Below are 60,948 nucleotides of genomic sequence, written 5' to 3'. Positions count from 1 at the left end.
AAAAGTCAGACACTGATGCTTTATGCATGCTCAGGGCCAATTTATAAATAATCCATTCAGTAATTATTATTATTAAGTTTGCATCAGTGAAAAGAAACTGGCAAAAATCTCTTGCCATTCAATTTGTCAGATGGTGAAGACCCAAACAGAATGTTTCATCAGAGTTTTTTAATTTTTAAATACGATTGTCACATTGGGAAAATGAAATAAACACAGTAAAATAAACTGTACAAAGGCAAAGTCGAATAACAAAAAATATTTTACTAAAACATAAGATTTACAGAATTCCAGACAAGCCATACAAAATGGTCACACGTTTTTTTTCTTTCTTTCTTTTTTTGAAGGGGGGAAATCTACACCTGACATCAAAGTCACAATGTTATTAGTGAGGGCTGTGATGTTTGTTTAATGTTCCCATTTTGATTCAAACAATCAAGCTTGTCCATCTACAGAGTCTAAATAAAGTTAGACTTGGCTAGAGAGCATATTCTAAAGAACTGGTTAGCTGCTTTTAACCAATGCAATTAGCTCACCATAAAGGGGAGTGAAAGGAGTCCATAAAATTAAAATAAAACTACCTTTCCCCTCAAAAAAATAAAATAAAAAATAAACACACCCATACCCCTGGCAGCTAACCCTGACAACTACCTTCATTCACAGTGCTTTATACTTAAACCATGATGGGGGAAATGAATAAAAGCAGAGAGCCACTGCTTTTAAACGTTTTGCAACAATCCAGATGATACTTCTAGCCTCGGCTCATGCTTTACAACAGTAAATCAGGACAAGACATAGATTTGCTAATGTGCATTTAATCACCAAAGGACTGAAGATGTCTGGGCTTTTATTCTGTAATGTTTCTATTAAGACTGTGTCCATTAAATGCAAACAAAAAAGGAAGAAATCTTGGCAGAACAGGAGAAGTGATGCACACTTGATGATCGGATCGATTTAAATATTATTCATGGCATATAGCCTAGTCCATGCTCTAGCTGCAGACAAGAACAAACATGTGATTAAGTCAGCTGTGGAAATGTCATGCTGTGATCTCTTAGATTTATGTCATCTCCTATAAACAATCAAGGCTGAAACATTTTCTGTATGTCTAATTACAATACAATGAAAATAAAGTTTTACAAAATTCATCAGGATGAAAAAAGTTGTGTCCCCTTCATTTTTGGATAATAACATTCCTCAACAATTTTGTTCAAATTTTACAGGGAGAAGGTTGTTGATTCTAAACTCTCTAGCTATAAATTGCTGTATGCTTTAATCAAAAGGATTAGAAAAACAGCATAAAAGAGTTCAATTGTTCCAGTATGTTTACATATTACTAGATGAATGATGTACACTCAGTATTGGTTAAATTCAGTGTTGTTAAATCCAGATTCCAAGATCTCCCAGTTATATGCTATGCATAAAATTTTGGGGTTCCATAACAGGCCATGAAGTGGAGCTTGAACATCATACTTGTGTACTGTAATCAGCATCTAATTTAATACAACCTTTTCCCCTTGCCCTTGCCAAGAACTTTTAAAAGCTTTTTAAATGGTAGCATAGATTTGTTTTAAAAAGTGGAAGCAGTGTAAAGGAGAATGAATATTAAATACCTGTTTCTATGGCTTGGGCTTCGTTGGTCTTCCACTGCTCCGCTACATCATTTGCTAATGGATCATCTGGATTAGGAGCACTTAACAAAGCCTGGATCGATAGCAGAACTGTGCGGATCTGCAGTGCTGGGGACCACTTATCTATGAAGGCAACAGGCTCAGTATGATATATGATATATTATATGATATGATATAGCATGAAAAAAACAGGCCCAGAACTGCTGCATCTCCCTCCCACAGACCACTGTGGTCTTATTATTAGGTTACAAGTTACAAGGTTACAGTGTTTACATTCTAAATATGGAATGCATAAGAAAGAAATCATACTACTTACCTTTCAATATATCTAAACATATTCTTCCCAACTTGTCTACATTAGGATGATAAATTTTGGTCATGAAACGTACTTTAGGTGCTGCCATTGGGTATTCTTCTGGAAGGAATAGTTCAAGTTTAAAAGTCCCTCCCTCAAAGGGGGAATCCTGGGGGCCAGCAATGACCACATGGAAATAACGGGCGTTGCTCTCATCTGGTTCTGCTTTAATGCCAGGAACTGGTTCTGCCAGCAAACGCTGGGTTTCCTACAACAGAAAAACACATTTGTGAAACAAACGTCAATTCATTGAACAACAAAATTAAAGTTAGAAAGTTCATCTCTTGGATTTAGACATAACAGAATGTCTCCAATCTCCTGATGGGTTATTTGGTGTTTATAAAATGCAAACTTCAAAGAAAAAAACACTTTAGTCATTACAACCAACAAAATGCAATGCAAGAGAATATTGATGGCTTATCATATATTTTAGCTAGAAATATGCGGATAATAAAATTAGGTTAATGAGCCAGGCTCGGTGGCACACACCTGGAGGCTGAGACAGGAGGATCATGAGTTCAATGCCAGCTTCAGCAACTTAGCGAAGCACTAAGCAACTCAGTGAGACCCTGTCTCTAAATAAAATACAAAATAGGACTAGGGATGAGTGTCCCTGAGTTCAATTCCCAACACAAAACACACACACACACACACACACACACACACACACACGAAAAATGCTAGAGGGGAAATACACATCTCCATGCTTACTGCTCTCTAAAATTGAGAAACCTCAAAGGAACCTTTAATAATTCCCATTATAATCATACTATTAGTTCTATTTTTTCATCAGTCTCCTGGTCTCCTAAATAACACTAATATTCTTCTCTTTTCAAATCTCTAAAATTCTCCAACCTCACCCTCACTTCTGACTTAGGCCTTGCTTTCTATGTCAAAAGAAAACAAAAATTTCCCTGAGTTCTCATGGTAGCATTTGCACCTCTACCTGCATCTGCGTTGCCCAAATACTCCATCCTCTCCTCCAATGTTATATATGCACTCTTGACTAAGTCCAACCTCTCAAGCATTAGATCTTGTTTTCACACCTGTTTAAGGATGCTACTCCAGCAATGAATTATCAACTCTCCTCTCTGTACTGGCTCTTGTCCTAAACCACACAAACGCCCTACTATTCCTCCAAGAGTAAATGACCATAACCCACTGCTCCTCCCATCTCCCCCACACCAGTTACTGCCCCACTGCTTTCCTACTCTTCCAAAGTGATGTACCATTAATTGCTCATTTCCCATTTCTACCCCCTCCTCTTACCCCCATCATGAACACTCTCTCCAACTGGGGTATAGTCACTGACCTGCTTAAGTTCACCAATGAGTCCCACAACAGTTAGACCAAAACTGAACATCTCCCCCCATCCTATCTCCAAATTTTTCCTCCCCAAAGTCTTCCCCATATTAGTCAATCCCATTTCATCCAATTGACCGTCATACCCTTTTCTATATGCCACACATCTCATGTGATCAGCAATTTCTGTTCTGAAAAACCTCAAACTCCTGCTGGGGTAGGTACAGCTCAGTAATAGAACTTGTCTGAGGCCCTGGGTTGAATCCCCAGCACCAAAGAGAAGGTGTTTGGGAGAGGAAAGAATGAAGGAGGGTGGACTTCAAAATCTACCATGGTTCTCACCACTCCATTACAATACCCCTGACCCAAGCAACCAGCAGCTCTATCTGGCATAATGCAATAACCTTTAATTTTCTCCCTGATCTCATGTTGCTACCTACTAGCTCTGATTCTATTTTCTACAGATTTTTTAAAAGCCAAAACCCTTATCATGGACTTCCCCCAAAAGGTTTAATATGATTACCTCACTCTGTCTACTTCTCTAACTTATTTTCACCTATTCTCCTCCCCATCCCCTTTGTTCCAATCAAGTCAGTTTCCTTTTAGTTCTTTAACCTACTAGGCACACTTCCATCTCAAAGGCTTTGCACTTGCTCTCTTCCCCCAAATTTCTACATGGCTTTTCCCCTCAGATGCAAAAGATCTTCAATCAATCGTGTTTTCTCAGTGAACCACCATAATTAAAATTGCAGACCCCATTCTACCTTAACCCACACACTCCCTTGTCCCCACCCCACTTCACAACCACGACAAACAAATCACATCTCCCTTTTATTTTGCTCAGAAAATAGCACTATAAGAGGAGGAATTTGAATTTATTCACTGCTATATCCTCAGCATCTAGAATGATACCTGTCACCACAATGGATGTCCAATAAATATCTGTTTAATTTTGAATAAATGAGTGAAGAATAAACTATCAGAGTTGCATCTTTACTCAATAAATCTATGGGGAAAAAAAGAAATGCATCTCTGCTGGGAGCCATTAGCCAAGTAGGTATGACAATTTCCTTGCCAGCGTACCCCATGTTGCTGACATGTTGCAGCGACATTGAATGTAGGTGACCTTGCTCAAGGACCAAGGCAGATTAGGGTGTTCCCGGTTTAAGATAGTCGTGTTTAGGGCGTTCCCAGTTTAGGTTCCAGGTTTAAGGTTTAAGATTATTCCTGCTGGGAATAGGGCGTATCCTGCTGCCTGAGTTCCCCTTGAGTTCTCACGGGATTCAGACAGTATATTTTGGAGATAGAAGCCCAGTGAAGGTGGATTTGGGCAGAGAACGTGGATTTGGGCAGAGAACGTGGATTTCCCCAGAACGTGATTGTAGACGGCTGGTGTGAGTTCGGGAATAAAGAGTTGCTGTTTGAATCTACAAGCTGTGTGGTGGCTCGTGATTGTGTGCCCAGCCAGACTGCGGCACATCTCAAATAAAGCAGGTTTTTTTCAAAGCAGGATGTGTACATCATGGGAGGAAAACAAAAGGATCCATTTCAGGTGGAGAAGAAACAGTCTAACTTCTACTTATATCTAAACAGAAAAACATTAATATTTAATATGCAAGCTGACAATGGTATATAACATATATTATTGATGCATTTTCAACATTCTAAAAAGGCAGATGTAGTTAAACTAAACTGTTATACTCAAACAAATTTTTAGGTATGCAAACCAACAAATGCTTTACTTAAGAAAGTTGTACACCTTATCCTTTTGTCCTACAAAAGGATACACACACACACACACACACACACACACACACTTTTCCTTCAGCATAGTTACATACTGATATAGCTATCAGATGTAGATACAGATCTTCCCTCCCTCAAATGTGAGAGACCCACAGCCACTGAAAGTAATGCCTTTGGTACTTTTATTCAAGACTAGTTTTTGTTATGATGATGGCAATGCAAGGACAAATGAGAACTCAAATGTGAACTACCTCCAGCAAAATGTTCTTTAGGTTCAAAGTAAAACATTTTCAGATCATTAAAAAGTTCAAGAAGACAATAAAGAAGCCTCATACCTTGAAAAGTCAAAATGTGACTAGAAAAGGGGGAAAAGTACAAACATTAAGAAAGAACAGTAGAGTACAAGAATGGAAAAAGAACTGGATAGGAAGATTTCTTGAATTCTGGGGTCTCCTCACCTCCATCTTCCTTTTGTTTTACCTCTAGTTTATAAAGGTGGGGGACAGGGGTGATCAGGGTCCAAGAATCCCAAACTACCCCATCCCTGGTTATACAAAGTATAGCAGTTCTATTTAAAGCTACTAAAAAGGCCTCCAAGATCAGATCCCAAAAATAGCTTCAAAATCACACTGAGTACACACTGGCAGAGATAGATATGACACTCATTAGTTAGTTCATCTTCAAAGTCAAGATATTCTTCTGCATACTAAGTACATCATATAACTTGATCAATCTTAAGATTTAACTGGAACACATTCTAGAATATATTTTTAGGTGTGGAAAACATTTTGAATCAGTTTTTATATGCACCCAGGTTCCAACAGACTTAACACAGTCAACAGATATATAACTGAATAAACATTGTTGATTTTCCAAACCCACAGCATAAACTGTGGGATGAGAAAAGAATAAAATCTAAACCAAATGGAACCAATCTCAGACAACCCAATGTTAAAGTCTTACCCTCAGAAGTTGATGGCAACTTTTTCCCTAAAAAGGGAAAAACTAGGTAGGAAATAAAATCCTTCTTGCTACTATCCAAAAGACAGTTAACTGTGAAATATCTCTAAGTTTTATACTATTCTTTGACAAAAAAGACAGAAAAGAACAGCATGATTTCTTTAAATCCAAAGGTAAAAGTCTCAAAAATTCCTACTGCTTCACTTATTTTTGAGCAAGCATGCTCTGAGCCAGAGCAGGGTTTAAAGCAATCCCCACAACAAAATTTGTCCTTTCACAGTTCCAGTTGTCCTTAGTCAGTCTCAGCCAAAAAAGATTAAATGGAAGATTCTAGAAATAGAAAATATGTAAGTTTAAATTATGCACCATTCTGAGTAATATGATGAAATCTCTCACTGTTCCACCTGGATATGAATGAATCATCCCTCCTTGTACAGCCTATTCACAGTGAATGCACTCCTGGCCTGTTAAGTCACTTAGCAACCACTTACCAGCAGTTTCAGTTATCAGATCAACCAGTACTTGTCAATCAACCAATACTTGTATTCAAATAGCCTTCATTTTACTTACTAATGGTCTCAAAAGTGTATCAGCAGTAGTAATGGTGGTAATTTGGACATCTCAAAGATAAGTCACATACACTGTTTCCTGTGAGAGAAAAGGTAGCTGTTCACAACTTAAGGGAAAAAAATAAAATGCTGAGGTTGCCAAGATTTAGAGTAAGAACTAATCTTTCATCCTTGAAATTGTGAAGGAAAAGGAATTTGTACTAATTTTCCTGTCACACCTAAAACTACTAAAGTTATGGTGCTTCATTAAGACAGTGCATATTAACCGCTTAGTTAAGACAGAAATGGCATTAAATTTGTGTGTGTGTGGAGAGGGGAAGAGAGTTCATGAGAGAACTGGAGAAAGAAAGACAAACAGTGTATGCAGAGTTGGGTACTATCTGTAGTTTCAGGTATCCATAAGGGAGAATTCTGTAAATATGGAATGAGAACACTAAAAGGACATCACAGAAGGCCATAGTCTGATACAAGCAACTCAACAAGACCGTAAGGTACAAACAAAGCAAAACAATAAACTTAAAGCTTTATTTATAAGATACTGCTTGTTTTTAAAGAAAACAGAATAAGGCCAGGTATGATGTCAAACACCTGTAATGCGAGTCACTCAGGAGGCTGAGGCAGGAGGAAAGTTCGAGGTCAGCCTAGGCAACTTAGAATTGTCTGAAAATGAAAAAAATAAAATAAATAAGAACTGGGGATGCAGCTCAGTGATAAATTGACCCTGGGTTCAAACCCCAAAACAAACAACAACAAAAATCCAACCAGAAGAGCCACTGACTGTACTTTGTGATCTCACTAGGTTTAAAAGCAATCCAAGGATGAACCTGGGTAGAACTGCACTTAGGACCATGAAAAACAGAAAGTACTGCAGAAATTCAGGAAATTGGTTACTAAAAAGTAGAAAAGGAAGTATGCAAAAGAGCAAAGTAGGAACTTAAATGACAACAAGATACAAAGGAAAATACATCATCTTACAAAATGTATATATAATAGTACATGCCACAAGTATTTTTAAAAAGAGTTGAACACTGCATCAAATTGATCTGATAATCAATAGCTCTATTAAGACCTGAAAAGCAAACCCTAGTATCACTAAATCCAAACATGTGACATTCTGTCAACCAATTTCTTCCTTTTATCATAGTACTGGAAATGAACCCAGGCCCTCATGCATATAAGGCAAGTGCTCTACCACTGAGCTACATTCCCAGATCTTTTTTATTTGTTTTGAGATAAAGTTTCAGTAAACTGTCAACCAATTTTTATGAAACAAAACTGTTCTCATTTTTAAAAGTTCAATAATACTTTGTGCTCACTATGAAGTAATGAAGTTCTATTAAGTTCTGTGAGGCAATGCTTAAAAGATAAAAGATTAAATAGAAAAGTGGAGGTAAATTTGCATGAGAAATGGTGAAATTTGTTGATGAATATATATTTAAAATATTATCCCAATATGTAATTAATATAAAAATTAATAACATTTCTATCTTTTTTCATACTAAGTCTTCAGAGTCCAGTACATCATTTACACTTATAAGATATGTCAAAAAACTAGCCACATTTCAACTACTCAACATGGCTAGGAGCTACTATAGAGTGAACCATAAGACAATCATATAATGATGTTATTAACAGATCATTAAGAATAATTCATCTTATATCACATACTGGGCAAAATTTTGTGGGGAAACTTGAATCACAAGTTTGGGGCCAGCCTCAGCAAAAACTTAGAAAGACTCTGTCTCAAAATTTTAAAAAATAAAATAAAAAAGACTGGGGATGTAGCTCAGTGGTAGAGCATCCCTGGGTTCAAATCCCAGTATTATATGCATACACAAAGTAATGTCAGAACACTTGGAGCCACTACTAACAGGAATGCATGTATGAGTTACTGTTTGCTACAGTCAAAAAGACTGTTTGAAAATAGTTTTGTAGCAATTTAGAAGAAACACTAAATGACAAAACTTAATTTCAAACAAGATAACTGCATGAAGAAATAATGGCTAATTGCCCAGAAATAATTTTAATTTTTACAGTGTACAGTACCCCCTAGTGGACATAAGGCATCTCTACTTCAAATATCTTTTTAAGAATTATACCACATGATCCCTTCCTACAATACCAAAACTAAGCTTAGCATTCATCTGAACATGTCCTTGAAAAAGCTCTATCCTGATATAAATTCTAAAAGCAAATAAAATAGAAATAGCTCATAAAAGCTGATACACAAACAGCAAAACTAAGCTAATTTTGTATTTCTTTCAGCTTTAGCCCTTTGGTGGCATCTTGTCACTAACTACTTACAATCCATGCCCTAACTTTTCTCCTCAACATGAGAACAAACCAATTCTTATATGAAATTTAGGGAAAAATATGAAGACTAGGGAGCCAGAAGAACCTCTGAAAGGCTAGAGTATTTATGACCAGTTTTTTTTCTGGGGTCTAAATTAGTACTTCCAGTTTCCTATTCATTATCACCACTCAACTTACAACTAGTAAATTATTGGTTTACTTGTCAGACATTAAACTATCTGAAGACAGGAATCTCAATTAGCAAAAGGTACTATATGTTGAAGTAAATGCTTGTTCCAAGTACCACACAGAACTGATCAGGATTATTACACCTGCTGTGTTAACTGGTATCCTCCACACCTCAAGAATAGTATTTAAGATCAATGCAATCACTAACAACGGACAAAATTTGAAAAGTACTAATAACAAACTGTCCTCTCAGCAAGAACAGTTAGGCTGAATTCCTTGACTTCTTTATGTACTATCTCCCAATTCTCTCAGCGGAACACACACAAACCTAAACTAAGCACACCTAAACATACCAGGGCTTTGTTTATGCCCCCCAAGCCCAATAGCCTGTAAGCTCTATAGGGCAGGGATTTTATGCAATTTTCAAGCACTATTCCCAGATATTGCAGAAAAGTCCAAGTATCAATATAAAGAACTGCCAAATACTGATTTAAGCACTCCACATGTGTTAACTTATTTAATCCTTGTACTCATTTTATAAATAAGGAACTAAGAGTAACCAGTTACATTGTGACCAAAGCCAGCAAAGGCAGAGTGTCAAGATTCAAATTCAGGCTGTTAGACTCTACTAACTCTGATTTCAGAGCCTGCTTTTTTATCTCAAGGGTATATATATATATATATAAAGAAAATTAAATATATGAGCTATAAATGTCAAATGTTTGGCAGGGACGGTAAGTAGCATAAATTAATAACAAAGGGTTATTTTTGCCCCTTTATAATCAGGAAGAAGTACGTCATCAAACAGGTAAATTTAAGCTATAATATTAGTCATTTTTTTTTCTTTGAAACTGGGAACTGAAACAATATAATCTTAAAGGCAAATAAAACAGAAATAAATCTTCTTCAATTTAACAAGTGATATGTATCATACTGACCTGGAATTATTGTTATTACATCCAAAATGGCAAACCATTTTGCCCATCTTTGATAGTCACTGAAACCACTACATTCTTCTGAAATGACTTTGGACTTTGAACCATTAATTTGTATGTCAACATCTTAGAGAAGGTACAAGAGGTGTGAGGAGGATAATATATGAATATATTCTTGTTCATTTCTAAAGACATTTTTAACTGAGTGGTAGAGCACTTGCCTAACATATGCTCTGGATTCAATCCCTAGTACCACTACCAAAAAAAAAAAAAAAAAAAAAAATTCAGAAAAATAAAAATTTTAAGCCAGACACAGTGACACACACCCAGAGACTGAGGAGGCTGAGGCAGAAGGATTGTAAGTTCAAGGCCCTCAGCAACTTAGCAAGACCCTGTCTCAAAATAAAACATAAAGGAGTTGTAGCTCAGTGGCAGAGCGCTTGCCTCGTACATGTGAGGCACTGTGTTGGATTCCCAGCACCACATATAAATAAGCAAATAAAATAAAGGCCTATCAACAACTAAAAATATTTTTAAAAAAATATAATACAATGTAAAAAGGGCTGGGATATAGTTCAGTGATAAAGTGCCTCTGGGTTCAATCCCCAGTACCCCCCCCCCCAAAAAAAAGTCTAAACTAGACAGGGAAAAAAAGAGTGTTATCAGACCAGGGGTAAAATGCAGAATTTGAAGTAAATGTCTCTTTAGGACTAAATGGGGCCAAAGGAGAAGAACACTGAAGATGAAAATGTGTAATCTTTTTCTTTCCCTTAGGTACTGGGGATTGAACTCACAGGTACTCAACTACCCTCAGCCACATCCCCAGCCCTATTTTGTATTGTCTTTAGAGACAGGGTCTCACTGAGTTGCTTAACACCTTGCTTTTGCTGAGGCTGGCTTTGAATTCACAATCCTCCTATCTCAGCCTCCCAAACCGCTGGGATTACAGATATACGCCACCCCACCTGGCCACCTAATCTCTTTATCAAAGAACTTCTTCATGGTTTAAAAGTCTTTAAAGATGGTACTAATTTTGTAAAGAGAGCTATTAAATATAACTAGGCAAATAAGTGGTATTCTATACCTTGTAGAGAAAAAAGCTCAAGAGCCAGGACACTGAAATTTAATTTCAATTTTAATTGGACCAATCTCCTATATAACCCGCCACAAGTCAGTTACCTCTCTGACCTTCAAAAAGTTAAGTCTCCAGACATTTCAAAGATTCTCTAGCATTGAACTGACCACACATTTTATTATTATTAGAATGATTTAATTGTTAACTGCTAATGAGATGTCCCCTTTCATAACATCTTTGAGGCTTACAATTACTGTTCAGTAGTCTTCCCTGATGAGGAGAGGGATATTTTGGACTGTGTCTCTAATCTCTAACATCTATGCTAATACTCAATATTTAGATAAAGAAGTAATGTGTTACCAATGGAACTTTCCAAAGTTTTTTTTTTTTTAATATTTTTTTACTTGATTAAAAGAAAATACGAAATGAAATTAACCACACTCCTAGCAACCAAAATCCAGTGTTGTTTTCTTGTTCTTGTTGTTCTGATAAAGACAAAAGCCCTTACAACTTTAATGTGCACATTTTTTACTCATTGTGTTACTGCTGCCTGCTTTCCTCACAGCTGCTTATTTTATAGATAAATTAATATTCTTTGGAAACTGTATGACATAAAAAGGTACTTTTCCTGGCCTACCAGCTAGTGGCTCTAACTTGTATAGACAGCTATATCATATATTACTTACTCACTCATTTTCCTTCAGGTTAATTCCACTCTCAAATGCAGCAATCACAATAAAATGTAATGCCTAAGGATCCTAAAAATAGAAAAGAGCCTGTGTATTTCATCTGACAAAAACAGATGAAATAGAGAAGCTGAATTTTCAGTCAAACAAAGACAAGTTACAGTTGGTCCAGACTTGCATTCTCAATCCAACTGTGCCACCACTGGCACAATTTAGTTCCAGGAAAGAAAAATCAAGAATCTTTCCCATTCTGCATGCTAACTGTGAGATAAACTAGGATTCAGGGATAACAGGATTGTCTCCCTCCAAATAAAATTCCTTTACTGTACAGCTTCAGGAGACAACCATTCACACTGAAGTATGCATGAACAGCACCACCCTGGAGTTATACAGTTAAGAGCCCGGATACTTGGAGGGGTGCTACCTCCCCAGACCCTCTTAATTTGTTATTTGAGACAGAGTGTGGATAAATTGCAGGTGCTAGCCTTGAAATTGTGATCCTTGCTGGGTGTGGTGGAGCATGCCTACAATCCCAGGGTTTGGGAGGCTGAAGTAGAAGGATTCTAAATTCAAAGCTAGCCTCAACAACTTAGCAAGGCCCTATGGTGACAACCTCTCTCTCAAAAAAAAAAAAAAAAAGGCTGGAGATGTGGTTTAGTGGTTAAGCACCCCTGGGTTCAATCCCCAGTAGCAAAAAAATTAATCCTCCAGTCTCAGCCTCTTAAATCTCTGGGATTACAGGCTTGTACCACCATACCATGCCTGATACTTTAAAGAATAGAATTCCAGTTTAGCAGCTGCAAAAATCAACTTTAATAGTTTAACTCATGAAAAGCTGATCATACATAATTCTAATAAAATCAAAGTGTATTTACCCAAAACATTCCATTTTCCCTACCCAATGTTGATAAATAGGCATTCACTGTGCTTTCAAAATTTTCTCCCTCATAGGGTATGTGTAACATTATTTATTTTGTGAAACTAATACATAAGTGACACCCATAATTTTTCCTCTCAAACATTTACACTCTTATGGTGAATCAGTATCTTTGCAAAATCAGATAACACTAATAGCCAACACCACACAGGGCTCAGTACTATTAAGCTCTGTTCTTTGCACTCTAATCCTTCCAACCACCCTAGAGCTGGATTTGTATAACTTATACTTCTCCACATTCCCTAAAATCAGTATTTTGCTCTGGAGAACTAGGAGGAATGTCCAGCCATTTTGGCCACAAAAAACAGTGTTTCTGACATTGCTTTTGTTGTTGTTTTGGGGGGTTTGAGAAACCAAGCTCCACAACCACCTGAAATACCAGCTACTTGGGAGTCTGAGGCAGGATGATCTCAAATTCAAAGTCAGCCTAGCAACTTAGTCAAACCTTGATTCAAAGGTTTTTTAAAAAGAGCTAGGGATGGGACTGGGGTTGTGGCTCAGTGGTAGAGCACTTGCCTGGTACATGTGGGGCCCTGGGTTCGATTCTCAGCACCACATATAAGTGCTCTCAGTGAAAGAACACTTGCCTACCAGGTGAAAGGCCCTGGTAAAATATCCAGTACCAGGAAGAAAGGGGTAAAAAAGAGGTAAGCAATTAACCAAATGCTGCTGGGAAAGTAAGTATGCATCTTTTGTAGGGCGTGATGGCACACACCTGCAACCCCAGAGACTGAAGAAGGATCACAAGTTCCAGGCAAGTCCCAGCAACTTAGTAAGGCCCTAAGCAATTTAGCAAGAGACCACGTTTCAAAAATCAGAAAGATAAAAGGCCTGAGGATATGCGTGGTAAAAAGCCCCTGGGTTAAATCCCTAGTTTAAAAAAAAAAAGACAAGGCCCTTCCTTTAAACACACTTTTTGCCACTTTATTCTTATCTCCACAACTAGCCTGGGTCCAATGCTGAGGCTCACAAGTGTCTCACATTCCATACCAGCTGAATGAAAAGATCAACTACACAATTACTGGAGACCACAGAGAAAAGAAAACAGTATTACTGAGTTGGTAAAGTGCAAATTTCAAGAACTTCCAAAAATGGTAAGCTTTAAGAAGCCAGTGCAGAAAAAGGGAATTTTCAAACTTTCACAAACTATTGCACACTCTTGCTCAAACGCCTTATCCTTTATATTGTCTCTATGGTTGTACACTTTCAAAGGGACCAAATGCTAAGCACCAGAGATTATCAGTCTTAAGTTTCTTTTGCCCTTTCCTGCAGCTTTGATAATCTAACCATCATTTTCCTTTTATTGTTTTATAAATGAGCACTGCCCTCAAGACTAGACTGGTTGAGATACTATCCACTACCTCGGGTTTTTAGAAGATTCTGAAATTAAATTGATCAAGAAATCAAATTCACAAGGTTACAGACTTTAGTATTTCAGAGATTATCAATTTGGTCTGAAAGCTGAATAATCTTAAAAGCTCAAGACTGAGTAAATAACTTGGTAGATTTTGTATTCTTCTGTGATTTCAAAAGATATTATCTGTGCTAATATGCCAGAGGAGGGAACGATCTAGGAAACTTAGATTTTATTATAACTGAAGTAAGCATAGATTTACATACTGTAGCAGATGTATTATAACAGAACACTCCTGTACAATACTGGGTCAAATTCATCCACTTCATGAGGATAGCTTGAGTCTCTGAAACAATGCAACAATATATTTTAAAAATATGAATGTTGTTCTCCATTGTTGCTAGCAATGTGAGCCAGCAATATAAGACTATGTTAATAACAAACCACATACACACAAAAAAATTACCTTTAAAATAACTGATTTAGATAGTGTAACTAAACAGTGTCTTTTTTTTCTCATTAGCCCTTGTTTTAATAGTTATACATAGTAATGGCATTCATCTGGAAAAAACTACGGAATTGGATTTCACTTCATGATCCCTTTTCCCTCCTATCCCCCCCCCTTCCCCTGATGTTTCCTTGTTTTCCTTCCCCTACTAGCCTTTCTTTCACCTATTTATTTATATTTGTTTGGTTCTTATACATAAACAATGGTCTGCCTTCCTTCCCTCCCTCCCTCCTTCCTTCCTTCCTTCCTTCCTTCCTAGAATTGAACCCAGCTGTACTTAATCACTGAGTCACATCCCCAGCCCTTTTTTATATTTTATTCAGAGACATGGTCTCCCTGAGTTGCTTAGGGCCTCACTAGGTTGCTGAGGCTGGCTTTGACCTCACCATCCTCCTGCCTCAGTCTCCTGAGCCACTGGGATTACAAGCATGCAAGAGGCAACAGTGGTTTTCTTAAGATAGGGAATTGAACATCTAAGACAGAATTGGAAGATATTTTTCAATGAGTACCCTTTTTGTTGAACGTTATAATACGTGCATGAACTACTTCATCAATCAAAGAAAATAAAATTACCTAGGAAAATTGAAGATTTTTGTCCTATTTGACATCTCATTATTAAGACAATTGATATAATAATGAGAATTAACAAATATAAAGAACAAAGCTAGTATTTTAGGTGAAATTGGTCCTTAGATACATAGCTGGTGAGACTCCAATCTTTAACAGTTCTATTTGGAATTTATCCTAAGGAAAAATTCTGAAAATGCTCAAAAGTATACCTCCAGAAATAATGATCACACTAAAGCCTATTTTCAGATACTTTGAAAGTGTCATGTGCAACATCAAAGAAAAATTCTGAAAAGTGAAAGCATACTTTGAAAACAGTATAATCTTTTAATGAAGTGTTGACTGCAGTAAGGGAATATATTCTATATTTTAACTGAAATGGTGATTTCACATGTGTATACATTCGCCAAAACTCAAATTGTAAACTTAAAAAATGTCTACATTTAATTATATATAAATTAAATCTCAATAAAGTTGATTTAAAAAGAAAAAATGTTAAGTGTATCTTGAGCTCACTGAGGGCAGGAAATATTTATTAATTTGAGAAGAGTAACAATTTGGATTTGGGGGCAGGAGCTATATTGTTTGCTAGACATTCTGTTAAGAGAATCTGATTGGATAGGGCAAAGGGGAGAAAAGGGAAGGGAGGGGGCATGGGGGTAGGAAAGATGGTGAAATGAGATGGATTATCATTACCCTAAGTACATGTATGAAGACAAGAATGGTGTGACTCTACTTTGTGTACCAGAGAAATAAAAAATTGTGCTCCATTTGTGTACTATGAATTGAAATGCACTGTTGTCATGTATAACAATTAGAATAAATTAATTAATTTAAAAAAGAGAATCTGAGCAATGGAATAACACAAGATTAAAGAAATAAAATGGAGGAAAAACAGCAAGAGCCAATGTGGTGGCTTACAGCCATGAGCTACATTTACATTGTGTACACCAATCCAAACCTCCTAAATTTTCAATGAAATTACTAAATTTGCAAAATGCTTGCCATTAGTAGGCTCTTCTGTGGAAACTGTTAAAAGAGCTGAGCAAAACGTTTCAGTTAATAGCAATCCCAGAACCACAGACAAAAGGAAACTAAGATCTTAAACTACTTGATAAATGACCAAACCTAAGCAAGGCACTGGACTTTCAGAGGCTAATGAATTGGACAGATAAATTTAGCCAGAATTTCAAAGTGAAGGGCTTGACACCTGAATTAATCCTTAAAATTGATTTATTTCATTTAATCTTCAGAATCAACTCTGAAAACATTTTCTAAAAATATGCACAGAAACCTCCCAAGTGACAGAACATAGATTAGTATCCCACTTTAGAGTCAAGGCTTCTCCCATTACAGGTGTGCACCACTATGCCAAGCTCAAAGTTTCTTTTCAAACTTCACCCAGCTAGAACTCAGAATCTCCAGCAACCACAGTATTTTACACCTATCTGTATTTGGTGAATGACAAGAGTTACAAATTAAAGGCATGTCAAAGCTAAAAACAGAAAACATTTCTTAATTCGTTCTGACAGTTCTTGGACTGCTGCAGTAGTCAACAGGGTAGAGTTAAATTCTTCAGGCGCACTCTGATTGCCTCCCATGGCATTTTCTCCCTGTAATCCTTCTTTCTTCTCTAACACTCTTACTTAAAGGCAGAACCACAGTCCTGTCTTTTCTCAGATGTGATGGATGCCCCAATGAAGTGAGGGAAAAGTTCAACTGATATGAAAAAAGACATTTCTCTATAGTATGTCAACACTAGGGGGAAAAAACCCCTGTAAATTGGCCGGGTGCAATAATAGACACCTAGAATCCCAGCAACTTGGGAGGCTGAGGCAGAAGGATCTTAGCATCTTAGTGAGACCCTATCTCAAAATAAAATAACAACAAGGGCTGGGGATGTTACTCAGTGGTTTAAAGTGCCCCAGGGTTCAAGCCACAGAACAAAAAAGCAAAAAAACAAAACAAACAAACAAACAAAAAAAAACACTGCAAGTGAAACTAGAGTGAAGGGAGCCTTTCTCCTAAACATACTTAAAAAAAAAAAAAAAAGCTATAAATCCCAGGTACTTGGAAACAAAGACCTGTTTCAAAATTTTAAAAAAGCCAGGATATGGCTCAAGAATAAAGTACCACCTGGGTTCAATCCTCAGTACCACAAACAACCTAAAAAATTCTAAATTCTGTAGAGCTGAATCAAGCCAAGCACTGCCATATCTCAAGGGCTTCTAATACTTCCCTACCTGTTATGTAGGTTTGTTGGGCCACGTCTGGCAGTTTTCAACCTTTAAAACTTGTACAATGGGAAATTAGTGTATCAGGTATAAAGTCAGTGTCACTTGTTCTTCTATATACTTTGGGATTCCGGAAGTTAGAATCTGCCCGGGGGCTGTTTACACTCTATAGATAAAGAGGTACTAAAGGGAGCTGCAAAGACTTGCCTCTTCCAGGGTTCTTGTCTGCTGGAGGTGCCTATAAGCACCACCCAACATCCCTGCAGCACATTAGTCCAATTTGCAATTTATCCAATAGAGAACCAACTGATGGCCAGACATGGATAACTCAGGAGAGAGGAAATTCATCATTGTGACCGGTAAACACCATAAGAGACTGCACAGAGTATGGAGTACAAGGAAGTAAATACCAATGATATGATTATGATAAAAAGGAAGGCTGTGAAGAATACCAGGTTAAGCCCGGCATAGTGCCTCACACCTGTAATCCCAGTGGCTCGGGAGGCTGAGACAAGAGGAGGATTGAGAGTTCAAAGCCAGCCTCAGCAAAAAGCGAGACGCTAAACAACTCAGTGAGACCCTAAACAACTCAGTGAGACCCTCTCTCTAAATAAAATACAAAATAGGGCTGGAGATGGCTAAGTGGCCGAGTGCCCCTGAGTTCAATTCCCACTAAACAGTGCCCCCTCCCCCAAAAAATACCAGGTTAAGGAGTCTGAACCCAATAGAGCTACATGATCACATCTGTTTTCAGAATAACCTGTCAATATGAAAAATAAATTGTGTGTGTGTGTGTTTCTAAATAAGCAAAGAAAAGGGGAGAAGTTCTGAGATCACTGCCAACAAAATCCAGAAGAGGAATTAAAAGCTCACACACAAAGATGTCTAGAGGAAGGGAAAGAGATCTCAGGCAACTGGGTTAATACTGATGACATGAATAAAGTCTCTCTCTCTCTCTCTCTCTGGAGATGGCCCACATTCTTCCCTGCTTCCCCAAATAAATCTCTCAGAGAGAAAAGGGGTGGGAGGATACTACCAGTGCTGATGTATACAAGAGGGACACCAAAATGAAAACATTTCATGGTAAAAAACAAAGTTGCTTTTTAAATGCCTGCAAGACATCTAAGTGGAAATAAAAAGCCGGCAATTGAGGAGACTTAAGGTTTCAGAATCAATGACTAAAGCCAGAGAAGTGAATGACAGTGTTTAGGAAAATCTTTAATGAGAAAAAGCCCAGTCTGAACCCCATGAGAACACAAACACTCAAAGGATTAAAAATTAGTATAACAGATATGACACAAGCTTTCCATTAGTTATACTGGAAAGCTACACACTTATTTTAGAATACCGACACTCTGAACATTTGTGCCCCCCCCCTTTTTGCATGTCGGGGTGGGGGGAAAGACCAGAGATTGAACTCAGGGGCACTCAACTACTGAGCCACATCCCCAGTCCTAATCAGTATTTTATTTAGACAGGGTGTCATTGAGTTGCTAGTGCCTCACTATTGTTGAGGCTGGCTTTGAACTTGATCCTCCTGCCTCAGCCTCCCAAGCCACTGGGATTACAGGCATGGACCACCACACCCGGCAAACAGCCTCATATTGTTTTAAATTACCCTACTGGATCACAGAATCACCACTCATTTGTTTGTTTTTGCAGTGCTGAGGATAGAACCTAGGATCTTGAGCATGCTAGATTGAAAGTGTTCCACCACTGGACCACATCCCCAGCCCAGAATCATCAAATTTTAAGGCCCAGGGAGTGATGTGATGTGGACAACGTCACAGACTCTTAAACACAAAGATAACCCAAATCTGATTTCTACCCAATATTCAACATGACCAGCTTAAAATTTCTTAGTCTACAGCAATCTACTCTATAAAGACAAATATTTACTACTACTTAAGATATATATATATATATATATATATATATATATATATATATATATATATATATATAAGAGAGAGAGAGAGAGAGAGAGAAATCTCCCTCACAAGGCCTGAAGAGTATTTCTTAAATGTTCTAGAACAATGCAGGCTTCAAATGTGACTAGTTTTATGAGAGCCAGTATAGACTCCCTACCTCCTAAAACTGTCTTGCTTTTTGTCATTTCTCTAAAGTATTTAGAAAAAATGTCAGCTAAAAAAAAAAATTATACAGGAATGGTACAATATAGATAAACCTTTGAAAACATTGTTAAGTGAAAGATGCCAGACAGAAAAAGTCACATACTGTATGATTTCTTTTACATGAAATATACAGAATTGGCAAATCCAGAGACTGAAAATAGATTAAGTTTCCAAAGTGGGAGAAGTAGAGATGGAGACTAACTCCAGCAGGTACAGGGTTTCTTTTTGGAGCGATTAAATCTTTTAGAATTAGAGGTGATAGTCATACAGCTTTATGAATATATTAAAAACCACTTCACTGCACACTTTAAAGCGATGAATTTTACGGTTTATAAATTATACCTCAAAAACATTAAGTGAAGCATTTAGGTTTTCCTTGAATATTCAGTGAGACAGTAGCATTTTGCCTATGAATTAGAGACTGGAATAGCAAAACAAAGTGAAGGAGTAATTTATTATTTTGACTCCTTTTAGTATATAACATATATGGCATATTAACTGAGATTTTAGTGATGAGTATGTAATTCATGAACTACTCTGAAGAAAAAAACACTTTTTCAAATTAAATTTTGATCTATAGTCTAAGCAGAAGTGCTGACTCATGTTATAGTTGTAGCATTACTCAAACATCTTCCTAGGGTTTGATATGTCTACAAAGAATGACATACTACCTACCCCACACCCTACCTTCCTACTTCTTCAAAATTCAGTTCAAATGTTACTCTCTAACGAAACTCTTTCCCTAAAATAATTTTGAGGATTTCCCTACTTAGTCTGTCACTTTTTTGGTGTTCCTACTCTTTTGCCTTTGTATTTTATTAAAGGCAATACTGGCTATATGATTGTGTCCCCCACATCCCACCCATTTTTGCAGGGAATAGAAGCACACATAAATACCAGTGTTTCTGCCAGATGCACACAAAAACCACCTGGAAATCTCAAAACAAAACAACGTGCCAAATTGTCAAACTTAACAAACACCCTAGACCCATAATTGAATTCTGCATTTGAAAATGCAAAATTCTAATAAACACAATCCCTCAGATTATAAACAAGTGTTCAGAGAAAATATCACTTTGTCCCTACCATTGTCATCAATACATCAGCATCCCTACCAACAACCTGGGAGAAAATTCTGATAAGAAATATGCAAAATTTGGCCTCTATAATCAGTCAGTGGCAGGCACCTAAACGGAACTCCCAACACTTGGGTTGAACCATAACAATAAAGACAAGGTAGACACTGCTTTATTTGAAAAAGTGTTACTTAATGACAATAGCTCTTACAGACAAGCATAAGAAGTGTCAAGTATTTTAAGTGTAAATTATTATGTCTTCAACTGAAAAAAAAAAAAAAAAAAAAAGCTTTTTCTAAAAGCCAAAGCAAAAATTATATTTGCAGGCACAGGGGAACTATAGTGGAAAAGCACTTTTCCTTATTCTCCCCAAATGGGAATGAGGAAATTAAATCAGGTACAGATACCATTCCCCAAGCTGAAAATGCAAAATTCAATTTAATACATAAGTGCAAAATAATTCTAATCTATTTTTGTGCTTACTGAGTAAAAAAAATCCTTGCTTAAAATTACTACCATGTTTTTCATATGATCCAGTAATACTACAAATATATTTTGCAGGTAAGAAATAACAGGAAAGGGGGCTGGGGATATAGCTCAGTTGGCAGAGTGCTTGTCTTGCATGCACAGGGCCCTGGGTTCAATCCCCAACACTGCCCCCGCCCCCCCCCAAAATAGTACTGAGCTGGGGTTGTGGCTCAGCAGTGGAGCACTCGCCTAGCATGTGCAAGGCCCTGGGTTCGATCCTCAGCACCACATAAAAATAAATAAAGATACCGTGTCCAACTGCAACTAAAAAATAAATATTTAAAAAAGAAAAAGAACAGGAAAGGGAAGAACAAATGTTCTCTAGTCCCTTCCTACAGAACCACAAAAATGTACCCAAATCCAGGGACCTAAGAAGGCAGAAGACTATGACACCTAACCAGAAGTGTTCCACTTTAAGGACAACTATATTACTGAACAGTTTTATTAAACAGGTTAAACTGCATTGACACGATTTCTGATAAGAAAAAAAGCTAAGCACTTAGATCCTGCAGGTGGACATGTTTCAACTCCTTTTGTACAAATGATATAAAAATTATACATGCTTTACCAAAGAGGCAGATATGTTTGGGCACATTCCACAAGCAGCACCTGAATGATGTCTAGACAATCAAACCACCTGGGTTCATATGACAGCTCTTCAAATTACTTAACTCCTCTGGTGCAAGATACCTTATGTATAAAACAGGGAGAATACTAACATTCATATCATAGGATTGCTGTTATAATTAAATCAGTGCATGTAACATGGTTAGAAAAGGGCCTACTATACACTTTCAATTAAAAAATGTAATTTTTTTTTTTTGGTACTGGGGATTGAATTCAAGAGCATTCAACCACTGAGCCACATTCCAAGCCCTTTTTTGTATTTTATTTAGAGACAGGATCTTGCTGAGTTGATAAGTGCCTCCCTAAATTGCTAAGGCTGGCTTTGAACTCCCAATCCTCCAGCCTCAGCCTCCCCAGTTGCTGGAATTACAGCCCTGCACCACTATGCTCCCAGGAAGATGTAAATATTTTACATAATAAAAAACTATGACCATGGGCATGCAATGCAGTGGCAGGGGCTGGGGATCTGGAGGCCAAGGCAGGAGGATCAAGAATTCACAACAAGCCGGGCATGGTACAAAAATAGGGCTAGTGTTCAGTACCCGAGTTCAATCCCGGGTACCAAAAAAAAATTCACAGCATACCTCAGCAACTCAGGAAGGGCCTAAGCAACTCAGCAAGACCCTGTCTCAAAATAAATAAAGGGCTGGAGATGTGGCTCAATGGTTAAGCGACCCTGGGTCAATCCCTGGTACCAAAAAAACCTAGCTGGGCACAGTGGCGCATGCCTGTAATCCCAGTGCCTCAGGAGGCTGAGGCAGGAGGAATGCGAGTTCAAAGCCAGCCTCAGCAAAAGCAAAGTGCTAAGCAACTCAGTGAGACCCTGTCTCTAAATAAAATAGAAAATAGAGCTGGGGATATGGCTCAGTGGTCGACTGCTCCTCAGTTCAATCCCCAGTACCAACCTCCCCCGGCCAAAAGGTATTGTGTCCAACTACAACTAAAAAATAAACTCAAGACCCTGGATTCGATCCTCAGCACCACATAAAAATAAATAAAATCAAAGTATTGTATTCAATTACAACTAAAAACTAAAATAAAAAAAAAAAGAAGTCACCATACTATACTCTAATGAATATAATCTGCATACTAAATCTGAATTTAACAATTTAAAAAATCAGCAACGCTTTGTTTGCCCAAAAGTTCTTGATACCAATGTTCTTAGCTTAGTAATTAAACAGTCATAGTTTTTCATAGCCCCCTAAAAATTACAAGGCATTATCTATCACACATGCTTGATTTCTAGAATGTACCATTCTCACTCTATCACTCCTTTCAGCTTTCATACTGAAAGTTATTTCCTTCTCCCAAACTCAATTTCCTTCTTCTCTTGTCCAGATCAACTCCTACTTTTCAAATATAAAACACTCAACAGTCATCTTTCCTTGATCTTTAGACTATGGCAAATCCCCTGCTTTTCCATTTTCAAAATACAACTTACAGTAATTTGTTTTCCATTAGACAGGGATGCCTATCTTATTCACATGGCTTAGTGCTGAATACATATTGTGCATTTGATAAATGTCCAATTAATTTAACCAAAACATATCATATGAGTGGATATCAGAAAGGCAAAAAAGTCACGAAGAAAGACCGAAATTTGGCCTTGTCTTACCTAAAGCCACTTTGCCTCTACTTCACTGTAAGATGATTATCCAACTGCCCTTTACGTATCCAAAAAAAAAAAAGTTTACTTGTGAAATAACATCCTCCTGAGTGTGAACTATAATATAAAGGTATCTTAAAAAGTTGTAGAGAAATTAAAAAATTATCCACATGACACAAGGATAGTATTTGTTAACATTTCTTTCTAGTGCTTTTTTTTTTTTTTTTGATACCGGGGATTTAACTCAAGAGCGTTGAGCCACATCCCCAGCACTGATTTATATTTTATTTAGAAATAGGTCTCACTGATTTGCACTGAGGGTGGCTCTGAACTCTCATTCCTCATGCCTCAGCCTCCCAAGCCACTGGGGTTACAGGCATGCACCACTGCGCCTGGCTCTAGTGATTTCTTAACAATGTGCTAAAATCCCTAGATTTGCAAAGACTGAAAACACAAATTGATTTGCCCAAAACTACCGAATTGACAGAAACTGCGATGATACACAAAGCTGAAGATAAAATAGCCTTTTTGTTTAAAAAAAAAAAAAGTTAACATTAGATTCTGAAACCGATGTTTCAAAATACTTTAAGGGTTGGGGGTGTAGCTGGGTAATAGTATAACAGTATTTGTGCTTGGCATGTGTGAAGTCCTAGGTTCAATCTTCAGAACCAGATAAAAAAAATTTTAAAAACTTTAAATTATAGCAGAATTTTAGGTATTCAGAAACATCTGAGTTAAAAGACAATTCAGAATTATAAAAATATCTATACCTAGGTACCCTTAGGAAATTTCAGAATAGCTTCATTTGAGATTTTAACAAACCTAACAACGATGCTAATAGGGTCATTCAGCTCTTAAAAGAGTGAATAACAATTTTTTTCTGTTGATTCTGAGGGCTCTTACCCAGTTATACATTCTTTGAACCAGTCATGTTTCTGCCACAGGACCCAAGGGCCACAGTTTTCAGTCTCTTGGACTATTTTGATTCTACCACCTATATAATATACAAAATGAATATTAAAAAAAAAAAAAAGAGGTGGCAGCAGCAGCAGCTTTACTTGGAGGAACCTTTAAGTTAAGAATTTAGCTGAAGTAGCTGACCAGTTACTATCAGATTTCCTAATTTGTATATCCATTATCCTTTCATATACATTTGCAAAAAAAACCCTTCAATTGCAATAAAGCAAGAGTCCAATTCATTTTACACACACACACACACACACAAACACACACACCGTGTTTCATATAACATTACAATATTAGCATTTCAGATTTGTTTTTAAAACAATACTGTATACCATAACATTGAAACTGTTGATGACAACTGTAACGTCCAAATCCCCCGCTTGATACTACTGTCCTCATTTCCTTGTTTCTGGTATTCATTTCCATAAGTCATGTGCAACCAAAACTCACTATAATGAATGTATGAAATAGTATGGACCAAACTGTAGTATAGGTTATTGTCTTTTTCTTTTTAATACCTTTATCTTACTTATTTATTTTTATGTGGTGCTAAGGATCAAATCCAGTACCTCACACACTCCAGGCAAGCACTCTACCACTGAGCCATAACCACAAGCCCAGTAATGGTCTTCTTAAATGCATTTATACAGATAAATCATTCTAACAAAGTGCAGAGAAAGAAAAGGTATTGAGCTGCCAATTCAGAAATCCTGGTCATCCAATTTATTTGGCCTATTAATTCCTCATGAAGAAAAAGAAAAGACATTCTCTACTATATGAAAATCTAAGGTTATAATTTAGAGTGATCATGACATATACTGGAAAAAAACTCCAAACTTCAAAAGCAAATGCTTGCTGCCTTAGTGTGGTGGATACTCACGAAGTGCTTGGTAATTTCACAAAATTCAATTTCTACTGTGTGGGAGTTGATCAATCTGGACTGAAGGAAGAGCTGAATACAGACTTAAAAAACTCAACTGCCTGCTATTTTTAATTTATTTTCAATTATCCCCACAGTTCATAATCAAAACATTAAGTCTTATATTAAACATTATTCTTTTTGAAACCTAAAAGTTTAATCACTACTAAAAAGCAGTCCAGGGATTCTTAACATGAAGCCCAAGGAGACTTAGGAAAGCCACAAATAAGTTTTAACAAGAAATCTAAATTCCCAGAAGTTATATGTAAAAATATTGGTTTATTTTCCTAGGAAGGTCAGAAAATTTCTGTATGGGACACCAACCAAAAGAGCTAAGAATCACACCGTTTCTGGTCAAATTTTTACTATACAAGCCTATCTGTTTCCAAAGGTGATTTAATTACAACTGATAATGCACTAATCTTCACCATAAGCTTTTTGTGTTTTCTTTTTTATAATGGGGGAAAACCAATTATCAGTCAAAAGATTTTCAGGGCTTAAAAACAGGACACTTTTCTGAATCACTTTTATTATTAAACTATACAAGGGAGTAAGAGTGACAGGGAAAATCATAATTATTAAAAACTAAACAAACAGAATTCTCTAGTCAATGCAAAACCAGATATTGAGGACTGGGGTTGTGGCTCTTGCCTAGAACAAGTGAAGGCAGTGGGTTCGATTCTCACAGCACATATAAATAAATAAAATAAAGGCCCATCAACGACTTGGAAAGCCTTTAAAAAAAAAAAAAAATCAGATACTGAGGCACACTGGTGCATGCCTGTAATCCCAGTGCCTCAGGAGGCTTTGGCATAAGATCCTGAATTCAAGGCTAACCTCAACAACTTAGCAAAACTCTGTCTCAAAAACTCATCCTCAGCTATTAGAAAAGACAGTATGTGCAGACCGGTGGAATTCTAATCTCAGGCGACTAGCTTGCTAGGCTTTAATTAAGCAGATAAACTCCTTGATTTTAACTATTTCTTAAGACTGCATTTTACGGTTTTCATGATTAAAGACAATTAAAAGAATCTCACTATTCAATGTAACACATAAAGGCCCTAACTATAGATCTCATTTGTTCCCAAAATACTTCATGCATTGTAAGCCAGCACTCTACACTGAGCTACATCCCCAGCTCCCAACTCTAATTTTTCTTTATGAAAGATAGGGAAAAGGGAGGCTTTCTCATTTTACAGATGTTCTACCATATTTCACTGACATAATGTCGCACCTTATTTTTTCCAGTCCAAAAATTGGTTTATATGCTGCATGGGATAATTCTGTTTGTCACTCCCCTTAAAAGGTAAACAGAACAGCAATGTTTTCACCAGTAGCATATGGATACACATTTGTCTTCTCTTGCCCAATAGTTCTAGCCTAAAATTCTCAGCTCATGCGCATCCGTGGTAAATTCGCGAAAGCCAACTTGCCTGGTTTGCTTAGAGCGCTGTGCTGCGGTACTAACCATAAACACATCTTGTGTGCATGGTGTGGTGCATCAGATTACGAAACCACTGATAGCACAAAAATTTTGACACAGAAGATTAAATTGTTAAGTTCATGCCTCACAACACTGTAGTAAATTTTCTCAACTGTAACATTTAGACTATATAATGCACAAATCAATAACAATTAATGTACCTATTTTTCCTCACACCAGAAAAATGTCTGCTAAACTGTCATGAAAAGATGATGTACATCAATTTGGTCTAGTCAATTTTAATGTACATTCATAAGTATTCTGTGCATCTTAATCTCACACCAAAAACAGTTTAGTAATAAATGGATAATAAGTGAATTTTAAGTAACACCAGCAAAATTAAAAGGAAAAAACGCTTCACATAATACATCTCATTTTTTCTGAGAAATACATTTTTTTAAAAAGGCATAAAAATCTGTGACAATTATGAAGTGAAATACAATAGGTGCCTCTGAGCTTTTATGACTGTAAATTTTAATTGCTCAGCCACTCAGATTGAAAGAGCTTTAGCCCAGATGACAAAAAAACAATTTTAAATCTCTATCAAAAACAGAACTACCAAGACTCAAGTGTCACACAAAAAGTCACATATATTAAACATTCATTACAGCATTTTTTGTATAGCACAATTTTGGGAACAATCTAAAAGTTATCAATAAACAATTAGTTAAAGTCTAACTGCAAAACTTCACAAGGTTGTCCTTAAAAAAAAAAAAAAATGAGTCACCTTGAAGATATATTGTTGCTTGGACTGGGGGCAGGATTGGGGAGGGAATTTGCATAAGGAGGGAAAGAAGCCTAACACATATTCACTGAGTCACTCTGGTCTTTCTGGAAAGACATACAATAAAAATGATTTTCTGAGGAAAGGGAACTAAAATGCTGAAGACAGATAAAGGAGTCTTGATTTTTTATGTACCTTTTACAGCCTTTCATACACTGTGATTTATGTCCTAGTCAACAATGTAAAAGACTGATGTATTTTGGTTTTACAGATTGAATAAGACTTAACTGTAAGCTCAGACATTGGTTGAGGGAGAATCTACTAAGCAAAACAACATCACATTACAATATAGAATAACTTTCCTAAAACTTTTCCATTGAAACTAAGGCTCCTTCATTTATTTTGTCAATAATTCAGTGCTTTGATTATTCTAGGCATTAACGGAGCCATACCCAGGTCATCTGAAATTCTTCATAACTTTGAGCAGTAAAAGGGGGATACAGGAGATAAAAGAAAACTGTGGTTTACATAGGGCAGGTAAGGTAGATATTAGTGAGACAAACAACACACCATGTGAGCAAGAATACAACAAAGGCAAAATGAGCAATGCAACAAACAGGAATTAAGTCCTGTGACTGTAGTAAGTGCTAAGCCAGTTATTGTTCAGGGTACAGCAAAGTAACAGTGTGACTACAGAGAACAGAAGTCCAGGAGATGCACTAAGAGACAGGCAGATCTCAGGTACTTGTAGAGCCTTGCATCTGGGGGAGGGGAGGTGTCAAGATCTTTTAAGTGTGACAGAGAACTTCTGTAGAGTAACATGATCTGTATTTTAAAAAAGGTAACACTAGCTGCCACTTAGAATTAGGCTAACACAGCAAGTCAGGCAAAGAATGATATATAACAAATGCAGCTCCTACAGAATTTTCTACTGGATTGGATATGGAAATCCAAGTGAGACAGCAACTGGGTGAACAGTCGTTCAAAAAAAGTCATATTTTTATAATTATTTACAGTTAGCAAGGTACTTGTACATACCTTAAGTCATTTCCCAATAATAAGAGACAGGGGAAGGTCACACTGGTCAAGATCCAAGTTCTGCCTCTTGCCAGTTTTAAGACCTTAGGAAAGTCATTTGAATCAGTTACTAGAATGTAAAACATACTGTCTAGATCATAAAATTTTTTCAAAGGATCAAATGGCTGAAGGAATGTGCAAAAGGAAATAATGACCATTATGAAAGAGCATCATGTTAATCCTAGTTGTCCAAATCAAGCTATCTCATTTTACTATTTCCATCAGATAAGAATAATCAACACTACATTTCATCATTTGAAAGTCAAAAGGTCATGAAATCCCAGCTGCTCAGGAGGCTGAGGCAGGAGGATCACAAGTTCAAAGCCACTCTGAGCAATTTATCAAGGTCTTAAGCAAGAGAGACCCTATCTCAAAATTAAAAAAGGACAATGATTCCCTGATACAGAAAAATAAAAAAATTTCAAAATTTTAAAAAAGAAAAAAAAAAAAAGTCAAAAGGTCATAAGAAATAAATTAACAGTCCAGTAAAGCTGGGCACAGTGGTGCACACATCTGTAATACCCTAGATCAGAAGTCAGTAGCCAGTCAGTCCTGGTAACTTATACCCTCTCACAAAATAAAAAATAAAAAGAGCTGGGGGTCTGCTTTGGTGGTAAAGTACCCCTGTGTTCAATCTCCAGCGCTGCCAAAAAGAAAAAAAATGAAAGTATTTTCAATGATTATAGAACAACCTACATAAATACATGGTTGGACACTAAAAAATTATAATCTAAAACTGTCCTTTATAGCTGTAAATATATTAAACCGAGGCCACTAATTTTAACCTTTTTTCTTAAAATGTTTTTAATTGTAGATGGACATAATATCTTTATTTTTATGTGGTGCTAAGGATCGAACCCAGTACCTTCCACATGCAAAGCAAGTACTCTACCACTGAGCTACAATCCCAGCCCACTAATTTTAACCTTTACATGACAAAAATCAAGGCAAATTCATTAGAGATGTTATCAGTAAGATACTGTAAAATTAAGGTTATGTTACAGTATAAGTTATCATTTTAAACAGTAAAATATAGATGCTTAGCATAAATTTAATGAATGCCAAATTATTTTTTTTTTCCTTTGTGGTGCTGGGGACTGAACCCAGGGCCTTGGGCATGTGAGGCAAGCTATATCCCCCAGCCCACGACAAATTAATTTAATTATGAGAACTCCAACTTATTGCTTTCAACCATTTCTGCAAATTTATAAACAAGTTTACACAAAATTTATTTTTCCATCCAAGGTTTTTGTATGACTGATTCACCTCTTCAAAATCAAGCAAAAATGGGAAAAATGCAGGTAAATGTTTAGTTCGCTATGTATTTTAGAGAACTGCCTTTAATGTCAATTTCTGATAGGTACTTAGACCATAACCTAAGTAACAATAAATAAAAACTCGAAGATATTTGGTGCACAGTTCTCACTTTTCAACTGGGCCTCCATAAGCATGATCGTTGGTGGATATGTAACTGCATCATAACCAAAACCACACTGTAAGAACCTTCCAAGGTATATGATAATTAAACCTCCTTGGACAGAGTCTAAGACAAATCCATAATACAACCATGAAGGTTCAGATTATTAGACTCCAGAGCTCACTGACAATCTGTTCTTCCCTCATTTCTAAGAATTTCTACCTTACAGAAGTGTTTTGGGTTTTCTTTTCTTTTTTTTTTTTTTTTGCTTTGCTTTTACAGTACTGGGATTGAACCCAGGGACCCTCTACTGAGCTACACCCCCAATCCTTTCCTTTTTTTTTTTTGAGACAGGGCCGTTAAGTTGTCCTTGCTGGTCTCAAAACTTGAGAACTTCTGCCTCAGCTTCAGCCTCCCGAGTCGCTGGGATTCCGGGTGTTGTGCCACCATAAAAGGTCTAAATTTTCTAAATCAAGCACCTTCTGGTCAATGACACACAACCCTCCATGTCTAACATATTGAATCGTGAATGCATGAAACACTACCCAATACATCCTACGACGCCTAAGAGGTCTTCCGCCTAGTATGCATCTCTTCCCCAAAAACTTTGGACAAAAAGAACACGATTAAATATGTTCACCAGTTCATATCGAGCAAAATCAAGCTGCAAATTTAGTCATTTGCTGGCATAGTGAGCAATGTAGATGTTCAACTAATTTTTTATGAAAAAAAAATACAAATTTTAGTTTTCGTGGAATGCAAGAAATTTATCTGGTCTGAGAACTCACTGATGTTATGTAAAGAATTTACAAAACCAAGACATCAATCAAAATTTTTCATGGTTTCATATGTACTAGTCAAACTATAGGATTCATAAACAGGGGAAAGACGGTTTAAACAAATAAAGCGCACAAAATCGAGAGGCAAAAGATTTCATAAGCTCTCCCTCAACTGCGGCCCTCCCGCAACCTCGTGTTAAACTATTTCCTCGTAACAGAAACAGCTCACACAGGAGTTTGCCAACCAGAGTAAAATCACTTCATGGAGATAACGAGCGGAAATGTATTTAGGAGAGAAGACCGCGGAAGCCGGGGCAACTCTGCGCGGAGCGCCTCCGTCCCGGACCCCGCCAGCCAGAATCGAGCATGTGCCGACCGCGGCAGGACGCGAGGCCCTCCGGGGGCCGTCTCCCGGGACGCAGGGCCCCGCCCGGCCTCACCCTCCCGGTTCATTCATTCTGCACGAGGGCTGCCGCACCCCCGCGCTCCTAGCCCGGCAGAAAAGGAACTCCGGGGCTGAGCGGCCGTGGTGGGCCACAACCCCCGCGCAGAGTCCGGGCCAAGCCGCGATTCCCGCGCACCCGCGGCCGCCGCCCCAGGGTGGTCTGAGAGACCGCGGAGGCCCGCGCCTGCCCGCGCCCAAGACCAGAGCCCCGCAGCACTGCAGCCTTGTAGCCCCACCCTCCGCCCGGGCGCGGGCCAGGCCTCCCCGCCCGCGGGGCGGCCTCTTGGAAGCCCCGGTGCCCGCCGCCCGGCTGCCCCGCCGCGGCCGGAAGTCTCCCCAGCGCCCCCTCCCCAGCGCCCGACTTCCCTCGCCGCGGCCGCCAGACCCTCTCCGCGTTGCCTCGGGCCTCTCAGCGAGGGCCGCGGACCGGAGAAAGCCTAGGGCCACTCGACACACCACTCCGACAGACCCAAGCAGAGTGAGAAGCCGGAGACCGGCCTATAGGTTACCTTGATGATCCTGCGGGGCAGCCCGGCCATCTTGTCAGATCCCGAGTTCGGCCTCTGGTTTCGTCTCCGGCTCCGCTCGCCTCACGCACGAGTGGAAGTCCCGGGCTCCACTTCCGGGCGACGTTGCCGCGCCCGCCGCCGCCACTGCCGAGGCCCCTCGGGAAATGTAGTCCCTGCTCGGGTGTGGGCTCGGGCGGGTTTCCCTCCGACCTGGCCCCCTCCCCCGCGTTCCCCGCCCCAACCCCAGCTGGGGGTGGCGGAAGTGACGCGCCGCGATGGGGCAGGGACTTGGGGGAGGCGGCGCGGAGCGGCGCGGAGCTGGGGCGGCCGCAGCCGAGCCTGCGGCGTGACGGTGGGACTAAGCGGCTAGAGCCCGCAGGCCCTTTATGCCGGGCCCCGCCCGCGCCGGTGGACGACGTAACAGAGGCCCGGCCTCCGACGTAGCCCATTCATTCCTTCCAAGGTTCATTCAGCTTGCCTGCATTGCCACCGCCCGGCTGTGGCTGCGGGGACACACACACAAAAAAAGCTTCTAAGCATGGGTCTCGCTGGTTGTCCAGATCTTGGTGGTGGAGTCTTGATGTTTAAATAAACTCGGCCCCTGGGTAGGCTAAAGGAGAAAGGGTTTAGAGCGAGTTAGACTCGGGAAGATGAATGGTTTCTGAACGCTTGGACCTAGCAGTTGAGATGCAGAGTTGCTAACTTGACGAATGACCAAAGAGAGAATTAAAGAACGCAAGGGATTACCCACTCTACCCAAAAGGAGGATTACAATGAGGGTGCCCGAAACAGGAACTGGGGAAAGAAAGCATTTTACTGTTAGGCATTGTCACTTGCTAGGCATTTTACTGTTTGCAAGCATTTTACTTCATCTTTATAGCAATCTTAAGAAGGTACTGCCTCTATTTTAAAATGAGGTTTAGAAAGATAACTTTTTACAATGTTATAGCAGAAGAAAGTGGAGCTGTTTTGTTCCTAGGCAGGTCTTCAAAGACATGGGTACTAACTACTACTTAACCAGAGAGTCTCCTAGCACAGTAACAAAGAAAATAGATGGTGAATGAATGAACGAAGATATGCCAGGTATGGTGTTAGAGGATGAGAATACAAAAAAGAAAAGGCTGGATATGCCTTCCAATGTAAGAGAGAGACAAGTAATTAATTACAATCCAGTGTGTTAAGGGCTATCATAGAGGTTCCTCCAAAATACTATTTGAGCACAGAGGCATTAACTGCATTAGAACTCGGAGAAGACATCTTAAAGAAGTAAAGGCTTGAATAAAGAGTAAGTACCTACCAGATTCGGCAGTGAGAGCATACAGCCATAGAAAATAGCCTATGAAATAGCATTGTGCTGTGAGAAAGAAAAAAATAAGGCTTTAAATAAACTAGAGATATGAGTGCAGGAAATCTAGTAAAAATAATGAGAAACATTTCAAGCTCGGCACAGTAATAAATGATTACATGGATTATCTCATTTGATCATAAAGCATACAAGGAAGGCTTTATTATTTCCATTACCTTTAAAATGAAAAACTACGGCTCAGAGGTAATGAGAACTTGAAAATGAGAACTTCAAATAACCAGAAGTCTGAAATGGGTTGTTCTGTGATAGAAGAACCTGAGAAGGTTAATGACACTGGACAAAGATAATTTCAGAATATTTTAGAAAGGGCCCGGGATAATTCACCCTTCTAGGAAAAAAAGTCAGAGCAGCTATTAGAAGTACACAAATCTAGCTGAGCGCAGTTGCAAACCCCTGTAATCCCAGGGGCTGGGAAGGCTTATGATGAGTTCAAAGCCAGCCTCAGCAACTTAACCAGGCCCTGAGCAACTCAGTGAGACTCTATCTCTAAATAAAATACACATACACACACAAAACACACACACACACACACACACACACGCACGCAAAAAAACGGTGAGGTGGCTAGGCACAAGCCTGTAATCCCTGCTGCAGGGGGTGGGGTGGGGGGGAGGGATGGGGGGAGGCTGAGACAAGAGAGTTCAAAGCCTGCCTCAGCAACTGTGAGATGCTAAGGAACTCAGTGAGACCCCGTCTCTAAATAAAATTCAAAATAGGGCTGGGGATGTGGCTCAGTGGTCAAGTGCCCCTGAGTTCAATCCCTGATACCAAAAAAAAAAAAAAAGGTATGCAAAACTGCAATTTGGGCTGGGCTTGGAAAGGAAGACACATCTCTGCTCCATACTGCATTCTGTGGTTCAAATCTGGAATGTCCCCCTAAACTCCTGAATTGAAAGCATGGTTCCCAAAGCAATAAGTTTCAAAGGTAGGACTTTTAGGAAATGATTAGATCATGAGGGCTGTAACTTCATCAGGGGATGATCCATTTTTATGGATTAATAATTTGCATGGCAGGTGTGTGGCTGAAGGAAGAGGGTCACTGGGGGTGTTCGCTGGAAGAGTTATCTTTTCCCAATCTCTTTCCCTCTCCTTCTCCCTTTCCCTCTGTGTCCCTATCTCTCACTCTCCCTCCTTCCCAGCTGACATGAGCCAAGCAACTTTCCTTTCTCTCACTTGGGGCCCAGAACAATGGAGTAGGCTGACCGTGGACTAAGACCTCTGAAGCCAAGAGTCAAAATAAATATTTCCTTCTCTAGGTTATTCTTGTCAGGTATTTTGGTTCCAACTACAAAATGGCTGACTAATACAATGTGTCAGCCTAGACAATTGACAGGGGCCAGAAGATTCACTTCCATGATGCCTCACAGGTCTGGCGAGTCCTTGCTGGCTGTTATTCCATTTCCATGAGGGCCTCTCCCTGGTGTGTCATGACTTCCCCACTGCAAGATGGCTGGGTTCAAGAGTGAGTGGTATAACAAACAAAAGTAGAAGCTGAATTGCCACTTTTGACCTAATTGTGAAGTTACACCGCATCACAATCGCCACAATCTAGTGGTCAACCAGCAACAAACAAAAGCCACCTAGTTTCAAGGGTGGAGAACACGGAGTTCATCATCCCTTGAAAGGGGAGTGGCAAGATTCTAGAAACTGAGGCCAGGTTGTGGCTCAGTGGTAGAGGTCTCACCTAACACATGTAAGGCTCTGAATTCAATCCTCAGAACCACATAAATAAAATAAAGGTATTGTGTCCATCTGCAACTAAAAAAAAATTTTTTTTAAAGATTCTAGGAACTAGCAGAATATGTGTGATGGAAGGTTTAATTGTAGACAACTTTAGAAAACACAAACAGCCACATGTACAACATTTGTCAGAGTATATTTATAGTCATCTACCTTTGCATCACCTAGGGTGCTAGTAAAATAAAAGCATTTCCAGAGCCTTTCCTCCAGAGATGTAAATTCTCCAGTCAGTATGTAAACCTGAAAATCTGCATTTATTCTTTTGATATATCTCAGCATTTGTGTGTGTGTGTAAGTGGTACTGTGGTCAAACCCAGTGCATCATAAATGCTAGGCAAGTGTTCTAACAGTAAGCTACATCCACCCCTTTTTAGTTTTTATTTATTTATACTCTTTTTTTTTTTTTTTTTTTTTTTTTTGATACCAGGGATTGAACTCAAAAGCACTCAGTCACCACTGAGCCACATCCCCAGTCCTTTTTTTGCATTTTATTTAGAGACAGGGTCTCACTGAGTTGCTTAGTCTTGCTGTTGATGAGGCTGGCTTTGAACTCATGCTCCTCCTGCCTCAGCCTCCCGAGCCACTGGGATTATAGACCTGTGCTACTCTGTCTGGCTTATTTATATTCTTATTTTATTTTTGTTTAGTTATTTATTTTGGGTACCAGGGATTGAACACAGAGGTACTTAACCATTCAGTAATGTCCCTAGCCCTTTTAATTTTTTTATTTTGAGTCAGAATCTTGCTAAGTTTCTTAGGGCCTTGCTAAATTACTAAAGCTGGCTTTGAACTTGTAATCCTCCTGCCTCAGCCTCTGGAAATGCTAGGATTCCAGGCGTGTGCCACCATGCCCAGCTATAGTGTTTATTTTGAAACAAGGTCTTACTAAATTTCTCAGGCTGGCCTCAAATTTGTGATCCTCCTGCCTCAGCCTCCTCAGAAACAAACTATAGGTGTGGGCCATGCCATTGTAGTAATAGTATCTTAACATTTGAAAATAAAAGATTTTTGGAAAGCAAGAACCCCCCAAAAAGTATAAACAAAGTGTTACTGATTGTTTTATTTTGCCTATCATCTATCAGAACAGATAATGACTACCACATAGATTAAGAATGAGGACTCCAGAGCCTCAGCCTGAGTTTGAAAACTTACATTTTGCTTAATTTCTTCATCCTTAATTTTCTTCACCTATAAAATACATATAACTTCATGTAGTTGTAAAGTTGAAATGACACAATATATAAAGTACTAGGAACAATACTTAGCCCTTAGTAAGTGACATTATTGTAATTTGGTAGAAACAGATATAATTTTCTTTAGGAAATCAAATTTTAAAAGCTTGACAGTATAACTTTGGCAAAGATTCGTTTGATGGTATGAAATTCTCTTAAAATGTTAACACTTTAAAATATATATATTTTGTCACATTTCTTCTAATTATTTTCGCTGTTCTTTTACCCTTTGAGAACTGTTCACACTAGAGTCATCTGGAAAATGAAATCTAAACCTCAAGTTCATGTTAATCCTGTAGCACAGAATATATTCTAGATGAATAGATTGCCACAGGGCTGAGATGGGGTTTATTCTCAATTAAGAAGGCTGATTTAGAAGCCTTATTACTATATTCAATATAGAGATAGAGAGCAAAATATTGATGGGGAGGAGGAGATAAGTCAGAGGATACCAAGTAGCCAATTTGTAGGGTGAATAAATCTAGAGATCTAATGTATAACATGAGGACTGTAGGTAATAAATAAATTGTGCTGTATATGGAATTTATGCTACTAAAATGAGTAGATTTTAGTTGCTTTTGCCATAGAAGTAAAATAAAAACATGAATTAACCAGTGTGATCAAGAATATGTTCATTTACTTCACTATAGTAATCTTTTTACTACATATATGTATATACAGGTATTTATATGCCTTTATAACATCATGTTATATGCCTTAAACATACATAATAAAATTTAGTTTTTTGACTGCACAGATGTTATCCCCCTCCCCTGGTGCTAGGGTTGAAACCCACAACTACTAAGTAAGCACTATAAATTTGAGCTATATTCTCAGCCTAAGAAGCATATTTTTTTACAGAATTTTATTTATGCAAGGTGTGATGGTGCATGCCTAGAATCCCATTTGGGAGGCTAGGGCAAGGAGGACTGTGGGTTCAAAGCCAGCCTCAGCCTTAGAGAGTCTCTAAGCAATTTAGCGAGACTCTGTCTCAAAAGAAAAAATAAAAAAGGGCTGGGGATATAGCTCAGTAGTTAGGCACACTTGGGTTCAATCCCTGGTGTCAAAAAAAAAAAAAAAAAAAAAAGAAAGAAAGAAAGAAAAGAATCGTATTTACTATATCCATACAATATGGATTAAATAAGTATACCTTAAAAACAAATTTAATCCATTCCTTCAGGGAAGAAGTATTGGGTAGCTGGAGAACAGAGATAAAAAGGGGAACTTTACTGGGTTAGTAAGCTTTCTGTTACTAGGCCAAACGCCTGAGATAATGAACTTTAAAAGAGGAAAGTTCTATTTTGGTTCACAGTTATGAAAGTTTTAGTCCATGGTCAGTTGGCCTGTTGCTTTGGGACATGTGGAAAGTCAGTTATGTCATGACAGGAGCACACAGCAGAGGAAACTGCTCTTTTCATGCCATTAGGGAAGAGGAGGGGCTCATGTCCTGATGTCCCCTTCAAGGGAACACATCTTGATTGAAAACATCCCACTAAGACAGACCTCTTTAAGTTTCCACCATCTGCCAATATCATGGCTGGGGACCAAGCCTTTACTACTTGGGACCCGAGGGGGCACTCATCCAAAACTTAGCATCTGTCAGCCTCAGTCACACACACACACTTGTAATCCAGCAACTCTGGAGGCTGAGAGAGGAAGATCTCAAGTAGCCAGCCTGGGCAACTTAGTGAGACACTGTATCAAAATAAAAAACATTTTTTTTAGAAAAGGACTGGGGGATTGCTTCTCTGCCTTTTGGCTAAGATCAAGTGTAGAAAAGGACTGGGGGTATGGCTCAGCAGTAAAGCACCACTGGGTTCAATCCCCAGGACCAGGGGAGGAGAAAAAAACACCAAAAAATAGCATCAATATTCACAACTTTTGAATTTTGAGCCATGTGAATGTTACTTATTCAAAACATAAAATATTAATTCACTAAGTTCACTAATTCCAACAGTCCTCTCTAAAAAGTATTCAAAGTTCTTTCAATACTGGTGAAAATGGTATAAGATACTCAAAACAGCAGAAAGATGATAGTCCATGGTATTGAATAAACGATTACAGTGGCCAGACAGCTCTGCTATACTGAAAAGTGCTAGGTAGAATTCTTAGCTAATTAACATACATATATATATGTATGTTAATTTATATATATATATTAGCTCTTTATCATGCTTCACTCTTACTTATTTCTTTCCTGTCTCTCTTCCTTCTGGATCTCAAACTGCAGTTGCCTTTGCAATATGATATAGAAAAAGAGCAAGCTAGCAGTGGCCCACGCTTGTAATCCCAGTGGCTAGGGAGGCTGAGACAGGAGGATTGCAAGTTCAAAACCAGCCTCAGCAATGGAAAGGTGCCAAGAAACTCAGTGAGACCCTCTCTCAAATTAAATACAAAATAGGTCTGGGAATGTGGCTCAGTGGTCGAGTGCCCCTGAGTTCAATCCTTGGTAGGCTCCCTCAAAAAAAAAGAAAAAGAGCAAGCTACAACGCAGGCTGTATTGGAGGAATTAGAGGAGTTTTGTTCTATGCAAATAACTTACTCCCATGAACACTATTTTACTGCCTCCTGCTTCTTACTCCTCCCTCACCCCAAATATTCCACATTTTCCACATTAGTCCCACAATAGCACATGCATAACTACTATTTACTCTACGGTCAATAAATTAGGACATTCATGACTGACCTCCTCAGCATCAGGGATCTTCTCCATCTTGGTCCCTACTGTATCCCTACCTTAGGGTCTGAACATGGGGGCTCTCAAAAAATATTTGTCAAGGGAATTGGTCCATGAATTCAGGCTAAAAATAAATCTGTGGTTGACGCAGATTCATGATCCATAAGTCAGCACTTACAGAAACACAGGATGTTTATGTTCAACCCTAAACTTTTCAGCTTGACTTCCTGAAGGGTAACAAAGCTTTTCTATAAACTGTCTTATCCTTTGCAAAGACAAAACAGTAGATCAGTTTGGAAAATGATAGATCAGTCACCTTTAATTGAGGTCTTGTTTCAGTTCACAAGCAAAAGTCATCAGGCAGAAGTATTTGTTTACAAGTTCCCTCATTGTTTCTTGCAGAGTAGGGAAACTGTAGGCGATGCAGACAGAGGTATCTGTGAGAGGAGGGTTCATGAATACTGACTCAGGCAGGCAGTGGGTGGGGAAGAAGAAAAGGCTGAACAATGATTTAAAAGAAAAAAATGCCTGCTGCCTCATATTGAGGCCTCCAACATAAGTAGTTGAGCACCTTATGAAATGTTAACCAACACAAGGCCAATGTGTAAGAACCTGAGTAGGGATGGTTGGGGTCATCAGCTGTCCCTGAGGAGCATTATCTTCAAGATAGAAGGACCTGGGGAAGATAAGAGCCAGGAGATTCAAAGTAATAAAGTCTTACCTTTGTTTAGTGCTTTATGCTTTAGAAAGTGGTTTTGAATGCTTCCTCACCCAAGGAGAACCTTTAAGTGCTGTACCCTGGGGGTGATTCTGTAGAGTACCTCACTGACTCTACCATGTTCCTACAAAGGTAAATGGAGAGATGTTCCACATACACATTTGTCTCCTTTCTCTGGGCCAGTTCCCAATGGAAACAGGGTTCCAGAGGATGACTCAAAATATTTGGCTAGAAGCCTGGCAAGAACAGGTAAAAGCAGGGCTCTTTTCCCTGCTTCTGTGCACCACCCTTTCAGGTTCCCAGCACTGTTGGTATGTCATGTCTTTGGACTTCTGCCTGTGACTGCATACTCAGCCTGCCCAGCCCAGGCTGTGCTCTCATCAACTGCCAACTGGTGTACCTGCCCAAGTTTGTTCTCAGTGCCCTCCCATCACCTTTCTTCTTCCCCCACGATTCCCTGTCTATCTCGAGGCCTATCTATTTCTCACATCCTTCTTAGTTGCATCAGTATGGGCAGGAACTGTCTGCCTAGTTCTAATAAGGTTAGAAAAGTTTCTGAACGCTTTGTTTTCTTCCGAGTACCATCATTTAAGATCAGATATACTCCAGAGCAGAGTTTTTCAAACTTTGGAGTGATTTCCAACTTCAGAGGCTGTTAAACACACAGGTGAAGGGACCCAACCCAAGATCTGGTGAGTTCAAGGCCTCCAGCATACAAGCTCTGAAGGCCCCAAAAAGCCTGGGAGTCAATGTCATATTATCTGATCCCATCAAGAAAAAGAAAACTGTTCCATCAACAACCTTGACTTATACTTTACTTATTCCTGTTTATCCAAACACTTCCAAACTATACCAGTATCTGTCTTCCTGCTTAGTCAAATTCTCTTGGTTCAATTGTTAGATACTTCAGAATCTTGGGGTTTAAGTTGACCCTCAAATGTTCAGCATTCTAGATTGTAGGATTTTGGGATGAGTGGGGAATAAGTAATACCCACTTTTCCCTCCTGAAATTATAACAAGTTGAAAGATTACATGTAGGATTCAATAGACAGAGATCAAAATATTGCCTTCATTATTAACAGAGCTGATTGGAGAACACAACTCTACATCTACAGTGGTCTGGATTGATAATATTCCCCACAATAGTACCTATGCAGGCATAGCCACCCAGTCACTTAGCACATCCAGACACCTACAGTCCCCTTAACCCAGGGCAGAACAAATGGAAATGTGAGAGGGCACAAGGCAAGAAGAAGAAGACAGAATAAAGGAGAAGGAAGAAAAGGAGGAGGGAGTGAAAAAGGTAGAGGAGGAGGAGGACATAGAGAAAGGGGAGAGGAGAAGGAGTGGGGAAAAGGAGAAAAATAAGTAGAGAAGGGGCTAGAGGTATAGCTCAGTTGTACAGAGCCAGCTTAGTATTTATAAGACCCTGAGCTCAGTCCCCAGCACTGGGGAGGGATTGGGGAGAAGGAGACAGCAAGAATCTAAGCAGACCCAGTTCATTTTTCAGTCCACCAATCAGAAAACATAATCCTTTTCTAATCATAAAACCACTTGACTCTGACCTTGGTTTCCAAAGGACAAGGTGTTTTTTTTGTTGTTGTTTTTAGTTTTGATACCGGGGATTGAATTCAGGGACACTCGACCACTGAGCCACATCACCAGCCCTATTTTGTATTTTATTTAGAGACAGGGTCTCATTGAGTTGCTGGCTTTGAATTCGCAATCTTCCTGTCTCAGCCTCCTGAGCTGCTGGGATTATAGACTTGCGCCACCGCGCCTGGCTGGACAAGTTTTCTTAACCTACTGTTGACTTTCTAACACAACTTCTTAAAGGCAATCCCAGACCACAGACTGAACAATCTTTCTGTTGCTTTATTGTTTTTGAGATGCTGGGGGATTGAACCAGATCTTCACACACACTATGGAAGTGCTCTACCAGAGCTGCATCCCTTAGCCCCTCACTGTGATATGTTGTTCCTGTATTTTCTCTAATGCCATGATTTTCACATTTTACTGCCTTTTGCCATGAAGTTCCCAGCTCCGTTGCCTGCTGGTTTCTCATTTTCTTCCATGAAGTCTTCTCATCCTCTTCAAAACACATGATGTGCTAACAAATGTCCACTTCTAATAATGGTTACCTATTTTCCTCGCCACACAGTGCACCCCTTCAAGGCAAGGAGCACCATCTTTTTTACTGTGTATTTGGTGGTAACATAATATCTGTCACATGTTCCCTCCTTCCCACTTTCATTAATTCTCTGCCTATGATATACTAGACCCTACCTAGGAACTGTTTTTTTTTTTTTTTAATGAACAAGATAGGATATCTAATCAAATTCTGTTAGTCTTTGATCTTATATTCTAATAGGGAAAACACATTTAAACAAATTAATTCAATTTGATGTGACAAATTTTGAAACTGAGCTATTCTTATATATTATTATTATTATTATTATTATTATTATTATTATTATTTTGATACTGGGAATTGAAATCAGGGGCACTTGACCACTGAGTCACATCCCCAGCCCTTTTTTGTATTTTATTTAGAGACAGGGTTTCATTGCATTACTAGTGAAAATTTCTTTTTGCTGAGGCTGGCTTTGAACTCATGATTCTCCTGCCTCAGCCTCCCAAGGCACTGGGATTACAGGTGTGCGCCACTGTGCCCGGCTATATATATTCTTATATATAGTATATTATTACAGTGAGGACCATGTATAAGATATGAAGAAGGCTTCATCCAGTCAATTATTCAATAAACATTTAGTGAGTGCCCACTAAGTGAGAGGCACTATAACAGATTCTGTAGGCAAAATGATGAGCAAAATCAAACATGGAACTATCCCTATGGGCAGGGGATAGAGACATATCAATGAAATTACCGCAAAATTTTATTTTAGTCAGGGTTTTTGGTTTCATATATAGAAACTGACTCAAGCTTACTTAAACAGAAAAGGAAGACATGGGGGTAAGAAACAGATCTGGCATTCAGGAGCTGGACGAGGGAGAGAACCAGGGGACTCACCTCCATTGTTGGCCACTCCTCCCCTGCTCTCTTCTAGGTACGGTGTTCCTGGGTCCAGAGGCTCTTGGGTTTGTTTAGATTTCCATTTCTGATTCGGGCGGGCTGATGGATACAGAAGTCCAGGGTCCAGCTGCACCTTATACCAACTTTCAAACATTCCATCAGTCTTCAGCCCCCTTGTCACCTGCCTTCCTAAACACTTGGTTAATTTCTAAGCCTTGGTGCAATCTGCAGGCTTGACCTTTGCTGTATTCTGCCAAGTCAAGTGCCTCCTGTCTATGCTGGTTTCCACTCCTCTCTCATTGCCCTCATTGAAAGATGAGGGCAAAAACATCTATATGTTGATGTATTTCAGTGTCTTTGAGGCAGCTTCCCCGCACAAGGAGAGCATTCACAGTTTGGTTTTATTTATTCAAGTAACTTCAACTATTGAAGTCTAGTTAGTCTTAAGCTTTCAAGTTCAATTAATAAATTTTATTAATCTATTTACAAGACTAGCAACTACAGTAATACGGGAGTCAATTAAATACATATACCCATTTAAAACTGTATTTGTAAATTTAATGTGTTCATTTTTCAAGTTCTTCAACTTTCTGATAAATACTTCCAAGTACCTAAATAATTCTTATAAATTTAAAATATAAATTTAAATATCATGACTGTTATGGTTTGGATCTGGAATATCCCCTAAAGGCTCATGTGTTAAAGGTTTAGTCCCCAACGCAACACTGTCCAGGTGTGAGAATCTGGGGAACTGATTAGATCATAAGCATTCTAACATCCTCAGTGGATTAATTCATTGATGGTTTCGCAAGTTGATGACATTATTGGGAGTGGTGGAAATTATAGGAGGTGGGGCCTAATTGGAGGAAATAGGTCACTGGGAGTGTGCCCTGGAAGGGTATTTCTTGTCATTTGCCCCTTCACCGCCCCCCCCCCCCCCCCCCCCCCGCTTTCTGGCTGCACGAAGTACTTAAATACATAATGTACATAGTATATATATATATATATACACACACACACACACACACATATATATATATATATACACATATATAAATATTATTTGTGTGTGTTTGATTTATTGAAGTAAATCAAACCTATCAAAGACTCCTAATAATACTATTGTCCAGTTGGGTTTGAGAATACAACACAATATACACTATATCCATATTTATATCTGTATATCTATATCTAAGTCTCAGATTAGTATCTGAAGTGGGGGACAGTCTTGTGGGACTGAGCCTTAATTCATAGGAGAGAGGAAGAAAAGAGAGATCAGGGTAATTAGTCTCTGTAGTACTCCTATAAGGTCACCTCATGACAGCTATGTTATTCATCTGAAGATTACTGCTTCTCTCAAGGAGTCTGGCAACTAGTGCCTCTCTCTCTGCAGGCCTGGGTGGTATAACTAAGTGGGGGTTAACCACTACTACTTGTGATTCCCATGTATATCACTCATATCTCTGTGAAGAATCTCTCCTGGAATTATTCCATCTTGAGTGTGTCATCTGTTTTCTGCTGGGACCCTAAGACACACCAACTTCAAGTTAGAAATCATTACTGTTTATTTTAAACTAAACTTATTTTTTCTTTTTCTTGGTACTGGGGATTGAATCCAAAGGTACTTTACCACTGAACTACATCCCCAGCCCTTTTTGTTTTGAGACAGGGTCTCACTAGGTTGCTTAGAGCCTTGCTTAGTTGTTGAGGTTGGTCTTGAACTTGCCTCAGCCTTCCTAGCTGCTGGGATTATAGGCATGAGCTGCTGCACCAGATATTTTTTTTTATTTTTAATTACATTTGTTATACTATTGCTGATAGTCAAAAGGGAAAGATTTTATTTGAATGCCTTAGAAATAAGATATCTCCTTAGGGTAGATGTTCATAAAAGTAAGTTATTCAAATTTTTATTAAGCACCTAAAGGTACAATTTTAGCTAGCATGGAGTGCTTACTGCATGCCAAGTATCTTACTAAGCATTTTGTGTACTTTCTGTTTTTTGATTCACTTAACAATACTATGGAGTAGAGAACATCAGTATTATCCACCTTTCACAAAGAAAAAACTGAGACTCAAAAAATTTAAATAAATAAATTGCCCAAAACAACATAGATAAGAAGTGGGGAATCAAGATTAAAATTAGGCAGATGGAGCCTCAGAATTCATTTGATAACCTCTATACTGCCTCCCTAACATTAGCTGAACTAATGCATGAAGTAAGATGGTCCTATATATAGTAAGGTTTTAGCTTAAGGGTAGAGAAGATATAAATGTAAGTCCCATTTGGAGTGTTCCTAATATAGCTTTTGAAATGAAAGTAAATTATAAATTGTGATCTGAATTGTAGTTAATAATGTGGAAGAACTTACATTTTCACCAGTAGTAATTTTTTATTAGTTATTGTTGAACCTTTATTTATTTATTTGTTTATATGTGATGCTGAGAATCTAACCCAGTGCCTCACACAGGCTAGGCAATTACTCTACCACTGTGCCACAGCCTCAGTTCTTACCAGTGGTAATCTTTTTATTTTTTTAATTTTTATTTGGTACTGGGGATTGAACCCAAAGATGCTCCACTGAGCTCAGTTTATTTATTTATTTATTTTTAATTTTGAGACATGGTGTTATTAAATTGCCTGCCTCAGCCTCGAGAGTCTCTGGAATTACAGGTGCACACAGTACTAATTCATATTCTCTCTCAATTTTTTTTTTTTTTTTTTTTTTAGTTGTCGATGGATCTTTATTTTAATTACATGTGGTGCTGAGGATCGAACCCAAGGGCCTCCTTCATGCAAGGCAAGTGCTCCACCACTGAGCTACAACCCCAGCCCAGTACTAATTCTTTTTATGTATTTTTCTTGAAACATTTGTGATTTGAAATATGTTGATTCTGTCATTTCAGTTAGTATTGGACTGTTAGTAAAAGACCATCAGAAAAATAGTGGCTTACACAAGATAAAAGTTTACTTCTACCAAGGAATAATCTAGCGGTTCTCTGAATATGAACATAGTTAATAAAACTGTACTCGTTACTGTCAACGGATGCGTGCTGGGGCAATGATTTAGTTCTTCTGAGCACCTTTGGCAATGATGAGCCCAAGCGGCTGCAGCCAAAGGCGGGAGACTGTGGCAGGTTCCCAGCCTGCCCTCTGCGCTCGGGCCACTTTCCCGAGGAGACTACCGCTCCCAGAGTGCTCCGCGGGCCGGGAGGGCGCGGGGGCGGGGTCGCACAGTACCCGGATTGAGGCAACATGGCGATCTCCTGGTGAGTAACCTGCGAGGTAACTGCTGCCCTCTCCTCCTCTGGTGGAGGAGTCCCTCGAATTTGGGCAGGCCCAGAAGGCTTATCGGCGGGTGTTGAGGCCTTCCGCTTGTCGTAGCCTGCAGGGCGAAGCTGCCGGCATCTCCAGATGTCCATCCTGTAAAAGGGACGGCACCTGGTCGCGTGCTTCCTGTAGCGCCCCTCTAGTGCCCTGACCGACACTCGGCGGGAGCTGAGTGACCTTGCGGGTCCGCGGACTCCTCCATGTCGAAGTCCTTCGGATCGCTCCCTGAGTGTTATTCTCTATGTTGTTGGGAGTCTGTTCCACGAACCCCAGCGCCCCTGAAGCTCTCAGTAGCTTTTGCTTTGGGTGGAATTCTATGCCAAGGGACTTGCTTTCTGAAATTTGCTCCTTGAGCTGAATAGTTTGACCCTCCACTGGGTATGCTGGCCTCGGGTAGAGGGAACCTAAAGGCTCCTAAAGTCCTATGTTCTTGCTCTTGTCACAAGACGTGGGTTTGCGTTCCACCCATGCCATCTACTGAACGGTGAGAATAGGGGAGCGAATTAATCGTTTGAGGTCCCTAAACTTTGTTCTTAATATGTAGAACGAAGATGCCTACTTTACAGATTTATGAAAGTCAGAACACATAATTGCATACGAAAGTAGGTTGTAAACTGTAAATAATACTCTTATGAACTCAGGGTTAGCAGTACTTAAGTACTAACAGGGCCAGGAATCCGCCTGTATACTTTAGTCCTGCAAAGAGGATCTGTGTCTTAATTCCCTTTCATCGTTCTCCACTGGGAGAAGGGCACGAATAGTCACCGAGTTCAATTAAACAAAAGGGTATAGTAGTTTTGTTATTTATTCACAGCAGCTCATGAACATTGTGCTTGTTTCCCCCACTTTACCAGTGAAAAAAAATGGAGGGTCATTTAGTTAATGATTTGCCCAAAGTTTCCCAGTTTGTAACTGATCAACTCTAAAATTCTTGGAAGTAAGTCCTTCAAATTTTGTGTTTCTTCAAGGCTCAAAATAAGGAAACCACACATGGTTAATATAAGAGTAAAATGAAATGGTCGTGAAAACACCTTGGAACCTTATGATGATGACATTTGTGTTTCTCTAAGTATGTGATAGGCCAAGGATAGGCCTTCTTGTTTAATATTTAGTTGAATCAGAAACAGAATATTACTCTGCGTGATGTAATAAGGTCTTGTGTGTGGTACTAGGAGGTGGTACAGGCCTGCTACTAATTATAGATGGGATGCTCAGTGTACCATTGTAAGTGACAGATTCTAAAAGCAATTACACATTTTCTGAGTATTCAGTAAGTGGAAAAAGCTGCACTGAGTGCTGAGATGTTTGCATTTAAGAAAAATAATAATGGGGTTATTATATATAAGTGGGATTTCTCATCTTAGATTTAGATATTGTTTTATGTCCTATTTAATTATGTGGAAATGCAGAGTTGTTGGAAATCCTTACTTCAAATGACTGTCCTGTTAGGGAATGCTTCCTGTCTTGTTCTTGTAGTTTATGATAGGTAGCATTGATTTTTCTTTATCTCTTAAGCAGGAATAAAAATTGATGTGCCTAGAAGTAGATTTGAAAGGTGGTTGTTCTTCAGAACATCTTTCATCATATCGTCTGATCATCTTAAAACACCATGGCATCGATAGCATTCAAATGGGTGATATCAAAGAGAATTCTCTGGAAGCATTTATTTCCAGTTCAAAGTGAGTTATTAAATTTTTAATGTTTAAAAAGAGTTTTAAACTTTTTCAAATATAGAATATTTAACACTTATGTATGCCTATTTGCAGGAATGTTTGCAATAAAGAAAAAGCGATGAAAACCTAAATGTCAATCAAAAGGGGGTGGATTACTATTGCTACATCTTAACTATAAATGTCATGACACTGTTTCCAACATGAAAAGTTCTCCAAATAGAAGAGAAGGGAAAAGATGTCAGAACAGTATCTATCATGTGATTCTGTGGTTGTTTTTTTTAAATGTTTTTTTTAGTTGTTGATAGACTTTTTAAAATTTATTTATATGTGGTGCTGAGAATCGAAGCCAGTGCCTCACACATGCCAGGCAAGTGTTACCACTGAGCCACAACCCCATCCCTCTGTGTTTTAAAAAGATAATGTTTGTGTGCACAGGAATGTGTGCATATGCATAAATGCAGAGTCCAATATGGTTATTTGTGTAGACCACAAGTGGTTTTAGGTGATGGACTAATAAAGGGTAACTTTCTCTCATTTGGATCATTTATACTTCGTATATTTACGCTTGTTACTTTTTTAAAATTGCAAAATAAGTCTAATCTTTTTTTGGGGGGTGGGTGTGGGGTGGGTGCTGCCCAGAATTGAACTCAGGGGCACTCAACCACTGAGCTTCATGCCCAGCCCTTTTTTGTATTTTATTTAGAGACGGGGTTTCATTGAGTTGCTTAGTGCCTCACTGTTTCTGAGGCTGGCTTTGAACTCACAATCCTCCTGCCTCAGCCTCCTAAACCGCTGGGATTATAGGCATGTACCACCGCACTCAGCTCACAGTCTAATCTTAACAACGATAATCATTGTTAATATTTTTGTGTATTCTCCTTGACTTCTTCCTATAGACATAGCCATTTCAAAAAACAAAATGTAATTTCTACTTTTGTTTTCTAAAGAATTGTTTAATTTTAATTATCTTGAAAAAGCCTATTGATATATATTTGATAGTCAGAGCATGGACCCATATAAGTAAATACAATAATCTTATTTCTCAACCAACCACAACTGTTTTTTGCTTTCCTGTTTTTTTTTTTTTTTTCCTGGAAATTGAATTTAGAGGTGCTTCAACACTGAAGTATATCCCCAGCTCTTGTTGTTTTCTATTTTGAAAAGAGTGTCACTAAATTGTTAAGGCTAGCTCTGAATTTATGATCCTCATTCCTCAGCCTCCCAATTAGCTAGGATTACAGATGTGTGCCACCATGCCCAACTTTTGCTTTCATTTTTCTCTGTCCCACAGTACAATTTACCTACTTCCCTCCATCCCCTCCTTTTGAGACAGAGTCTCACTAAGGTGCTGGCCTCAAACTTGCAGTCTTCTTGCCTTAGTCTCCTGAGCCTCTGGGATTACGGGCATGCACCACCATGCCCAGCTTCCTTTTCCTGTATTAATTCTGTTTACCTATTTCTAAAGTACATATGGTTAAAAAGCTACAATAGGTATGCTTTTTAATGTTTAGCTATGTTAGCCAACTTTTCTTTACATCTCTGCTTGACTTTAATCTCTCCTTCATATTTCCTATTTACTACTCTTTGTAATTGAAAGTTTATTTATTGAGTTAGAGGAAGAGAGCTATTTGAAGACTAGGGCAAAAAAGCAATGAATAGGTAATTTGGGGGCTTTTGAGGCAAGGAAAAAATCGTTTGCCCACTAAACTTTTTTTTTTTTTAAATAATGTTCACAAGTTTACTAAATTCTACTTTTATTTTTTATTTTTATATTTTTGGTACTGGTGATTGCACTTGGGGCACTTTTCCACTGAGCTATATGTCCTGACTATTTTTTTTTTTGGAGACAGCGTTTTACTTAGTTGCTGAGAGTTTAGCTAAAGGTTCTTGAGGCTAGGTTCAAACTTGCAATCCTCCTGCCTCAACCTCTGGAGTTACTGGGATTACAGACATTCTACTAAATCCTTTTATAGGAAACCAGGAAACCTTTGTCCCTGCACACCGTTCTTCCATTTCCCCTCTTTATAAAGGCTCAGAGCATTATAATTATCATATCATTGAAAATATAGTCAACTTATAATTAATTAAATACAGAAGGAGATTGCTGAAGACTAGCTATAAACTAAAACAAGAGTCAGAACAAAAATTGCAGTCATCTTTTGAATTTCTAGGAGCATTTTCATTGTTGAGAATTGGGAGAAGGGCTCCTGCTGTTTAGCTTCCCATTTACCTTTACAGGAACCTGGACCTAAAGTGGATGAGGAGTTAGACCTGATCAGCTTTTATACAGCCCGTGCCTTAAAACAGCAATTAGTCTTTATGCAGGTTACCTGAGAAACGGTTACTCCATCCCTGGATAACTAAAAATTATTACGTGTCTTTTTACTACATTTCCCCCTGCATATGTATTGTGTCTTTTTTGATGTCCCTAGTTCCTCATATATTATAATAGAGGATAAATAAGTGATTGTTTAATTTATATGAATGGATTGGAATTATTGTCAGATAATTTTAAAGAGTTAATTTAGGTTCCTCAAGAAAATAGTTCTATTATCATTCAATCATCTCAATACTCAGGGACTATCTACCTTCTTTTATGAATCTATTATCATTTATGCAGCTATTATCATAAATATTATTATCAAAGGTAAAGTATTATTACTGATATTGTTGTTTTATATGGAAAGGAAGGACATTAAGATTGGAGGCAAAGCAAAACCCATGATTTGGGAGAGAAAGTATAATGACTAAAAAAAATAAAAGGGCCTCCGCATATTCCAGAAGAGCATTTAAGACTTTCCAAAATATATAGCCAACATGGAAATGTAGAATTTTATAGTTTTAAAAAACATATTAATCCATTTAGTCCTTATAATAATTAATATGGGTGGAAAAGGGGTTAAAAAAAAGGTATAGCAATGTTATATGAAGCATTGATTTAGGGTCATGTAAAAGAGACTCCCCTATGATAGAGGTTATCAGGGAGGGAGAGTAAAAAGGATTTCATGGATGAATATACAACTTTGAAGTTGAGTGATTGTTGAGCAAAGTGTGAATGGTGTTGTATACTGGAGACATGGAGAGGAATGGAGGTAAGTCATAGTCCCATGTAACTGGAACAAGATGCTCTGTTGAGAGATTGATTCTTGGCTAAAGCCAAGACACATTCAGAATTTGCTTTTAATTATACTGAACTTGCCAGGCACTGTGGTGCATGCCTGTAATCCCAGCAGCTCAGGAGGCTGAGGCAGGAGGGTTGCAAATTCAAAGCCAGTCTCAACAACATAGTAAGGCCCTCTCTCAAAATAAAAGTTAAAACAGATTGATGATGAGACTCAGTAATTAAGCTTAATCCCTGGTACAAAAAAAAAAAAAAAAACAACTATATTGAGCTACCTCTAATTTTGTGTGTGTGTGTGTTTAAAGATATCCTTTCTTTGAACATAAAAGGACTTTCTGCAAATTTTTAAAGTAATTGAAGCTCTTGAATTTCTAAGTATTGTAAAGAAGGAAAATATGCTTAAAGTTGTACAAAATTAATTTTCTTAATCAAAACATACTGCTCCTCTTTTATAAACTATGCACCTTGGGATGTCTAAATACTTCACATTCTTTATTGGAAAGATTAGAATTCCCAAATACTTTATTTTCCTTTATCATCTTTGATCTTTGTTCTTGTTACTTGCTCTAGAAGGAGCACTACTTACCCCTTATCAACTCCTCATTCCTTTATCCTTCAGAGCACCTTAGACATCATTTCTACTGGGAAGGCTTTCTTGAACCTGCACATTTGCATTTGCTAGCCTGTCCCTGTGCCATTTCTCTCCCACTGCTTACCCATGCTAACAACACTTAACCTTTATGTTGCAATTGTTTCTTGTCTTTCTTACCCCCAGACTGTACCCTTTTAAGGATAGGGACTAAGTCGTGGCTCTTTCTACAAACCTTTTTCACAGTAAATAGTAAATTGGTTAAAGGAGTAAAACTAGCTTTAAATTTATGTGAGAACATATGCCCCAATTAACTAAATCTGTTTTACTGTTTGGGTTTTTGCAGACAGTGCTTTATCTGGTGTTTGTCATAAATCCACATTTTCTTCTCTTCCAGATGACTATAATTGGTATGTATTAAAATTCAATTAAAAAATAACAGTCTTTAGCTGTATCTGAAATGATTTCATTTGATTTTCTGCTTGCTTTTTTGATTATTCTTTCTTTAATTTTGTTTCAAAAAGTTATTTCCATTCTCTTATTTACTCAGTATCTGAGATTATAAATGTTTTAAATGAAATCATTATCATTGTGTTTCAGTGAATATTTAATTTGTTATAAGACAGACATGTTGTTAGAAATGCTATCTTCCTGAAGCCTGCTTTAGCTTTTTGGAGAAGTTAATTAGTTTTTATAGTTTTCTCTTTGGGTTCATATCTATTAGCTTAAGTCATTATTTATCTTTTGTTTGACATTGAATAATCCCAAATTACAAATTTTTAATTCAATAACTTTTATTTAATTCCAGTCACCATGCTAAGAATTAAGAGTAACATGACGTTGTCTTTGTTCTCCACAGAAGTCTGTTGTGCAGAAACTGCAACATATTTTCTTAAACCATGTGATTTTTTTTTTAATTGCAAATTTTAGTAAAAGCATATCTGCTTCTCTTTCGATGCATTTTAATTGCACTATGTTAAGTAGTTGTAAGTTAGACTAGGTAACATTTTTTGAACCTAAAAATTTAGGTTGAGTCATATAAAGTTTTTGCATTATATAAGATTCCATCCTTCATCAAAAATCATTGGTAGTTGAAATGTTCATTGCGTTGCTGTCATGGTATGTAATCTTAAAGTCATGATGAAATAATATGGTGTGTTATTCTCTTCTAGATAAAATTTTCTCACAGTTTAGGTCCTAGCCATTTTGTTGTGGTAGTAAGCTGATATATTCTGTGAGATAGTCTTGAGTTGTCGCCTATGTTAAGGTTACCAGGTTTGCTAATCCAGTGATATAGCGTCTTCTCTTTAGCAATTTGTGATTAATTAGTTTTTGCTGTAAAAATAATGATTCTGTCCTAAATAACAGTATAACTCTATTTTCTAAAATGTTCTTTTTTAGCAAAGTAGAGCTTGCTTTGACATCTGATGGCAGGACAATAGTATGCTACCATCCTTCTGTGGATATCCCATATGAACATACACAAGTATGTATGACAAAATCTACTAATAGTTTTTAATTTTCTGTTAGAAATGTACCTATTTCTTACAAATATCCAAAGAGAAGGGGATTGTCTGATTTTCTTTGTTTAATTTATCTTCTTTTGGCTTTTTTGAAAAACAGTTTTGATTTTCTTTTCATTTTTCTTTAAAGGTTTTTCTCATTATACAAAATAAACTTTAAAAAAAATATATTTATTTCTTTAGTTTTTAGGTGGATACAGTATCTTTATTTCACATTTATGTGGTGCTGAGAATCGAACCCAGTGCCTCACGCACACTAGGCGAGCACACTGCCACTTGAGCCACATCCCCAGGCCACAAAATAAACTTTTTAAATGCAGTTATGACATCGTTTTTCTGGTCTAAAAAATTTAGTAGATATCTAGTTAAGGATTATATACATCTAGTATAAAACTATAAAACACATTATTCATCCCATATTATTATTTAATAAATTTTGAAAAACTTGCATTTTAGACTGTTAGTTCATAACTTTTGTACTGTTGATTCTGATAATCTTTTTTTTTTTTAAATATTTATTTATTTATTTTAGTTTTCGGCGGACACAACATCTTTGTTTGTATGTGGTGTTGAGGATTGAACCCGGGCCGCACGCATGCCAGGCAAACGCGCTACCGCTTAAGCCACATCCCCAGCCCCCTGATAATCTTTTTAATGTTTGATTTTTTTAATTTAATTTTTTCTAATGAATCAATATGGGTATATAGTTTAAGTGGTCCAATTTAATTTTTTTCTGTCTTCAAAGCCAGAGCACTAGATAAGAGGTTTGGGTTTATTTTTGTGTTTAATACAATTTATTTTAGTTTGACCTAACTGTTTTTATTAATTTATATTTAAAATGCTTTTTTTTTCTATTTAATATAATATAGCATCCTCCTATATTTGGCAATGTTTGGTCTGCTCTCTGAGGAAAAAATAATTAGATTATACTTAGTGGCACCTATTTTTAAAAATTATTAGAGCCAGAGTGCTAGTTAATTTGACAAATTAGATTATTCTTTGCTAATTTCTATTCCATTTTTTAAATCTCACTATGTTTTCTTCCTGCCTCTGCATCCTAGCCAGATATAGGCACTAATCCAGTGCTCTTTTTTTTCTTAATTTCTTTGGGCAGTATATACAAAAATAGGCCTCAGTCACTGAGTTTGAAGCTGTATAGTCTCCAGTTCACAATGTGTTATGCCTTCTTCTGTTGTTATCTTATGCATTCTTTGGTGACATGCTTAATTCTTGTAGCAGTTATTCAAAAGAAGCAGAAGATTGTCAGGTCATTTCTTAGCATTCACATTCTTATCCCTAGATGACTCTTTACATCCCTTGTGTCCTCAATTCTGAAAACTTCCCCACCATAATATTAGTATTTAACTATCATTGATAAAATCTTTTCTAATGTTTTCTCTTCTTGAGTGTTGCCTTTACCTTTTTTCTCTAATATACCTGAATGTTCCCTGGGGACATTGTTTCCCCAGCAGCCCTTTTAAATAATTGCTGTTTGTCTCCCACAACCTTTGCCACTGGGCTTAGAGGTGTAGTAGGTATTCTGTAGTTCTTCATCTTCATAACCAGATCATTTCTCTTTTCTCTGACAGTTCCTAGCTTTATAACTTGTATCATCAAATCATACCATCAATTATTTTTTTCTTTGTTGTCATCTCCAACCACCAGTTCATTTCTCTTTCACCCTCATACATTTCTTGAAGGTTTGAGGCTTATATCAAACATTGTTGAATCTAAAATGTGTTGGTTATTTTTCATAGATGCAGATAAAAAGATCCTCCTTTTTATTTCTCCTGATGTGTGTTTGATTAAAATACTAATATTTAAATTTTTTTTTTTAGAATTTAGTATTTCTAGTTTAGGAAAACAAAGAGCAAAAAAATAATGATTTAGAAAACAAAGTAAAAATGTAAATAAAAATTAAGTGTTTTATTGTTGTTATTCTTTGTTTTGTTTTTGCTCTTGGGGATTGAATCCACAACTACAACTGAGTCACATTCGCCTTTTTATTTGTGATCCTTCTGCCTCAGCCTTTTGGAGGCACTGGATTACAAGTGTGCACTATCACGCCTGGCAAGCATGTCTTTTTAGTAATTGATTTAGTGGAAATTTTCAAAAGTCAAATTTTACAATTCTTAAGAAAAACAAGGGAAATTCAGGATAACAGTTCTGAGTATTTCATACAGTTGGCATTCGGTTTTATTTCATTTGTTTTATTGAAACACATACCCTTTCTTTGAAGTTTGATCAAGGAGTACTGCATTAAAGAATTCTGAGTGCCAGAGGCACTGTTATAGACCTTAAAGAATCCATTAATCTCAATGTCTTCTTATCTATGCACATAGAAATTTTTTTAAAACCACACAAAGCGGAGAGAATTTTTGATAAATTAGAATTAGACCTGCTTAGGATTAGGAAGACACAATAAGCATTTATTAATATGTGACAATAACTTTGATAATATTTAAAACATTTGCTCTTTAGCAACAGGTGTAAAAGACTTAAAAAAAAAGAAAACTGTTAATTATAGGCTGTAAATAGCAATGGGGATGGATTCTCCAAAGATAGAGTTTATTAGAAAATAGCAGAGCATTGCAATGAGAATACAATTGCCATAGGCCATAGTCAAATATGAGTTTATTTAAGAGTTTGAGACAAGGGGAAGTTTCCAGAGGCAAAAGGAAGAGGATTACCAAAGTTGTTTTGAAGCAATCCTTACCTATGAGGATCAGTAACAAGGGTGGAGTCAGTCCAAGGTTGACCAGACTTTAGTTGGGCAGATGGCCTGATGATATAATTTTTTGTGTAAGGTTACAGTGGCCTTTGTGCAAGGTTGTGGTTCTGGCAGAGGCTCTTGTGTTAGTTCTTGTCAGTAATGTGTGCAGAGATCCCCTTCTGAACCTCCCAGCTTTATTTATGTACTTATTTTTCTGTCAGGGTTTGACACAGTTGACCCCCTTTCAATTCTGACAACTTTCACAGCTCTAATCCCATGTATATACTAGTACCTCTCAGGGTATAATAGTAATTTTCAAAGACCTTTACTAATATTTCACTTTATACAAAAGGATGATCTTTTGCATTTACATTAAATGTCTAAGGAATACTTCCTCTTTAAAATATATATATATATCTTTATTGCTGTTTGGGGCCTTAAAAGAAATGTTAATAGCTACCTACTGTTTATGAAACTCTTAGAGCATGAGGGACAGCAAAGCATACTATGAATTATTATTTCACTTAATCCTCATTAAACTCTAATGAGACAGATATTACTTCCTGATTTTATAGAAAGGAAAAGTATGTTTAAATAATTTGCCCGAGGCCACAGAACTACTCAAAGCAGAACCAGAGACCAAAATGCATGTTCTTAACCTCTCTGTTATACTTCCTTATTCTCTCCCACATTCAGAGGGAATACTAGACCACTAATATGCAAGTGGTTTCTTTTTGGTCTAGTTATAAAGGCTTATCACAATCTGATTTCTCAAGATTTATTTTTTTTTAAATCATCTCTTAGGTGTTCTTGCATATGTTTCATCATTTACTCATCTTTCTGTGCCCCGTAAACTTCTGTCTATATTAGACTATACTATCTACCGGACTCTGACTCAACTACTTCCACTTCCACTGATATCTTCGTTACTTTGCATTTCTGAAGTCCTTATTCAATTGTGCCCTCTCCTTGTGCATATATATAGTCTTTTACAGAGGTCTTATTGTTTCCTGAACTTAAACTTGATATAAGTATGTTATAATATTTAATACAGTGGTAGGATATAGTAGTTGTCAGTAAATAGTGTATGAATATAAAGAAGACTGTTTAAATGTTTCACATCATTGTAAAGTCATATTTGTATTGTACTATAATTACTATGTATGCCTTACTTTATAAAGTACTTTGTAAAGTAAGGTATTGTTACCATTGTTATATATGTTATCATTACTAATGTATAATTTCATCAATATAACATTATTGAATGTTATAGTCATTGTTATGTATATTAATATCATTATTTATTTATTTATTTATTTTTAAGTGTGTGGGGGTACCGGATATTGAACTCAGGGGCATTCAACCACTGAGCCACTCCCCAGCCCTATTTTGTATTTATTGAGAGACAGGATCTCACTGAGTTGCCTAGTGCCTTGCCATTGCTGAGGCTGGCTTTGAACTTGTGATCCTCCTGCCTCAGCCTCCCGAGCTGCCTGGGATTACAGGCATGTACCACTGTACCGGCTAATCATTTACATTTTAAAATATAGGTAACTTGACCCTCCAAGTCAGTGATTTTTTTTTTTTTTTTTTAACTGTGCTGCAGTTCAAACCCAGAGTCTTGTGCCTGCTAGGTCATACTCTATTACTGAACTACATATCTAGCCCAAGTCAGTGATTTTTTTTTTTTTTAATGTGCTAGGGATTGAACCCAGGGTCCTTTATCTGAGTTACATTACATCTCTTTTTACTTTTTTTTTTTAATGATTTTTTTTAATTTTTTTTTTTAAAGAGAGAGAGAGAGAATTTTAATATTTATTTTTTTAGTGTTCGGCAGACACAACATCTTTGTTTGTATGTGGTGCTGAGGCTCGAACCCGGGCCGCACGCATGCCAGGTGACCGCGCTACCGCTTGAGCCACATCCCCAGCCCCTCTTTTTACTTTTTTGAGACAGGGTCTCAAAAAGTTGGCCATGCTGGCCTTGAACTTATTTTTCTTCTGCCTATGTCTTCTGAGTCACTGAGATTATAGTCATGTGTCACCATGCCTGACTTTAAGTCATTGTTTCTTAAAGGCTTTAATGAGCTGCTCCTACTGATAGAAATATATTTTATCACTCTTAAGCATTGGGAATGCAGTTTAGTAACTAATGTCTTTGTGGGGAAATGATCCACATTATCATGAGGCATTATTTGATGGCATTTCAGTTACCTGAAATGAAATCACTGAAAAATTTCCTGCTTCCATTGAATATGGGAGCCACATCCCCAGCCCTTTTATATATTTTACTAGAGATAGGGTCTCGATGAGTTGCTTATGGCCTTGCTAAGTTGCTAAGGCTGAGTTTGAACTTTTGATCCTGCTGCCTCAGCCTCCCAGTCACTGGGATTATAGGCATGTGCCACCGTGCCTGACACTTAGTCCCTTTTTGTGTTTTGGGACAGGGCCTCAGCTAAATTGCTGAGGCTGGCTTTGAATTTGCAACCCTCCTTTCTCAGCCTCCTGAGCCACTGGGTTTACAGATGTGTGCCACCCTGCCCAGTAAGAATTTTCATTTTCAATGAAAGGTTTTGCATTGTGTCTCACTGTAATGATTGAGATATATAAGAATTTTATTATTGGAAAATTAACCCAAAATTTGTGAGAGGAAAAATATTTCTGATCTTGTTGAGTAATACAACTAAGCAAAACTGTTCTGATAACTTCTTTACCTATGCTGAGTTACTGTAATGAATTACTGAGTATGGAAATTATTTTATTGTAACTCAATCAAATCCTGGCTAACCTTTTTCTACATTTTAATGTTGTTTGTTTCTAATTATTTTGTAGCCTATTCCTCAACCAGATCCTTTGCACAGTAATGAAGAAACACATGATCAAGTGCTAAAAACCAGATTAGAAGAAAAAGATGAACACCTTGAGGAAGGACCCATGATAGAAAAACTTAGCAAAATGTTCTTTACTACTAAGCATCGTTGGTATCCTCATGGACAGTAAGTTTTATTTTCTTTCTTCAACTCTGACTACATACACTAAAGGAACATGTAACTATCCTTGCATTAACAATTTCTGAAATGGTACTGCACGAGAAAGTTAACCCCAAGTACAATCACATATTATATTGTACACCACCCTCCCTACCGCCATCCCCGTACTGAGGACTCAACCTAGTACCACTGAACTGTGTCCCTAATCCTACCCTTTATTTTTAAGAATTTGAGACAGGCCTTTTACAACATTACCAAGGCTGGCTCCAAACTGTGATCTTACTGTGTCAGCCTCCTGATAGAAATATCAAAACAATCTGCTCCACTAAGTTCTACACAATCCCTGTTTGTAAGTTTGGGTATTTGGGTAAATAGCTGGATTACCAGCATGCACCACCATGCCCAGCTATATTATATTTTTATATCAATATATATACTATAGTTAAATTGAAATAATGCTTTTTTAGCAATATTATGTTTTTATATCAATATATATATATATATATATATATATATATATATATATATATATTATAGTTAAATTGAAATGCTTCTTTATTTTTCTTTATTTTAATGAGAGAATTTAAACAAAGCTTTCTGTGAATTTTATAAAAGGCCTTGAAAATTTTATTCTATGATAGTCATTAATTAATGTGTGATTTTTATTTAGCTTCCTAATAAGAAATTAATCTCGTTCTCAGCCCTTTATCTATTCTTTTAGTAGACTGAGTTGTTGCAAAAATAATTGGGATGCAGCACACAATTTGGCAATAAATATTGTTTTCAATTCTCTTGCCTTTCTCTCATCAACTCTTATCCTCTATCTCTGGCTTTAATTTTCATATTTTGAATCATTTTCTTTTCTTGTGGTGTTAGGGCCTAACATATAGTGCTTTTATGCTTAGCTATACTCCAGCTCCAAATCTTCTCTCTTTCATGTCTATTATCTTCCAGACTAAACTATGAGGGCATTTGGTTTATAAATATAAACAGTGTTTGTTTGAGCAAACTTTGTTCTCATTCACTTGTGTAACTGCCACTGGGCTGGCACACTTATAGCAGGATACATTTATGGAACTAACAAATATACATTCATCAGTCTGTTCTAGTGCTGGGTGCGGTGGCATACACCTGTTATCCCAGCATCTCGGGAGGCTGAGGTAGGAGGATCATGAGCTCAAAGCCAGCCTCAGCAACAGCGAGGTGCTAAGCAACTTAGTGAGACCCTGTCTCTAAATAAAATACAAAAAAGGGGATGTGGCTCAGTGGTTGATTGCCCCTGAGTTCAATCCCTGGTATCAAAAACAAAACAAAACAATCTGCTCCACTAAGTTCTATACAATTCCTGTTTTTAAGTTATTTATACTCAAGGAGTGAAGATAATGAAGTAAATACACAATTAAAATCAAGGGTGATTAAGCCTCTTGAAGGATGGCTCAGCGATACCTACGGGAGTGGGAGAAAGCTCCATAGGCAGAAGAGACAGCAAGTGAGATAAAGTATGCTGGGGAAGTTACCAATAGTTCATATTGGATGGAATCTAGAATATGTGGAGGAATATAGAAAGAGTATTGTGAAGGAGTTTGTGCTGAGCAGTTTTAACATGTGAACTGACTTGTACATCATTTATACATTAGAAAATCATTAAGAAGGCTCTGTATTTGGGATAAAGTGATACAAGGAAAGACTAGAGTTAGGGAGACCTGTTAGGAAACTATTAACAGAAGTCTGGTGAAAAATGTTGATGATCTAAATGGACGACCACTGAGAACAGAAAGAAGGAAAAATGAAAGAAGATTGGTATTTAAGAACTTTAATCAGCATTAGTAGATGCATGGTAGGGAGAGAGGGAAGAGATAGGAGGCCTCTCTGACAGGGGTGTTTGGGTAGATAGTGATGCCATTTATGTGAATGGGGAAACAAGTTTGGGAGTAAGGAGGATGAACCCACAGTTGATTGAGTTTGAAGGGCCTGTGGATCATCTGGTGGGGAACAGTTCTAAAGGGATAGATCTAGGGATTCTGGAGCTCTGTTCACTTTTTAGTTTAAAAGAAGCGTCTTCCCTTAACTTTAGTTATGACAGAGATTCTCCAGGGTACTGCTTTTTATTGTACATCTTGGTGAAATTCACTCTGAGAGTTTTAATTATAGTTGCTGTGCAGCCTGTTCTGCCATGTTTTTTTCCTCAGTCTTATTAGCAGTATCATCATCCTTAGAATATTTCAAACAACTTCTTTCCAAAGTTTTTCATTCATTAGAATAAAACAAAGTCTTTTCCTGTCTAAAAAAGCCCCTCTTTTAACAATCTCAATATTAAAGGTGATATTTCTATGTCAATTTCCCAAGAAAAAAATTTGTGTTTTGTTTTTGTTTTTGTGATGACCAACATGGTCTTTCAATTCCTGCTTCTATTTTTCATCTCCTTCCTTGATTCCTTGATTTTTTTTTTTTTTTAAACTTAATACTCAGTTTTTATGCATGCTATCTGGGTCTGTACCTATCTTTGTAATTGTTAGGGTTTTGTAAATGTTAGGGTGTATGAAAACAAATTAGCAAGCATTTCCATACTATATTTAAATCATTAAATCATTACTATATTTTAAGATTTATTTCCATG

General features: G+C 37.8%; 2 protein-coding genes across 4 annotated transcripts in view; one reads left to right on the top strand and one right to left on the bottom strand.

Moving 5' to 3' along the window:
* Window positions 1-241: 241 nt before the first annotated feature.
* Ube2n (ubiquitin conjugating enzyme E2 N) lies at window positions 242-31,830 on the bottom strand. The gene is made up of 4 exons (XM_027953988.2): window positions 31,629-31,830; window positions 1,945-2,191; window positions 1,611-1,751; window positions 242-992 (listed from the first exon to the last, which is right to left on the bottom strand). Exons 1-4 carry the CDS (start codon window positions 31,656-31,658, stop codon window positions 952-954), a joined length of 459 nt encoding a protein of 152 aa, XP_027809789.1. The 5' UTR covers window positions 31,659-31,830; the 3' UTR covers window positions 242-951.
* A 13,765-nt stretch (window positions 31,831-45,595) lies between these two features.
* Window positions 45,596-60,948, top strand: part of Mrpl42 (mitochondrial ribosomal protein L42) — a 21,870-nt gene continuing 6,517 nt past the window's right edge. For 2 of the 3 annotated variants that reach the window (XM_027928888.2, XM_071609647.1), the window contains exons 1-5: window positions 45,596-45,662; window positions 47,242-47,402; window positions 51,453-51,516; window positions 52,508-52,592; window positions 58,174-58,337. In XM_027928888.2, the coding sequence (XP_027784689.1) occupies window positions 47,333-47,402; window positions 51,453-51,516; window positions 52,508-52,592; window positions 58,174-58,337 (383 nt within the window). In that variant the 5' untranslated portion in view covers window positions 45,596-45,662; window positions 47,242-47,332. Of the gene's footprint in view, window positions 45,663-47,238; window positions 47,403-51,452; window positions 51,517-52,507; window positions 52,593-58,173; window positions 58,338-60,948 lie in introns of all 3 variants that reach the window. The other variant, XM_027928895.2, reaches the window with a different exon arrangement.

Source organism: Marmota flaviventris, chromosome 3, assembly GCF_047511675.1.
Source record: "Marmota flaviventris isolate mMarFla1 chromosome 3, mMarFla1.hap1, whole genome shotgun sequence".
NCBI classification, from domain to species: Eukaryota; Metazoa; Chordata; class Mammalia; order Rodentia; family Sciuridae; genus Marmota; species Marmota flaviventris.
The sequence above is the reverse complement of the archived record's forward strand: the minus strand, read 5'-3'. Positions and strand labels throughout refer to the sequence as shown.

Coding starts and splice junctions, on each gene's coding strand:
- Ube2n (XM_027953988.2), bottom strand. CDS start 31,658: ATGGCCGGGCTGCCCCGCAGGATCATCAAG. Junction 1,752..1,944: donor ATGTTTAGATATATTGAAAG/GTAAGTAGTATG, acceptor TTGCCTTCATAG/ATAAGTGGTCCCCAGCACTG. Junction 993..1,610: donor AGCCCAAGCCATAGAAACAG/GTATTTAATATT, acceptor TCTTGTCTGCAG/CTAGAGCATGGACTAGGCTA.